We start from the raw sequence: 60,948 nt of genomic DNA on the forward strand, positions 1-60,948 counted from the left end.
TTTCAGACATCTACCAGAATGCGAAATGGAGGACTTTGTCACAGAAGGTTTCAGATATGCAGGCACACAAAATTATGAATATCCCTGGTCACAGAGGTCGCATATACATGTTCAGGAGCGCAAAATGGAGATCCTTTGTCACGGAGATTTCAGTCAGGAGCGTAGAATGGAGGTCCCATGCCAGAGAAGTTTCAGAGATGTACAGGACCGCAAAAATGGAGGTTCTGTGCCCTGTCGGGGGATAGACGAACTTGAGAATTAGTCTGCTGAACTCGTATATGTGTTATTGTAGTGCTTACCGAGGAAATGGTGGAGTTATGTTGTAATTTGTCACCTCCTTCCGGGACGAGGAATGTTGGAAATGTATGGGAGGCAAACCTTTGCATTCCAGTTTTTTTGTTAACTTTAATCAAAAAGGATACTAGGAAATATCTTATAAATTATCCATAAATTACATCCGCACAGGCTATACAGCGAATATAAAATGATATTCAAGAACTGGGGACATTTACAAATCTTATAAGAAAAAAATGATAAATTTATGAATTTACATGACAAAATGATTTTTTCCCAGAGTCACGATGAATTTGCTATAACACATTTCAGAATGCTGGGCGTAGGCCTCTGTCTGGATATCTTAAACACGTAGAATTCTACAATATATAAGTAATGTGAGTTTATGTTTGTAATATGTTAAGTAAATTATGGAAATATACTGGTTGCTGGTATCAAATAACACACCTGTTGTCCATCGGTATTAAAACTATCTATATTTGTGCGACATTCCTTCTAAGTTAAACTTGTCAGAGTAACTACCAGGTCTGTCTGTCTGTCTTCGTCACTAGCCCTCCGTCTCTGGGTCTTATCCTGAGACGAATTCTGGTCAAATTAAAATGACCTTCGTTTGTTTTCCAGACATATTCTGTGTGATAGGGGCGACACATAGAGTGCCTTGGTTGGTACGGTGAGTTTGACCGATGTGTTGAGTGGAGATGTATATCCCAGTTAACGAGGAGAGGACGAGGCGTCTACATACAAATTGACAACATATACACATAGCTTTCATGAAATAGCCAACAGGAAATGAACACATTGACCTACCGATAAACATGAAATTTATTTAAATCATCTGTGCCCTTTGTGACAGGAGGTTGTGTGTTCGAAACGCATTTTGAGGATGCAGGGAACACATCCTGTAAATTAATATGACATATGATATTTACACAAACTTTGTGTTATATCATATCCTGTCATTTAGAGGCGAGTTGTTAAATTTTAAGCACGTCTCGTCCATATATGATAAATAACGACTTTTCCGAAATGCATGCGGCTACAAAATTTGTTGAACGAAGCGCGTGCAGGATGCCATTTCATGGAAATTCATGTTGCTTTATGCTTGTTTTCGGTGTATTTGTGTTCCTCTCTTGGAGGAGGGTACTGAGTATTTTGTCATATTTGCAAATCAAAACAAATGTGCCTTTGCATTTCATACCGATTGACGCACTTTCATTGTAAGATGTTTAGTAGCTAGATATAAAATACGAAACCCATCAGATTACAAATGACACGGAACGCATTTTTATTGTTTGTGAAAATCGCCTTTTCATGACTTGATTGGTGTCGACGGTGACCTCAGAGTTCAGTTCCCATACCCTAGACGGGCATTAAAGATACGTTTTGTATGCAAAAACACAATATCACCAAATCGTTTGCAGACGACATCTTTGTTCTCGTAGAAACCCAATCGTGAAGTTATCCCCGGGCGGGAATCTGATATGCGTTCATTAAAACTAGAAAATTGTAAGTTTTTAGTGAATGTTACTGTCTATATAGCCAGGCGTCTGTGTATCTCACCACTACACGTCTAATGGGGAGGAGGGAGGGCCCACTTAATCCCTCCCAAAACACAGCGCCGTGATGGCCGCAAGCTGCTCGTTTTCTAAACGAGACACTTTCCATACAAAAGGTAGATTTTATAAAAGACAAAACCAGTTTGTGTGCTTAGAGCAATTTTAGAGGAGAGCATTGAAATTATGTCGTCCGCGAAATGTCGCGTGAAAAAGTGTCAATTATTGGCCATTAAATTGCAGTGAAATTCGAATTAATTCATTCGGTTGATAGAGTTCTGAGAAGAGAATAAATAGTGTACCAGTTGAAACCTAAAACCATATCATCAGATGGACAGAATTTACATTAATAAACAGATTGCTTGTTAAGATTCTGTCGAGATTGAAGACCACCACCGAAATATAATGTAGGGTTTGTACGATGGCGTATGGGCAAATCCATAATGCCTGGGGGCAAAATTGGGAAAACGTAGAAATTAATTTCAACATTATAAACATATACATTTTATATGATATATGAACAATTCCATTATTTTTAGCAGAAATGGTACTTTAACCTTTAAGTGAGCCATGTTTTGTCGGATTCCTACATCTTCATGTAAAGATAAATCATTATAATTAAAAACGCGAATAATTTTACTTTAAAAAGCCCCTTGATTTACCGAAGCGGTCAGTTATATCTCAAGCTGGTCTGCCTTTATATGACATTTGAAACATACATATTTATTAGGGTTGGGGTACATGCGTCCTAGCTTTGAATGACATACATATATATATGTAAGTGTATATAAATGTACGGCTGCATGAAGTCCCAGACTCCACGTGACTATTGTGTACGTATTTCGGAGGGGACGTTTCATGATTCAAAACAAAAAGTGCATTGTTATCAAAAAATGTCTGTTGTTGATATGTAGATATCATAGGCCTGTGCATGCTGTAATCTGTAGTATTCATTTAAGTACTTTAAAGCAATATTTATGTGATTTTTGTGGCAAGATGAATACATGTGTCAATATTTCAAATTTCCATTGTAATGTCCCCTCCGTTGAAAAAGCCCTTTCAGTTTTAAACCAATAATATTTCGACGCAAAATGCGCTCAAATGTTCATTTTTTATATTGCCAACGCTCCTAGATTGATAATATTATTAGGATTTAGATGTCCAGAGAAAATGAAATACATGTACATCGCATTCACTATTACAATCAACGCCAACTTCAAATTAATATTACATACAAACTTTTAACTTCTAAGCTCCTCCGTGCCTTTCACACAGATAATGTTGTTCAACGTCTCTGTTTTGAAATCTTCTTCGAAATTATAAGGGTTTGGAAACAGAATGTCGAAACTACCGTCGCACAGTGTGCTTCGTCGTGCCATTTTGAAATGTCCCCTCCGGACCACGACAATAGATTACGTACACAACGCTAGTTTTAACAGACTTTGTTTAAAAGACTTTACATACAATTCTATACCCATTATCACTGATTTCTTCGTGTACATGCCGGATATAGAAATTATGAGATGACACAGACGGACGTTCAGTCTTCCGTAACGCCTAATCTTATCATTATTGTACTTTTTCAGGTTCTCCATGTAAAACTCTTGTTTGTGTTTTGTCCAGAAGTGACCCCAGTAACACTAGACTTCCAGGTTTCTCTATAGTAACGAGGGCTCATCATCACGCTCCACTGTATCGTATTCTACAATTGTTTAGAAAGGTGCTGTTCACTTGTGTCTGATGTATAAGCTTACATGTACACAATTTCTTATATTCGTGATAATAAATGCAGTGACGGTGAGTTAATTTAAATGTAAATCTTCGTCTAAGTACCCTCTCAATGTGTAAATACCGGTATCAAATATTCCCCGGGAAACGCTCCACAGTTCAATTACCATGTAGATGTTGGGGGTACAGATCGCCTTGCTAGCCTAGGTTAACAGGAATTTCCCTTTAGTCGAGCAGTAGAGCGTCCGGCTAGTGACCGAAGGGTCGCTAGTTCGAACCCCAGCGATGGCAAGGTGTCTTTCATTACTCACTAATACACCTGTCTAAGCAGCGTATACCATGTGATTGGTATCTGAGTTGTAGAGCCACAGAAAAAAATACACGAAAACTGTTGATGAACCAATTTTGATAGAGGGTTGAAAATGTCGGTCGTATTTAGGAGTCGTCCACGTTGGATATGTTTCGGAAGTTGGATGACGTTTTTCGAGAGCGATATAGTTTCAACATGGCGTAGATGACCGGGGAGACTTGTCACAGACGACGCCTGTTGGGTGCCCGTCGTCGTTATCATCAGCGTGGTACAATAATCGACCTGTTTGACAGTCAGTTATCTCCTTAACAATAGACCCATATATCTGAAACGGTCATAAAATAAAAATACACTATTTATGTCGGGCTAATTTGAGGAGGAACATGATTCATTGTGTGTGGAATTCGCTATCTCGCTCCTAAACAAAGCTGGTGTTTGGGTTAAGATAGGGGAGTAAAATGCAATGGAGGGTAATTTTACGGTACATGAACAAAGAGCCCTTGTGACTCACGCCTACACCCTCCCGCTTGTCGACTGGGAACGCGTGTGATGTCGACCGGTGACTTTTACTTCAGCGTGATTTCCAGCAAAATTAGCGAAATTTGACATAAATAACGTCTTCATCTGTCACGTTATGTACAAATTGTGATAGCCATAGTAATGTGTTTGTCACAACTCCTGTATACAGTATTTCAATATAAAGCAATTACTACCGATAATATTACTAAAGTCTCATTTATCCGGCAACAGTGCCTTAATATTCAACCAGCAGTAACATTTACATACACGGCATGTTTCACCCAAGTAGATTTGTTAAATATAGAATCTTCCCCTAGAAATCCAGGAATGTGCCCTTAACCAAAACGTTTTTCTACCTTTAATAACATAAACGCATCAAACATACATGTCTCTCTGCCTTAGAATCACTGCTCTGTTGACAAATTTCTCCGGCTTGTGAAATCAGTGCCCCGTTTTCGTATTCTGGTAATTATTATTCGCGTGTATGAAACTTGGTCTCCCCCCCCCACCCCCTGCATCTGTTGCGAAGTTGTTTCATCATTTCAGTGAAGCAAAAGTTGGCAGATTACTTTGTATTTAACAATATATGTTGATATACGACACAAGGTATGAGTAATTTTATAAAAAAAAAATATATATATATATATTATCATTTACTCTGTCACTGGTTCTAACACCTGTCGTGTTGCATGTCGCCTGTTGCCCAAAGTCAGATCCCTGTGGTATTCATGTCGGACAGTGTGTAGATGTCCTATCTCTTCCCTTAAAAGCTTTGCGTTGTGTTGCTATATAACTATAAAATCTATTTAACAACAATCACGAAGCACAATATCTGCTTATGTCTATCACTTTAGTCGCTGGTTCGAAGCGTTCCTTTACGTTAACAGCAAGTCATTTAAAGAGGTGCACGATATAGTGGAAGAAAGCCAGAGTTCCAGGACAGTGAATGTTCCAAGATGGAGGGCTAGTGATGAAAACAGAAGCCTTAACCACTCGGCCACCGAGGCAGGGAACAAGGAAAGTTCCTCAAACCAAAATGGAGTGTTTTTTTCGGAAACTGGTTTTACTAGCTTACCTGTTCCGAGTGCTTTGACTTCTATAATCATAAACTCGGGTATATCCAACAAATTTCCTCAACCCGTTCAAATATTTTTAATTTCTCAAAAAAAAAAAAAAAAAAAATGAAAATTTAAAAGCTGCTTGTAACTACCCTTTTCAAAATTTGAATATTGTGTTATGGTTGAACGTTGAGGAAATTTGGTGTAGGACAGGAATGACAATTCAAACACGATTTTGTTATCGTTATGTTTTATAATTACAAACTTTTTGCATTGTTTGCATCATTTTCAAATAGAAAAATAATAAAGAATCAATAAATACGATAAAGAAATCACAGACATAGCATACATTATCATTCTTTGGAATCTCAAAGTCGAGACATTCTGGTCCCTTGGGTCAATATATTTATCTAAATCAAATCAGGAAAGTTATCCGAAACGATCGGAAGTCGATGAAAATCCGGCTGGATTTCAATAATTGTTAACGCACACTAAACACACAATATTGTAATCAAAACCAAAATATGAAAGCACCACACAAATCTCGTGTCCTTGTTAAAAGTCACAAATATTTCATCATTTCAACCTTAGTAGCATTATTAATATGGATCTATGTTAGAAAATTGAACTCCAGAAACATATATCAGTACATCATCCATGACACTTTTCTGTAAAATCTTGTCCTGGACCTCCAGCACGGCAACCGGAATCTGATACCATAGACCACTGAAACATCGAAAGGGAGACCAAAAATTAGTGTCATCTCAAGTTATTACGAGTTAACATTTTAAGTGGAAATTATCAATCGGGGCCGAGGCACGAAGAAATTTGAATAAAGTGAGTATGTGATACCTTAGATGCTTGAGGAATTATTTACATTTCAACCCAGACACATTACCATGTATAGTATCTAGTTATTCACTATCTATTTAAAATACGAAATAGCCAGAATACGCCCTCTGACAGCATGTCGGGACTTTTAACAGACCGTGAAACGATTTTATAGGAAAGAGTTGGAAATATAATACCATTTTCAATTTTATCTCCATTACGAAAGAGTGTTGTGTTATAAAACAAATTACCTTGCATATCAAAAGTACATCTCCTTCACGAATGACCGGGAATCGCTGAGCGTTCTTTCTCCGGGGTTTGTAGTGGGTGTTCATTGCTGGAAGAATTGCCCTTGGTCAGGTATCGAAGAACTGTGGTCATTTTGAAGAAGGCGTTCTTTCCTTTTACGAAGTGACCACAAGATGTCCGTAGCTGGCACACCCCCAGTCATTCATCTGATCATGGCAACATTTTCTGAACAAGCTTATTTCCATAGTAGCACCAAATAATTATACACTTCCATAAAATCGTCACATATCAAAAGTTTTTATATCAATTTGAGCTTTGCATACCGGTACAAGTTTGGATGGTCCTGTACGGAAGATTTTTTTCTCGAGTTAACAAATATTAACGTCAAATGAAGCAGTCTTAATTCCCCCACTACGACGAAGTTGGTGCCTTAAAATAGACGTAGTTTGTAGATCCGGATGATACAGTTTGTCCGCTGTTATCTGCGTCGTAGTCACAATCCTGGCTAGCAAACGGTATGTAGATGTTTGGTAACACAACCATACGACCGCCACTCGCACTGTCGTCGCTCTCCTCCACGTCGGCTGACGTCGCCTTCTTACTGCGTGGGGGATAATACGTCTGCATCGGGGACGGCGCCGGACTGCACATTTCTGAAAATAAATAAATGTAATAATTGTTGATCAAAGATTTTTGATTGAAATAGTCACACTTACAACAAATTTATATCAAGGGTTTTTCTCATTTCAAATGACACTATTTTAGGGGGGAAACTTCTATGACACCACGTTGACAGTAGTTATGTTTACGAGTTTTCACACGTGACCACATCACGTGTCATTAGCATTATGTCTATATATAGTAAGGCAACTTGTCAGTGGCCGTTTCAATAGCGACATTTGTGAGGAAATTTACATCTGTTGTAGCTGTGAAACTATGATGAATGTTCATGTCCTGTCTGGCGGTGACAGGGCTGTCGACTAAGGTCACAATGAAATCCGACATCAGACAATAGAAACGATGTTGATTACCGGAAGTTTTAATTGTCTTTTTTTTTATTACTACACGAACTATTATTAGATGTAAGAAACCATCGCAAGTTTTTTTTACTATTATTATTAAATCCATATATATAGTCACAACGGAGCTCCAATTGTAAATTTGTCATTTTAAATGCTGTTGTAATTCACGGCTGGGTTGATATACTGATCAAATTTAGCCATAAATCTAACATCTTCGCATCATTTATTTTAATGATGAGCCGCGTCATCAAATTTTATAAAAGGCGAATGAATTACGATTCTCGTTTTAAAATACGATTCCAATTTCAAAACTGCACATTACAATCTTACAGGATTTTTATCACCAATGCATGTTTCCTTTTGTAATAAAATCGCATTTCCTGTCCTTTTTAAAATACCTCCCTTTCATCCACCGAGCATCAGATATTTCTATTGTTAATCTTGCCTCCCCGAATTTTAGCCGGGGTTATAATGTTCTCTGTTCGGGAAGTGATCGAGAGTGAACCATGGCGGTGTTACTTTCTGGCAGTTCTGCTCGGCTGGCATTACAATAGGGGACGATCCCTAATTCTCATGGCAAGTTCACCTCGCAGTAAAATAAAAGGCCAAGGCAAGTCAAGTGTCTAGGAACTGCCTGGATTTCCGTGAAATAAATTGTATGAATAATCTGAATATTTCAAATTTGACACAAATGCAATCCATTTTCGATATCTCTTATTACAAATCTGACCCGTCTCGTACTTTTCATAAATCTATATAGAATTAATTTCATTTTATTCGTTTTAAGAAAATAATGTGTCCTTGTTGAACCAAGTCTGTGATCAGATTTGTGTGCAATTTAAACAGTTTTGATTCAATGTGAAATAATTCTGCCAGACGTCAAAAGTCACAAAGAACTCCGTCCAATACCATGAAATCAATTACAGCGGATGTAAAGAAGATTTTGCTTATAATCTGATTTCTCTTGCTGTTAAAAAAGGGGCCGACGTTTTCGGACAGCGAAACTATTCAACCGAATGACAATGAAATGAAAGACATGGATAAAATCCCGCGAATTCACTGAGCAAAGATAATGTGAACACGTTAGTCCAAATTTGTCGCCGATAGAATTTCAGGGTGTGTAATAACGGAGGGAGATTCGAAACATTCCAGAGGGTCACAGTTGACTGTGGTTTATGAAAATCTGCCCGCTACACCTACATGCTTACGACCAAATTACCAGAAGCACGTGGTCTTCAAAATACACCCACATACTTGATTAAAAATTGGTGTTGAAGTTTATCCATGTAGATGAAAAGCTTAAAAGATACTCGTACTTTATTAAAAGTAAAATTTTATTTGGATCATATTTCAATTTAAATATGCACGTTTTGATAAAAAAAATGTAACCGTGCACGTGTTCAAGATTAATACGTTAAATATTAATCCAGGACACTGAGAAAATTATTTCTAGAAATTAAGCAACATTATGGACTTACACGAAATAGCAGTGCAAGGTATTTACTAATTATGATACTGGATTACTTTTCAAAGAACTGCGTGAACCAATGCAGAATCCTGCGTAGACAGTCTCGAATGTATACTTATCGACAGCCCGAGACAGTGTGAGTGATTAAAAAAAAAATCTACGAGACTGGGGACAAAAACACCAAATTTACATTTAGACTTTCATTCTTTGGCTCTGTAGTTCCCAGTTAATGACTTTCTGTGAATGGGTAACATTTCCAAAAAACAGATGGAGGGATGATCGTAGGTTTTTAGTCATGGTACCATTTAGAAGACCAAGACAAGTTAAGCATGGGTATCTATTCACAACGTAGAGAGGTCATTTGAAACTTCTAATTGATAAAAAGTCACTGTAATGTGAAGTAATATTAATTTAGCCGGTTGTGTGCTTTGAATGAAAAGGTGTAGAATCTACATATGAACAATAAAAAAACTGATACACATGTAAATAATAGAGTTAGCAATACTTACCGGGATCATAAATGATTTCTTTTTCCTCTCGGCGTTTCTTGCAGACGAAACAGACGAGGATGATGTAGACGATGACGAAGAGGGAGACGAAGGACAGAACTCCGAGCAGTGCCATAGCCAATGTGTACCATTTACCATTCTTCATAGTAATCGGTGCCTGTCCTCGGACGTCTGACGGATCGTTATTCGGCGTGTTAACATCAATGTTTAATTCATTGGTCACAAACACTTCCTGGGAGATGTTGTTCTTGCTTGGAAGCAGGTTGATGAACGGCGCTTGATGGAACTCATCGAATTCGATGAAGGGTCCACACACTGTATCCCGAGTTTTGTCGCAAGGTCGACGGATCACTTCGTTAACTGGACATTGTGTGCAGGGTCTACACACATTCAAATTCTTTTCCAAGTACTGTGAAGATTTGCACGTGGGAATCTGCTGCTGTGTTCCCAGAACTAAGCTAAATAATCCACACATGATTAGCATCTCGACAGCCATGGTGAATCTGAAATAAACACAGGAATTAATTACAAACTCAATTTAATAATCAAACGCTGGAATTTCAATCTACGATAAAACTTTACAATACTGAAAATATGTTTCCGTCGAAGTTATCTTTTCGCACCTATAAAGCACGGCCTTATCTCGAACATTACAACAGGATACGCAGCTAGCAGTTTGATTTTATTTTTAATTACAAATTACTTCAGTAACGCTCAAAGGCAATGATTTTAAGTGTTTTCAAATATTTTCTCCAAAAATTTGCATATGAGCAGTTTCAGTACCTGTCACATTTTACCTGGGGACAGGAAATTCCTTTTAAAGGACTGGCAAGGTTTTTTTTATAGATGCGTTGCGTCACGGCAACTTTTAGACAAAGATCCAGGTCAATGGCTATCGTACTTGGTTTGATATAAACTATTGAAATAAATCACCAAAAAACAAGTTGAAACTATCAGATATAATTTCATGATTTCTGTTAAATGATAACAAACTAGATGAAATCGTTTCAACCGTCAGCAAAATGCTTAACTAGTGGCACACTGGCACGATGGGTATTTAAAAAAAAACACTTGAATAGTAAGTCAACAAGGATCCGGACTCATTGTTGAAAGTTGATATCGACACTTGGTCAGAACCGTGTACTTACCTTAAGAAACTGAAGTAAATATAAATCCGCTGGAAAGTGGAGGAAAATGTAACAGATTACACAAATGAACAGCAGAGTAAACTCTTAGCACATGTATTCCCACGCCAGGCGAATGAATGGTTTACACGCTGTCGCTGTGATCTGCGAACTTCAATGAACGAAACTGTCAGACAATTATTGACACGCCCATTGATAACAATCCAGCCAATCAAATCCCTACTTCGTGGCTCGACGAGTCCGCCCATAGATCGTGGTTGCGTTTTATGTTTTTGAATTACAACGTGTTTTGAACAAAATATCATACAATAATTGTTAAAAATATGATATCAGCGCAGAACTTATTATAAGCAAACGCTAAATACTTAGATATTTTGAGAAATTTTTCGTTGGTTTCAAAATCTGCTGATTGATATTTTCGGGGTCATGACCCTAGACTGTTCATTCATACCAGCTAGCTAAACAACCTGTTACACATGGGGCCAGTTTCGTTCACACGCTGATCGCTGTACCCACCTGAATAGGTAGAAATTCCTAGAGCCTTTGTAATATCTGACCTCGCCAACCAACCACAGGCCCCGACAACGAGAAATTTGAATATCCGTCACGTTTGTATGTCGAGAAGAATGTATTTGTTTATATTGTTAAAGCGGCATACATTTTCTGTAGAAATATGATAAACATTACTTGTTGGATGGTTAGAAAATACATAAGAATAGTGCATCATTCCCAATGTCAAGGTTAGTGAGTCTACAGGATTTGTTTTAATACCAATTTAAAAGATTGAAAGTAGTATAGATACATAACTAGGGGATTGTAATGTATTTGGTTAATGAAACATATTATCTGAGACGTATAATATGTGATATGTAAGTCTAAATGTTAACGAGACTGACCCTGTAAAGGCAAAGGAGAACTCTATATGTGAAACAGACCTACTTCTGTACCTCCATTGTTTTGTATTGAGTTTCAAAACAATACATTTCGTTGAGATACCGTGTGTTATCTCCGCCGCTGATTTCAGTAAATCTACACGAGTAAGCGTGGGGCTCTGCTTCTCTATTATTTCAGGTGTATTTATTCCATGTATTCTTAACAAGTTGTAATTATGTGCTCATGGCACTGATGTTAAATGTGATATATTTAGAGACATCTCTGAGAATACAGGACCTTTCTCCACTAGTTTCTACATAGTTATGTAATAAAATTTCCCTCGTAGTCTAACATGTTATCTTGTTTTTAAGAGGGTCGCATACCAACAGAGGTCACGAAGGATCAAATCTATTTAGTTACCACATGTATCATACCACTGAGGGTGCATTTTCTCTCTAAAACAAAACAGATGTGGACGAATAGTTGGGCCCTGACTCCCACCGTAGTTAACGGGTTCCACTTAATTCCGGACGTGATATTTCTCAGAGATATTTCTGATTGATACAAATCATTACTATTTAAAATCATATTTTAAAAAAAAGAATTCCAGTTAATTTTGATTGATGTACGTTTTAAAAGAGTTCTAACCATATCAAGAGCGACAACTGGGTAATGAAGATTTACATAAAACTGATCAATGAATTCCTGTAGATCAGAGAATGTATATATGTGCATAAGTCTATCCGGACACCTGTTTTCACAATCAGATTAAGAATAAATAAGTGTAGACGGTTGTGTATATAACACACGGAAACGGATAAAGCGATGGGACTCCAATGTCAACCTGTCTCCGACAAAGTTCAGGTCGATGTTAAGCTTATCGTTAACACAACACCATTAGACGGACTGGCTGCTTGAGAGATAGACTTCTAGACATTCTAATTACAATATGTTTCCTGTGTCAATCACGTGACTATCCTCGACACGATTACAATGAGGTTATATATCTATTACTCGTCCGTTTGTCTTCCGACACGGCGCCTACCTTAACGCTTATGTAGACACCCCGCCCCTTCTCAACATGCACACAAAACCGGAGAAGACAGATCAATCGAAAAATCCAGATAATCTCTTGTCGTAATAACGAAATGTGAGATATTGCATGATTTCTGTCACTACATCCGACCAGCGCATAGAATATGCACTGACAGGTTACATTACGTTTCTAATACATATTTCTGTTGTCTAATTTCATTATTTCATAATGTGATTTCATTCATAAATTTTTTGTCATCTTTCTGTCAATTATATGACCTTAACTGATTATTAAAGCAAAGGCTTGTTAATTATATCATATTTGCACAGTAATTATGAATGAATTATGATTTGTCTACCTGATTATACTGGTCACTATGTATTTAAATGAACTCATTCAATAATTTCCCTTATTACAGCCACGTCCGTTATCTTACCCTTTGTTGCGTCAACGATATAAAAAGAACAGGTTTTCCCCGAGAGATCTGCGGTGATTGATAAAATAAGGGAAGCAACTCCAGTTGCTCTTGCAACAAAATCTCTGAGACTGAATGAGTTATGTCCCATGCACTGACGTTTGTGGGTGGGTGAAGATCTAAACTTGTAACCAACCACCAAACCGACCAAACATCGCTGCCGTGAAGCTGTAGTTTCATTGCCACATTTTAACCATTTAGAGTATACAAACCATATTTCCTTTCGAGAAAATAGTTTAATTTGAAACCAGGAACAGTCAGTTTTCACATCAACAACTGGTAACCTGTTTATCAAATTGGCACCCTTGATGATCTACTACGGGAGTGGATGATACCTTTACAGTAATATTAGATTTACTTTTCATTAAAAGAAACTAGGCAGCAAACAGGACAGTGTATAAGTGTCTGGTGACAATAAACATGAGCCTATATATCCCCTCCCGCCACTCTCCAGTACTGGTCTTTCCTTAATTGTCACTTTTTGTGGTGAATTTCGGCTATCCTTCTCTGTATTACCTCCCTTTACATATAACTGCAACAAAAGTGACGATTGCTGTGTATCCTGTTTTCAAACAAAAGGAAATGATAACTCTACGTAAAACTTAAAATGGTCGTTAAAAAGCTTTGTTTCAGGACAGAGGAAGGTCCATTAATATAATAACATGGAGGAGTTTTAGAGAATTACACAAGAATTAAAACGATTATAATAAAAATACATAGAACACAACTGTCCTCAAATGTTAACATCTTACCTGGCCAAGATCGAACTGTAACGGTTTACTAATTATCTCTTGTAAATATCCATATCAAACAATAGTAAGACTGACAACACTACATCCCTGATCGCTAACTACAAGGTATTCTAGATCAATGATTGACAACACTGCATACCAGATCGCTAATTACAAGGTATTCTAGATCAATGATTGACAACACTACATCCCAGATCGCTAATTACAAGGTATTCTAGATATCAATGATTGACAACACTACATCCCAGATATGTAATTACAATGTATTCTAGATCAATGATTGACAACACTACATCCCAGATATGTAATTACAAGGTATTCTAGATCAATGATTGACAACACTACATCCCAGATCGCTAATTACAAGGTATTCTAGATATCAATGATTGACAACACTGCATCCCAGATCGGTAATTACAAGGTATTCTAGATCAATAGTTGACAACACTACATCCCAGACCGGTAATTACAGAGTTAACAGTGATATCAGACCCAAGATATCTAGTCAGACATACAACCATATCCCAAACATCGAGTTAACATTTGATATCAAACCCTAGATATCTAGACATACAACAATATCCCAAACAGCGAGTTAACAGTGATATCAAACCCTAGATATCTAGACATACAACCATATCCAGACATCGAGTTAACAGTGATATCAAACTCTAGATATCTAGTCAGACATACAACCATATCCAGACATCGAGTTAACAGTGATATCAAACCCTAGATATCTAGACATACAGCCATATCTAGACATCGAGTTAACAGTGATATCAAACCCTAGATATCTAGACATACAACCATATCCAGACATCGAGTTAACAGTGATATCAAACCCTAGATATCTAAACATACAACCATATCCAGACATCGAGTTAACAGTGATATCAAACCCTAGATATCTAGACAGAAAACCATGTCCAGACATCGAGTTAACAGTGATATCAAATCTTAGATATCTAGTCAGACATACAACAATACCCAGACATCGAGTTAACAGTGATATCAAACCCTAGATATCTAGTCAGACATACAACCATATCTATACATCGAGTTAACAGTGATATAAAACCCTAGATATCTAGACATACAACCATATCTAGACATCGAGTTAACAGTGATATCAAACCCTAGATATCTAGACATACAACCATATCCCAAACATCGAGTTAACAGTGATATCAAACCCTAGATATCTAGACATACACCCATATCTAGACATCGAGTTAACAGTGATATCAAACCCTAGATATCTAGACATACAACCATATCCAGACATCGAGTTAACAGTGATATCAAACCCTAGATATCTAGACATACAACCATATCCAGACATCGAGTTAACAGTGATATCAAACCTTAGATATCTAGACATACAACCATATCCAGACATCGAGTTAACAGTGATATCAAACACTAGATATCTAGACATACAACAATATCCAGGCATCGCGTCAACAGTGATATCAAACCCTAGATATCTAGTCAGACATACAACCATATCCAGACATCGCGTCAACAGTGATATCAAACCCTAGATATCTAGTCAGACATACAACCATATCCAGACATCGAGTTAACAGTGATATCAAACCCTAGATATCTAGTCAGACATACAACCATATCCAGACATCGAGTTAACAGTGATATCAAACCCTAGATATCTAGACATACAACCATATCCAGACATCGCGTCAACAGTGATATCAAACCCTAGATATCTAGTCAGACATACAACCATATCCAGACATCGAGTTAACAGTGATATCAAACCCTAGATATCTAGTCAGACATACAACCATATCCAGACATCGAGTTAACAGTGATATCAAACCCTAGATATCTAGACATACAACCATATCCAGACATCGAGTTAACAGTGATATCAAACCCTAAATATCTAGTCAGACATACAACCATATCCAGACATCGAGTTAACAGTGATATCAAACCCTAGATATCTAGACATACAACCATATCCAGACATCGAGTTAACAGTGATATCAAACCCTAGATATCTAGACATACAACCATATCCAGACATCGAGTTAACAGTGATATCAAACCCTAGATATCTAGTCAGACATACAACCATATCCAGACATCGAGTTAACAGTGATATCAAACCTTAGATATCTAGACATACAACCATATCCAGACATCGAGTTAACAGTGATATCAAACACTAGATATCTAGACATACAACAATATCCAGGCATCGCGTCAACAGTGATATCAAACCCTAGATATCTAGTCAGACATACAACCATATCCAGACATCGCGTCAACAGTGATATCAAACCCTAGATATCTAGTCAGACATACAACCATATCCAGACATCGAGTTAACAGTGATATCAAACCCTAGATATCTAGTCAGACATACAACCATATCCAGACATCGAGTTAACAGTGATATCAAACCCTAGATATCTAGACATACAACCATATCCAGACATCGCGTCAACAGTGATATCAAACCCTAGATATCTAGTCAGACATACAACCATATCCAGACATCGAGTTAACAGTGATATCAAACCCTAGATATCTAGACATACAACCATATCCAGACATCGCGTCAACAGTGATATCAAACCCTAGATATCTAGTCAGACATACAACCATATCCAGACATCGAGTTAACAGTGATATCAAACCCTAGATATCTAGTCAGACATACAACCATATCCAGACATCGAGTTAACAGTGATATCAAACCCTAGATATCTAGACATACAACCATATCCAGACATCGAGTTAACAGTGATATCAAACCCTAGATATCTAGACATACAACCATATACAGACATCGAGTTAACAGTGATATCAAACTCTAGATATCTAGACATACAACCATATCCTGACATCGAGTTAACAGTGATATCAAACCCTAGATATCTAGACATACAACCATATCCAGACATCGAGTTAACAGTGATATCAATCCCTAGATATCTAGACATACAACCATATCCAGACATCGAGTTAACAGTGATATCAAACCCTAGATATCTAGACATACAACCATATCCAGACATCGAGTTAACAGTGATATCAAACCTTAGATATCTAGACATACAACCATATCCAGACATCGAGTTAACAGTGATATCAAACCTTAGATATCTAGTCAGACATACAACAATACCCAGATATCGAGTTAACAGCGATATCAAACCCTAGATATCTAGTCAGACATACAACCATATCCATACATCGAGTTAACAGTGATATCAAACCCTAGATATCTAGACATACAACCATATCCAGACATCGAGTTAACAGTGATATCAAACTCTAGATATCTAGACATACACCCATATCTAGACATCGAGTTAACAGTGATATCAAACCCTAGATATCTAGACATACAACCATATCCCAAACATCGAGTTAACAGTGATATCAAACCCTAGATATCTAGTCAGACATACAACCATATCCCAAACATCGAGTTAACAGTGATATCAAACCCTAGATATCTAGACATACAACCATATCCAGACATCGAGTTAACAGTGATATCAAACCCTAGATATCTAGTCAGACATATAACCATATCCAGACATCGAGTTAATAGTGATATAAAACCCTAGATATCTAGACATACAACATGATCCAAACATCGAGTTAACCTAGATATCAAACCCTAGATATCTAGACATACAATCATATCCAGACATCGAGTTAACAGTGATATCAAACCCTAGATATCTAGTCAGACATACAACCATATCCAGACATCGAGTTAACAGTGATATCAAATCTTAGATATCTAGACATACAACCATATCCAGACATCGAGTTAACAGTGATATCAAATCCTAGATATCTAGACATACAGCCATATCCAGACGTCGAGTTAACAGTGATATCAAACCCTAGATATCTAGTCAGACATACAACCATATCCAGACGTCGAGTTAACAGTGATATCAAACCCTATATATCTAGACATACAACCATATCCAGACATCGAGTTAACAGTGATATCAAATCCTAGATATCTAGACATACAACCATATCCAGACATCGAGTTAACAGTGATATCAAACCCTAGATATCTAGTCAGACATACAACCATTTTCGAGACATCGAGTTAACAGTGATATCAAACACTAGATATCTAGACATACAGCCATATCCAGACGTCGAGTTAACAGTGATATCAAACCCTAGATATCTAGTCAGACATACAACCATGTCCAGACATCGAGTTAACAGTGATATAAAACCCTAGATATCTAGTCAGACATACAACCATATCCAGACATCGAGTTAACAGTGATATCAAACCCTAGATATCTAGACATACAACCATATCCAGACATCGAGTTAACAGTGATATCAAACACTAGATATCTAGACATACAACCATATCCCAGACATCGAGTTAACAGTGATATCAAACCCTAGATATCTAGACATACAACCATATCCAGACATCGAGTCAACAGTGATATAAAACCCTAGATATCTAGTCAGACATACACCCATATCCAGACATCGCGTCAACAGACACATAAAATTCTAGTCTAGATATGATATCTAGTCAGAGAAACAACAGTGATTTTAAATACTTGATGTCTAGAGAGTCATAACACATTATCTTAGACCTCGAGTCAACAGTTATGGTACTCTCTAGATATCTTGTCAATCATCACAGATATCGAGTCAACAATTACACATCCTAATATCTAGTCAGTCGTAATTAATTGCCAATGAATTAATACTAATAATTCTGGGGATAACGATTTTGTTATTGCTTAAAAGAATTATCGCTGTCAGTAGAAAAAAATTTCACTACATGGTTATACTATATTATTTATGATACTTTTTTATCACACAATGATCGATAATTAAGGCAAGGGTTGTAGGAAAGGGACATTTATTTTGGTTCTATGGATATTCACTAAATAAAAAGGCAACCATTTGGTAAATACGGGTTTATCGTGAATTTCATGTGACTTCGTATTCTTACTGGAGAAAGTTCGAAAAGATTTAACATACATCGAAAACATTTAAAACTGTATTAGTCATCATTCGCCCCAAGCTTCGCATTCCTATGAAACGCAAAGAAGACCAGGACACCTCCTTAATGGTAGGTTTCTTCTGAACATTTACATGTTCGGAGAGTTCTCGTATGTCAGGCAATATTGAACCAACCGCGGTTGTCTTCAAATGTCTACTTAACATCAGTGACTAACATTACACCTGTACAGGTCAAAGGTGATGGGAAAAGGCTGTCATTTGAGGATCTAATTTCTGTGAAGCAAGTGTCAGACACAGTACCACCTTGCCTGATGCCCTATGACCTTGGTGTATTATTGCGCACGGTCACGACAGGTTGAGGATTGCAATATTTTATGGAAGTCTATACAATGTCGACACGCTCTGTCGTGGATCGGGTGACCGATATAATTTGAATAAGAATCTCAAATGATATCAAGTATGTTGGGAATTTTTTGGTTTTCCTTTCATAAAGTCTGATGTAATTTACTTTCAGCTAAAACCTAGGTCTACGTGTACATTTTAAAATTAGATATCTCACGTCAATAGTGAAAAGGGATTCAGCGATTTCCGGTGAAAATTAAACGAAAAGAAGTATAGGAGAGAACAGAAAACACACATTAAAAGACTTAGCATCATTTTCAGAACCATAATTGACATTGTCATAGGAACCAAAATTGACACTGTTTACTCCATAAGCAAAACTTACAAAGTTACCGACGGTTTGTGGCATTCGCCGTCCGTAACTCACAGTCAGGACCGTGGGATACCGACGATTTTTGGCATTACGTAACTCACAGTCAGGACCGTGGGTTACCGACGATGTGTGGCATTCGCCGTCCGTAACTCACAATCAGGACCGTGGGTTACCGACGATGTGTGGCATTCGCCGTCCGTAAACCACAGTCAGGACCGTGGGTTACCGACGATGTGTGGCATTCGCATTCCGTAACCACAGTCAGGGTCGTTGGTTACCGACAATGTGTGTCATTCGCATTCCGTAACTCACAACCAGGACAGTGAGTTACCCACGATGTATGGCATTCGCCGTCCGTAAGTCACAATGAGGACCGTGGGTTACCGAAGATGTGTGGCATTCGCCGTCTGTAATCACAGTCAGGGCCGTTGGTTACCGAAGATGTGTGGCATTCGCCGTCCGTAACCAGTCAGGACCGTGGGTTAACGAAGATGTGTGCCATTTGCCGCCCGTAACCACAATCAGGACCGTGGGTAACCGAAGATGTGTGGCATTCGCCGTCCGTAAAGCACAGTCAGGACCGTCGGTTACCGAACATGTGTGTCATTCGTCGTCCGTAACCATAGTCAGGACCGTGGGTTACCGACGATGTGTGGCATTCGCCGTTCGTAACCACAGTCAGGACCCTGGGTTACCGACGATGTGTGGCATTCACCGTCCGTAAACCACAGTCAGGACCGTGGGTTACCGTAAAGAAGACCGTCGGTTACCGAACATGTGTGTCATTCGTCGTCAGGACCGTGGGTTACCGACGATGTGTGGCATTCGCCGTTCGTAACCACAGTCAGGACCGTGGGTTACCGACGATGTGTGGCATTCACCGTCCGTAAACCACAGTCAGGACCGTGGGTTACTGAAGATGTGTGTCATTCGTCGTCCGTAACCATAGTCAGGACCGTGGGTTACCGACGATGTGTGGCATTCGCATTCCGTAACCACAGTCAGGACCGTGGGTTACCGACGATGTGTGGCATTCGCCGTCCGTAACTCACAGTCAGGGTCGTTGGTTACCGACGATGTGTGGCATTCGCATTCCGTAACCACAGTCAGGGTCGTTGGTTACCGACAATGTGTGTCATTCGCATTCCGTAACTCACAACCAGGACAGTGAGTTACCCACGATGTATGGCATTCGCCGTCCGTAAGTCACAATGAGGACCGTGGGTTACCGAAGATGTGTGGCATTCGCCGTCTGTAATCACAGTCAGGACCGTTGGTTACCGAAGATGTGTGGCATTCGCCGTCTGTAATCACAGTCAGGGCCGTTGGTTACCGAAGATGTGTGGCATTCGCCGTCCGTAACCAGTCAGGACCGTGGGTTAACGAAGATGTGTGCCATTTGCCGCCCGTAACCACAATCAGGACCGTGGGTAACCGAAGATATGTGGCATTCGCCGTCCGTAAACCACAGTCAGGACCGTGGGTTACCGAAGATGTGTGGCATTCGCCGTCCGTAAAGCACAGTCAGGACCGTCGGTTACCGAACATGTGTGTCATTCGTCGTCCGTAACCATAGTCAGGACCGTGGGTTACTGACGATGTGTGGCATTCGCCGTCCGTAACCACAGTCAGGACCGTGGGTTACCGACGATGTGTGGCATTCGCATTCCGTAACCACAGTCAGGGCCGTTGGTTACCGACGATGTGTGGCATTCGCCGTCCGTAAACTACAGTCAGGACCGTGGTTTACCGAAGATGTGTGTCATTCGTCGTACGTAACCATAGTCAGGACCGTGGGTTACCGACGATATGTGGCATTCGCCGTCCGTAACCACAGTCAGGACCGTGGGTTACCGACGATGTGTGGCATTCGCATTCCGCTACCACAGTCAGGACCGTGGGTTACCGACGATGTGTGGCATTCGCCGTCCGTAACCACAGTCAGGGCCGTTGGTTACCGACGATGTGTGTGCATTCGCCGTAACCTGTAACACACGATGTGTACAGTCAGGACCGTGGTTTACCGAAGATGTGTGTCATTCGTCGTCCGTAACCATAGTCAGGACCCTGGGTTACCGACCATGTGTGGGATTCGCCGTTCGTAACCACAGTCAGGACCCTGGGTTACCGACGATGTGTGGCATTCACCGTCCGTAAACCACAGTCAGGACCGTGGGTTACTGAAGATGTGTGTCATTCGTCGTCCGTAACCATAGTCAGGACCGTGGGTTACCGACGATGTGTGGCATTCGCATTCCGTAACCACAGTCAGGACCGTGGGTTACCGACGATGTGTGGCATTCGCCGTCCGTAACCACAGTCAGGGCCGTTGGTTACCGACGATGTGTGGCATTCGCCGTCTGTAAACTACAGTCAGGACCGTGGTTTACCGAAGATGTGTGCCATTCGTCGTCCGTAACCATAGTCAGGACCATGGGTTACACACGATGTGTGGCATTCATCGTCCGTAACCACAGTCAGGACCGTGGGTTACCGACGATGTGTGTCATTCGTCGTCCGAAATCATAGTCAGGACCCTGGGTTACCGACGATGTGTGGCATTCGCCGTTCGTAACCACAGTCAGGACCCTGGGTTACCGATGATGTGTGGCATTCACCGTCCGTAAACCACAGTCAGGACCGTGGGTTACTGAAGATGTGTCATTCGTCGTCCGTAACCATAGTCAGGACCGTGGGTTACCGACGATGTGTGGCATTCACCGTCCGTAAACCACAGTCAGGACCGTGGGTTACCGAAGATGTGTGGCATTCACCGTAAACCCGTAACCATGTGTGTAGTAACCAGGACCGTGGGTTACCGACGATGTGTGGCATTCGCATTCCGTAACCACAGTCAGGACCGTGGGTTACCGACGATGTGTGGCATTCGCCGTCCGTAACCACAGTCAGGGCCGTTGGTTACCGACGATGTGTGGCATTCGCCGGCTGTAAACTACAGTCAGGACCGTGGTTTACCGAAGATGTGTGTCATTCGTCGTCCGTAACCATAGTCAGGACCATGGGTTACACACGATGTGTGGCATTCATCGTCCGTAACCACAGTCGGGACCGTGGGTTACCGACGATGTGTGTCATTCGTCGTCCGTAACCATAGTCAGGACCCTGGGTTACCGACCATGTGTGGGATTCGCCGTTCGTAACCACAGTCAGGACCCTGGGTTACCGACGATGTGTGGCATTCACCGTCCGTAAACCACAGTCAGGACCGTGGGTTACTGAAGATGTGTGTCATTCGTCGTCCGTAACCATAGTCAGGACCGTGGGTTACCGACGATGTGTGGCATTCGCATTCCGTAACCACAGTCAGGACCGTGGGTTACCGACGATGTGTGGCATTCGCCGTCCGTAACCACAGTCAGGGCCGTTGGTTACCGACGATGTGTGGCATTCGCCGTCTGTAAACTACAGTCAGGACCGTGGTTTACCGAAGACGTGTGCCATTCGTCGTCCGTAACCATAGTCAGGACCATGGGTTACACACGATGTGTGGCATTCATCGTCCGTAACCACAGTCAGGACCGTGGGTTACCGACGATGTGTGTCATTCGTCGTCCGTAACCATAGTCAGGACCCTGGGTTACCGACGATGTGTGGCATTCGCCGTTCGTAACCACAGTCAGGACCCTGGGTTACCGATGATGTGTGGCATTCACCGTCCGTAAACCACAGTCAGGACCGTGGGTTACTGAAGATGTGTCATTCGTCGTCCGTAACCATAGTCAGGACCGTGGGTTACCGACGATGTGTGGCATTCGCCGTTCGTAACCACAGTCAGGACCGTGGGTTACCGACGATTTGTGGCATTCACCGTCCGTAAACCACAGTCAGGACCGTGGGTTACTGAAGATGTGTGTCATTCGTCGTCCGTAACCATAGTCAGGACCGTGGGTTACCGACGATGTGTGGCATTCGCATTCCGTAACCACAGTCAGGACCGTGGGTTACCGACGATGTGTGGCATTCGCCGTCCGTAACCACAGTCAGGGTCGTTGGTTACCGCGGGAGGAAAAGACAAATGAATCTCTAGTTGAAATAATGCAAGAACATGTCCAATCATTTGTATTGGTATGATTTCACCACACTGCCTGTATAGCGAGGTGACATCCCAGTGTATATGTAAGAGGGCAATCCTTAATAAGGAGTGTTTTTCTTTTGTACATTTTTTATATAGTGAATCAGTATATCCGTGAGAGCTGTTCTGGTTTCACATGGTTGGTTCGTTTGTTCGTTAACGAGTCCGTAGTATTTCCAACTAATGATGGTTCCAGTTTGCCTTCCCACGTCGCGGCTGTTATATTGCAAGGTTCTCGCAGCAGTCGAACTTGAATCTAAGACTTCAAACGTGCAGTAAATAACGTTTTGATATCAGTCGAACATGTCAATGTTTATGACTGGTACAATAACCTGCGGTTTCTCCTAAAATATCAATAGTTCTTTTTATAGATACAAACCATACGCATGTACCTGCAATATGACAGCCACGATTTTGGATTTCAATACCCCTGCCCAACCCTCGCCTGTACCGCTATATGAACTATTTCATCATCTTTAAACCTGTTAAAGGAGTTGTATATCAAAGGTGTTGTTACATTCCAAGAAACATATCTTGCCAAGCCTATCCGGTCACGTGATATTATACAGACTCGGTATCATACTCCGTAATTCCCGACATTGGGGTTGTTGTTGTGTGCCTGTCAGCAACAGAAAGAGAAACCTGGTCAGTGATACTAGTACATCAATAATGCTACAATTTTGAAATCCTAAACGAGGAGTGTAAACAAGAAGTATGACTCTATATTATCAATCCACTGTAATGTATAAAGCACAAACTCAACGTAATGATATGACACTTCAATAATATGTAGGTAGTTTCTCTCTCCAGTCCCTGCCTTTTGTGCAGTATTTATATACAATAGCATATATAATTTTTCATGTATCAAATATCCACCACCACCCAGTATCATGTAGTTTCAGGAACATAAATATTACTTATTATTCTTTACCTCCATGTCTCTTCCTCTCTCTCTCTGTCTCTCTCTCTGTCTCTCTCTGTCTCTCTCTGTCTCTGTCTCTCTCTCTCTCTCTGTCTCTGTCTCTGTCTATCTCTCTCTCTCTCTCTCTCTCTCTCTCTCTCTCTCTCTCTCTCTCTCTCTCTCTCTCTCTCTCTCTGTGTGTGTGTGTCTCTCTCCCGCCCTCTCTTTCTCTCTCTCTGGCTGTGATTTTGTAGATGTGCATGTCTATATGTCTGTTATGGACGTAAATGTGTATGGATATGTGGATGGGCAGATATGTGCGGGGTTGCATGTACGTGTGATAATGACGAAATAGATGATGATCTAGATAATGATGGGAATGATGATGATGATGATGATGATGATGATGATGATGATGATGATGATGATGATGATGATGATGATGATGATGATGGTGATAACATGTATGTGTGCACGAATGTATAAAAATATTTGAATGGATGAGAGTGTGTTTTATGCTATTGTGTATCAGGTATTAAAATATCTTGTCGAAATAAGATAAATATAAAAAAAGATAATATGTAGGTAACTGGTCTCCATACCTACATATGATACATAATTAGTCTCCATATCTACATATGATACATAATTAGTCTCCATACCTACATATGATACATAATTAGTCTCCATACCTACATATGATACATAATTAGTCTCCATACCTACATATGATACATAATTAGTCTCCATACCTACATATGATACATAATTAGTCTCCATACCTACATGTTACATAATCAGTCTCCATACCTACATGACACATAATTAGTCTCCATACCTACATATGACACATAATTAGTCCCCATACCTACATATGATACATAATTAGTCTCCACACCTCCATATGATACATAATTAGTCTCCATATCTACATGACACATAATTAGTCCCCATACCTACATATGATACATAATTAGTCACCACACCTTCATATGATACATAATTTGTCACAATACCTACATATGATACATAATTTGTCACAATACCTACATATGACACATAATTAGTCTCCATACCTACATATGATACATAATTAGTCTCCATACCTACACATGATACATAATTTGTCTCCATACCTACATATGATACATAATTATGTGATCTCCATACCTACATATGATACATAATTAATCTCCATACCTACATATGATACATAATTAGTCCCCATACCTACATATGATACATAATTAGTCCCCATACGTACATATGATACATAATTAGTCCCCATACCTACATATGATACATAATTAGTCACCACACCTTCATATGATACATAATTTGTCACAATACCTACATATGATACATAATTTGTCACAATACCTACATATGACACATAATTAGTCTCCATACCTACATATGATACATAATTAGTCTCCATACCTACACATGATACATAATTTGTCTCCATACCTACATATGATACATAATTAGTCTCCATACCTACATGTGATACATAATTAGTCTCTATACCTACATGTGATACATAATCAGTCTCCATACCTACTTATGATATATAATTAGTCTCCATACTTACATATGACACATAATTAGTCCCCATACCTACATATGATACATAATTAGTCACCACACCTACATATGATACATAATTAGTCACCACACCTACATATGATACATAATTAGTCTCCATACCTACATATGATACATAATTAGTCTCCATACCTACATATGATACATAATTAATCTCCATACCTACATATGATACATAATTAGTCCCCATACCTACATATGATACATAATTAGTCCCCATACCTACATATGATACATAATTAGTCTCCATACCTACATATGATACATAATTAGTCACCATACCTACATATGACACATAATTAGTCTCCATACCTACTTATGATATATAATTAGTCTCCATACCTACACATGATACATAATTAGTCTCCATACCTACATATGATACATAATTATTCTCCATACCTACATGTGATACATAATTAGTCTCCATACCTACATATGACACGTAATTAGTCTCCATACCTACATATGATATATAATTAGTCTCCATACCTACATGTGATACATAATTAGTCTCCATACCTACATATCATACATAATTATTCTCCATACCTACATGTGATACATAATTAGTCTCCATACCTACATATGACACGTAATTAGTCTCCATACCTACATATGATATATAATTAGTCTCCATACCTACATATGATACATAATTAGTCTCCATACCTACATATGATACATAATTAGTCTCCATACCTAAATATGACACATAATTTGTCACCATACCTACATATGATACATAATTTGTCTCCATACCTACTTATGATACATAATTAGTCTCCATATCTACATGACACATAATTAGTCTCCATACCTACTTATGATATATAATTAGTCTCCATACCTACACATGATACATAATTAGTCTCCATACCTACATATGATACATAATTATTCTCCATACCTACATGTGTTACATAATTAGTCTCCATACCTACATATGACACGTAATTAGTCTCCATACCTACATATGATATATAATTAGTCTCCATACCTACATGTGATACATAATTAGTCTCCATACCTACATATCATACATAATTATTCTCCATACCTACATGTGATACATAATTAGTCTCCATACCTACATATGACACGTAATTAGTCTCCATACCTACATATGATATATAATTAGTCTCCATACCTACATATGACACATAATTTGTCTCCATACCTACATGTGATACATAATTAGTCTCCATACCTACATATGATACATAATTAGTCTCCATACCTACATATGACACGTAATTAGTCTCCATACCTACATATGATGAATAATTATTCTCCATACCTACATATGACACATAATTAGTCTCCATACCTACATATGACACATAATTAGTCTCCATACCTAAATATGACACATAATTAGTCTCCATACCTACATATGACACATAACTTGTCTCCATACCTACATATGACACATAATTAGTCTCCATACCTACATATAACACATAATTAGTCTCTATACCTATATATAACAGATAATCAGACTCCATAGATTAGAAAGCTATAATTCTATATTTTATTCTGCTTTCACTTTTCCTACATTATTGGTGATAGCGTAGTTTCAAACCTTGTAGTCATCTTGACATTACTGGATAAAATGCACATGAGGTTTTTCCTACTCAGAAATCAAGGACGTACATGTATTTTTATTAGACTTACAAATACATGACGAACGAATTATAGAAGCTTTAGTTTAATTTGCATTTCCTGGGATTCGTTGAAAAGGAGGTCAGATAAACGATGCTACTCACTTTAAAGATAAAATCTGATATTTCCGTCAGAAGCAGCTTCGATGAAATATATATCATTTCGAAAAGTGACAGATTTTTTTCTTTGTGTACTCAGAAACCTTCACATAAAATAATTTGGTATTTAAAGAAGGTACCATTGATAAATCCCTTGAAATAGACACGCGTCTGTCCTGGCAACACGTGTGCGACGACTGATCAGCCAATCGGGAACAAGAAATGAACACGACCGGGGTCGCGCGTATAGCATACGCCTGTCCGCGATGCATTCCGGAACAATAGGACAGGTGGTTTCCGAACATCTGCGTGTGCTTTTTCCCGCCGATATCGATTTTTTTTTTTCGGACGAGTGAAAATTGTAATACAATATTTTGTTTAGTCAATGTACCGTGTAGTCGGTGATGTGATTGCCGGAGAGATACCGGTTCATAGTAAACGTTTACCTGTTCTTAAGTACCATCGATGTACCATGATTCAAGAGAAAAAAAGTCTTCGATAGAGAACCAGTTTTAATATAACTTTTTTGACTTTTGAAATTTAAGGCAGGGCTATAAATGTTCAATGCTTGTTTGTCGCTTCATGTTTTCGCCGTTTGTATGATTTATCTTATTCTGGCTTTGCAAGAACTAAACTGATTAAATTAACTTTCACATTGCTTTTAAAGACAACTAAATGTAAATGTCAGTTAAGACGAAACGATATGAACACACGCTGTACGTGTTATAACAACAGTTTAATACCGAAATGATCTCTTATATTTCAAGATTAATAATAGCATTTCAGAATTTTGGGATGTCTTTTAAACGAGAAATTCTATTTTCTTAATTTCACACATAATAAGATTGTTTCAGGTGAAATACCAGAAACCTGGTTACAATGAAGTAGCCATATTTCTTTTTCTTTCTTTTTCACAGTAAACACGCTTTGTATATTAAGTCTTTTAGTTTAAGTTCGTACATGATAGAAGAGTAATTCAGTTCTAGCTTCTTCAATCCTCTTTTTAATATTTTGAATTTTTTTATGAAAGCCTGTGTAATGATGGATTTCACTGGATAATCGCTATGAAGGTGATATCTGGTGTTACTCAGGTGATGAAATTTACAAACCCCTCTATAAACCAATGAACAGAACGTTTTGTGTTTATTTTGACGGCGTAAAATGGCTGTACCATATAGATCCGAGACGCCGACCTCAGATACCTGGTTCAAGATCAATCGGATTTTAATGATAGAGAGTACTGATAACGGGACATTTTGGGGACTCACCTTGTCGTTGGCCCACGCGCAGCCGTGACCCTACATCAGCATTGTCTCTCACTGTTGACCCGTGACGCGGGCACGCGCCGCCTTAGCGACAGATGCCTGTTGCATTACGGTACATCTGTAGACGGGACAAAAGGACAGGTGGTGTCACAATGAAAGCTACTTCGGGTCACAGGTTGAATACCACCGCTGACTCCTAAAATAGACCCGATTTTATTCAATGCCCATATAATGCAGAGCTGTCATTTTTGTGATGTTTTTCATGGAAAATGTTTGCAGTATTTTCGTTTGAGAATATTTCCTTTGAAGGCACGCCGCGGCGTGTCCCTGTTGGGGTTCAGTGTACAGGTAACGGTACGGGAACATGTGCATCCGGCCATTTACGCGTGTATAAATGGTCCTAACGGCGCAGTGGTCGATAGTCATTATGAAAGTGCCCATTATCGTTAGGGATGAAAAGCCCCGGACACCTGTACCCCCTGAGGTACGCTATACAACCATTGAAAACTAAATTGATTCTGAAGAATTATGATAGAGTGATCGACTGTATATAATGTCATGGTTTGTCTACAACAAATGTGTCCATTTTCCACATCACCTTATAATCACCATCTCGCTACTATTCTCTCGAAGATATTTCACTGCCTCTCGAGCCAACGAGAGGAATTATTATAACATTACTACGTATATCATCAAATGACCATATTAACCACAGGGTTCTTCCATTTTTGAAATCTGAGGATTTCAGTATTCACATATTCACACTGAACTTAAGGATTCCGTTGATAGTTTTACAGATCGCTGAAAAATTCTCAAGCCATTTAATGAAGTTCGGTTTCAAATGTTGAATGTCTCGGCATGTATTTAGTGTAAAATCAAGACCGGCACATGTTTTTTTTTTGTCGTATGGTTCTCTAATTTAGTCGGAATGTGGTAATTTTCAGCATATATTACGCACGCGCATGTAATAGCCTATTCTGACGTCACTTGAGACGATGAAATGACGTCACTCATCCAGATAGGATTGTGATGTAACAATGAAAGACAGACAAAGATATGCCCATTTTATTCCACACTGTTTGAAAAATCATCATGTTATAAAAAAAGTGTCTTGAATTTATTTATTTCCGTCTGATAAGTGTTTTTTGAAACTCGACATGGATATTTCATTTCATCTAGATGTCTTAATTTTTTAAGACACAAATTTATGATTGAAATACATATCAGAAAGTGTATGAAACACTACAAAGACGTATACTCATTAGCATGCCTATAGTGCTAATGACTGATATTTAAACTTTCTGTAACTTTTCTGTTTTTATATTTATTCATTCAAGCATCGTTTTGGAGGAGAGAACAATATTAACAATGAGTACCCGGTCCTTAGTTTGCATTAAGATTAAGCTGATGTAGCAAGAAGCCTTAGTACTGGACATACTAATCAGTGATTCGTTATATCTGTGACCGATCCTTCTGACCAGGGTTGGTCAACACTCGTATTGACAATGGTCAGTTTGACCACAGACTTGCATCACCTCTATATCGATCTTGTATATCTACTGAGATATACTTAACAGAATAGATATAGTGAATTTATTTATAGAGCTGACGAAATATTCCTAAGCTATCAAAATGTTCCGGTCACAAGTTATGTATGATCATGGACACCAATTTCCGGAGCGGATCCTGTGACGCAAGACTTGCTAACCTGGAGGCTGTTCAGCTCATGTATATAAAACTTTGATATTTAATTTATGTTAGGATTATAAGCTATAATCTCTGATAACTAACAACGATATCACTGATTTCAATCAGTATCGTGACAAATAATTATTGAAATGAACACCGACTTCCTTGAAACTTACTCCCTTCGATACCATGTCGTCCACTAAAAACACAACGGAGTGTATTTTTTTACAGAATGGAATGCATCAAGGCTTATCATGTACTCAGTATTACAAGCAACAGCGCAAGATATTTCACAGTCCTTCCTAAATACATTACCTGTATCATTTGTTACAGCACCAACAGTAATGGGTCTTTACAAATGTATAACATTTATCATCCACACTCTGCAAATACTATATAAAGCCTATTCAGACTTACTTACCATCGCACACGTCTATTTTTAGTTCTGACGAAAGTTAGCAAATTCTCTGGGTAGATACCTGGAATGATACAGGTATTACACGGTAAAGTCACACACTGTGATTTAAACATCCGTGCCTCGTCAATGTAAAGACAAATTTTATTTTGTGGTCACCAAAATCGATGGGTGAGGTTTTGAACACTGGAGATTGTGTAAGCGGGAAAGCAATCACCGGGTATCAGATTTCTGGATCCAAAATTACCAGGTCGGGTAAAAACTTCTTTTTAAAACCAGATTGTCACTTTTCAGGTGGTCCAGTGTGATTATTGTGACGATAAACCTGGCACTTTTTAGCCTCTAATGAACATACCTGTTGGTTTCCCTCGGTGATTTCTAACAAACCTCTCCCACCCTTCCCCGAATAGTACCTTACCGTCACAGAGCTGGGAGGGGGGTCGCTCTTCCACCCGATTTGAAACGAGTTAAGACACACATAGGCATATTTGTTCGGGATGCTTAGATGAATGGTTGAAACGGTGTTAATTAAAGGGAACTAGGATTAAGAGACGAAGATAAATTTCAATTCGGGTCCACTTTAGAGGCGGGCCACAGTGGAGGGGAGGGAGTCCCTTTTGGGAGTTTTTCTGATTACATCTTCCCGCTATTTGAGTGACATGATTATTGAAGAAGATGAGAATAGATCTCTCGGTATGTACATAATCACCCGCAAGAATGTCCCTGATAGACTAGGGTTCGAGGGTCGCGACGGGGACACGCCTTCACCTCCTCTTCCTGTCGTGTAGTAGATATCCAAGTTAAGAAAAGTACAAAATTTAAAAGATTCTTAAAGTTTCTTACCCGTTTATCTGGATCAAAGAAATAGTTTGAACTTTCTGGAATATGTTACTTTATGTCGTATAACTGAGAGGTGAGGGAAGGTTAGGGGGACAGAAAAGCTATTATATAAAATAGATTTAAAACATTTCATGGGTTTTAACTTAAAATCATCACATATCAGCCATGCGTCACCAGAACCAAATAAAATTTTGCGTTAACATTAAAAAATCGAGGACGAAATAAGAGACATTACATGTACCATGTTCCTGATTAAAGTCTGCATGCTCTGACTTTCTGGGATATTAAACGTTAGTCATACTGGTGATATGTAAACTTAAGTCTGCATGTTCTGACTTTCTGGGATATTAAATGTTAGACGTGTAATGATGGTGATATGTAAACTTAAGTCTGCATGTTCTGACTTTCTGGGATATTAAACGTTAGTCATACTGGTGATATGTAAACTTAAGTCTGCATGTTCTGACTTTCTGGGATATTAAATGTTAGTCATACTGGTGATATGTAAACTTAAGTCTGCATGTTCTGACTTTCTGGGATATTAAATGTTAGTCATACTGGTGATATGTAAACTTAAGTCTGCATGTTCTGACTTTCTGGGATATTAAATGTTAGTCATACTGGTGATATGTAAACTTAAGTCTGCATGTTCTGACTTTCTGGGATATTAAATGTTAGACGTGTAATGATGGTGATATGTAAACTTAAGTCTGCATGTTCTGACTTTCTGGGATATTAAACGTTAGTCATACTGGTGATATGTAAACTTAAGTCTGACTGTTCTGACTTTCTGGGATATTAAATGTTAGTCATACTGGTGATATGTAAACTTAAGTCTGCATGTTCTGACTTTCTGGGATATTAAATACGAGATGTGTAAAACTTGTGATATGTAAACTTAAGTCTGACTGTTCTGACTTTCTGGGATATTAAATGTTAGTCATACTGGTGATATGTAAACTTAATTCTGCATGTTCTGACTTTCTGGGATATTAAATGTTAGTCATACTGGTGATATGTAAACTTAAGTCTGAATGTTCTGACTTTCTGGGATATTAAATGTTAGTCATACTGGTGATATGTAAACTTAAGTCTGACTGTTCTGACTTTCTGGGATATAAAATGTTAGTCATACTGGTGATATGTAAACTTAAGTCTGCATGTTCTGACTTTCTGGGATATTAAATACGAGATGTGTAAAACTTGTGATATGTAAACTTAAGTCTGACTGTTCTGACTTTCTGGGATATTAAATGTTAGTCATACTGGTGATATGTAAACTTAATTCTGCATGTTCTGACTTTCTGGGATATTAAATGTTAGTCATACTGGTGATATGTAAACTTAAGTCTGAATGTTCTGACTTTCTGGGATATTAAATGTTAGTCATACTGGTGATATGTAAACTTAAGTCTGCATGTTCTGACTTTCTGGGATATTAAATGTTAGTCATACTGGTGATATGTAAACTTAAGTCTGACTGTTCTGACTTTCTGGGATATTAAATGTTAGTCATACTGGTGATATGTAAACTTAAGTCTGCATGTTCTGACTTTCTGGGATATTAAATGTTAGTCATACTGGTGATATGTAAACTTAAGTCTGCATGTTCTGACTTTCTGGGATATTAAATGTTAGTCATACTGGTGATATGTAAACTTAAGTCTGCATGTTCTGACTTTCTGGGATATTAAACGTTAGTCATACTGGTGATATGTAAACTTAAGTCTGCATGTTCTGACTTTCTGGGATATTAAATGTTAGTCATACTGGTGATATGTAAACTTAAGTCTGAATGTTCTGACTTTCTGGGATATTAAATGTTAGTCATACTGGTGATATGTAAACTTAAGTCTGCATGTTCTGACTTTCTGGGATATTAAATACGAGATGTGTAAAACTTGTGATATGTAAACTTAAGTCTGACTGTTCTGACTTTCTGGGATATTAAATGTTAGTCATACTGGTGATATGTAAACTTAAGTCTGCATGTTCTGACTTTCTGGGATATTAAATGTTAGTCATACTGGTGATATGTAAACTTAAGTCTGCATGTTCTGACTTTCTGGGATATTAAATGTTAGACGTGTAATGATGGTGATATGTAAACTTAAGTCTGCATGTTCTGACTTTCTGGGATATTAAATGTTAGACGTGTAATGATGGTGATATGTAAACTTAAGTCTGCATGTTCTGACTTTCTGGGATATTAAATACGAGATGTGTAAAACTTGTGATATGTAAACTTAAGTCTGACTGTTCTGACTTTCTGGGATATTAAATGTTAGTCATACTGGTGATATGTAAACTTAAGTCTGCATGTTCTGACTTTCTGGGATATTAAATGTTAGTCATACTGGTGATATGTAAACTTAAGTCTGAATGTTCTGACTTTCTGGGATATTAAATGTTAGTCATACTGGTGATATGTAAACTTAAGTCTGCATGTTCTGACTTTCTGGGATATTAAATGTTAGTCATACTGGTGATATGTAAACTTAAGTCTGACTGTTCTGACTTTCTGGGATATTAAATGTTAGTCATACTGGTGATATGTAAACTTAAGTCTGCATGTTCTGACTTTCTGGGATATTAAATGTTAGTCATACTGGTGATATGTAAACTTAAGTCTGAATGTTCTGACTTTCTGGGATATTAAATGTTAGTCATACTGGTGATATGTAAACTTAAGTCTGCATGTTCTGACTTTCTGGGATATTAAATGTTGGTCATACTGGTGATATGTAAACTTAAGTCTGCATGTTCTGACTTTCTGGGATATTAAATGTTAGTCATACTGGTGATATGTAAACTTAAGTCTGCATGTTCTGACTTTCTGGGATATTAAATGTTAGACGTGTAATGATGGTGATATGTAAACTTAAGTCTGCATGTTCTGACTTTCTGGGATATTAAATGTTAGACGTGTAATGATGGTGATATGTAAACTTAAGTCTGCATGTTCTGACTTTCTGGGATATTAAATACGAGATGTGTAAAACTTGTGATATGTAAACTTAAGTCTGACTGTTCTGACTTTCTGGGATATTAAATGTTAGTCATACTGGTGATATGTAAACTTAAGTCTGAATGTTCTGACTTTCTGGGATATTAAATGTTAGTCATACTGGTGATATGTAAACTTAAGTCTGCATGTTCTGACTTTCTGGGATATTAAATATTAGTCATACTGGTGATATGTAAACTTAAGTCTGAATGTTCTGACTTTCTGGGATATTAAATGTTAGTCATACTGGTGATATGTAAACTTAAGTCTGAATGTTCTGACTTTCTGGGATATTAAATACGAGATGTGTAAAACTTGTGATATGTAAACTTAAGTCTGACTGTTCTGACTTTCTGGGATATTAAATGTTAGTAATGCTGGTGATCGTATGGTTATATGGTAATCGTCTGGTTATATGGTGATCGTCTGGTTATATGGTGATTGTATGGTTATATGGTGATCGTCTGGTTAATGGTGATCGTCTGGTTATATGGTGATCGTATGGTTAATGGTGATCGTCTGGTTATATGGTGATCGTATGGTTAATGGTGATCGTCTGGTTAATGGTGATCGTCTAGTTATATGGTGATCGTATGGTTATGTGGTGATCGTCTGGTTATATGGTGATTGTATGGTTAATGGTGATCGTATGGTTAATGGTGATCGTCTGGTTAATGGTGATCGTCTAGTTATATGGTGATCGTATGGTTATGTGGTGATCGTCTGGTTATATGGTGATTGTATGGTTAATGGTGATCGTATGGTTAATGGTGATCGTCTGGTTATATGGTGATCGTCTGGTTATATGGTGATCGTATGGTTATATGGTGATCGTCTGGTTATATGGTGATCGTATGGTTATGTGGTGATCGTCTGGTTATATGGTGATTGTATGGTTAATGGTGATCGTATGGTTAATGGTGATCGTCTGGTTATATGGTGATCGTCTGGTTATATGGTGATCGTATGGTTACATGGTGATCGTCTGGTTATATGGTGATCGTATGGTTATGTGGTGATCGTCTGGTTATATGGTGATTGTATGGTTAATGGTGATCGTATGGTTAATGGTGATCGTATGGTTATATGGTGATCGTATGGTTATATGGTGATCGTATGGTTATATGGTGATCGTATGGTTAATGGTGATCGTATGGTTAATGGTGATCGTATGGTTATATGGTGATCGTCTGGTTATATGGTGATCGTCTGGTTATATGGTGATCGTCTGGTTAATGGTGATCGTATGGTTATATGGTGATCGTATGGTTAATGGTGATCGTCTGGTTATATGGTGATCGTCTGGTTATATGGTGATCGTCTGGTTATATGGTGATCGTATGGTTATATGGTGATCGTCTGGTTATATGGTGATCGTATGGTTAATGGTGATCGTCTGGTTATATGGTGATCGTATGGTTATATGGTGATCGTCTGGTTATATGGTGATCGTCTGGTTATATGGAGATCGTCTGGTTATATGGTGATAGTATGGTTATATGGTGATCGTATGGTTATATGGTAATCGTATGGTTAATGGTGATCGTATGGTTAATGGTGATCGTCTGGTTACATGGTGATCGTCTGGTTATATGGTGATCGTATGGTTATATGGTAATCGTATGGTTAATGGTGATCGTATGGTTATATGGTAATCGTATGGTTAATGGTGATCGTATGGTTAATGGTGATCGTATGGCTATATGTTAAACGAAAGGAAAATCAACATACTGAACTTTCGTATGGTTAATGGTGATCGTATGGTTAATGGTGATCGTATGGTTAATGGTGATCGTCTGGTTATATGGTGATCGTCTGGTTACATGGTGATCATCTGGTTATATGGTGATCGTATGGTTAATGGTGATCGTCTGGTTATATGGTGATCGTCTGGTTATATGGTGATCGTCTGGTTATATGGTGATCGTATGGTTATATGGTGATCGTATGGTTAATGGTGATCGTCTGGTTATATGGTGATCGTCTGGTTATATGGTGATCGTCTGGTTACATGGTGATCATCTGGTTATATGGTGATCGTATGGTTATATGGTGATCGTATGGTTAATGGTGATCGTCTGGTTATATGGTGATCGTCTGGTTATATGGTGATCGTCTGGTTACATGGTGATCGTCTGGTTATATGGTGATCGTATGGTTATATGGTAATCGTATGGTTAATGGTGATCGTATGGTTATATGGTAATCGTATGGTTAATGGTGATCGTATGGTTAATGGTGATCGTATGGCTATATGGTGATCGTATGGTTAATGGTGATCGTATGGTTTCGTATGGTTAATGGTGATCGTATGGTTAATGGTGATCGTATGGTTAATGGTGATCGTCTGGTTATATGGTGATCGTCTGGTTACATGGTGATCATCTGGTTATCTGGGTTATATGGTGATCGTCTGGTTATATGGTGTTCGTCTGGTTATATGGTGATCGTATGGTTAATGGTGATCGTCTGGTTATATGGTGATCGTCTGGTTACATGGTGATCGTATGGTTAATGGTGATCGTATGGTTATATGGTGATCGTATGGTTATATGGTGATCGTATGGTTAATGGTGATCGTATGGTTATATGGTGATCGTCTGGTTATATGGTGATCGTATGGTTATATGGTGATCGTATGGTTATATGGTGATCGTCTGGTTATATGGTGATCGTATGGTTAATGGTGATCGTATGGTTCATGGTGATCGTATGGTTATATGGTGATCGTATGGTTATAGGGTGATCGTATGGTTATATGGTGTTTACGTATTTACTTGCCCAGATCTATCGTTCTCCTAGCGACGTGTGATTGAATACACAGAATTGAACAACAGTTTGGTGTAAAGTACACTGATGCATTTTGTACTTTTATCTCCCGTTAAGTTTAATTACAATGATGTATTTTGTTATACAATGTAATACAGTGATGCAGTGATGATCGGTAATACAATGTATTACAGTGATTCAGTGATGTTCAGTAATACAATGTACCATGGTGTTTTGTTGATAAAAGTGCATGTGTACTTTACATAAAGGTTTTCTGTCTTATATTAGACAATTTAGCAAAGGACCAGATATAGAAAATTGCTCCTCCGGAAGAAAATCAAATATTCATGTGGCCGAGCAAGGCAGTTAATGAATTATAAATTGAGATTAACTCATAACAATTAAATGATTAACAAAATATGAAATAGACAGAGCTTGAACTCGCTGCTATTATCTCCGTGTGATTTGGATTTGTGCAAGACAAAACCGGAAATGATATATTATGTCAATTCAAGTCTGATACAGAAATGATCGAATTAAATCTATATCTAGATTTAAGATTTAAATACAATTAGGCGTGCACGAGTCTTAAATCTGCGTATCCTAGAAAAATACGTGGTTCGTGTCTTCTGTACTAAATATTTCATTCACCAAGGCGACCAATAAGCACCTCCTTGGAGCTGCCAGATTTGTAATTTGAACAACAAATAAATAGCCAAAATTTAACAAAGAAGAAGCAACTCTGATAAAAGTTTCATTTTCCAATATTTTGTTCCAAAAATTAGAAGATACAAAGTTTGGTTATGGAGTCAACTTCGATGGGAACAATGTAGTTTTCCCGTCTCACATTAATTAAGCAATATTTCTGTCTGATCTGGGACACAGATAAACACCATTATGAAACATTTTCCATTTTTTATTTACCCATTTTATGATAACATAGATCAAGTAAGTAAACTTTCTTATCAAATTCGGTGTTGCTCTTATCGCCGCCATCTTTGTCTCCGCTCGGAGACGACGCCAAGATCTGTAATCCACAATTAGTGGGACCCTTGTATCTAAGACAGCTGGGCTTGTCAATTTCATGGCCGCTTTATTTTTCAATAAAAACAGATTATGTCTGAGATTTTAACTCTCACGTGCACCGGAGTGTTATCTCCACACATATAAAACTATTTAGATAATTTTTTTGAAGTTTGGGAACACATTCCCGCCGAGTCCTATAGCGATGTATTGATAAGGCCACAGATAGTGTTGTCGACAGATGGTTAATACAGATAAACATGGTGGAGAAACATACTGTACAGTTTTATATGCGTTTCAACTTTTTAAAATACTAAACTTTACGATATATGTAAATAATGTTCGTGTTTTCTTTGGCTACGGTAAGCAATTGTACATGTTCATTAGCTTTTTTAGTGTTTTATTTGCGGTGTATTTTTCTCTCGCCTCTCTCTCTCGATGGTGCGTGTTCGGTGCTATATTTCAAGGAAGAAAAAGTGACTCCCGGGATATAGCTCATTCATCCAAGTCTATTTATATCTAGTTAGTTTATCGTTATCCAGGAATATTTTTATTCTAGTTGATAAACTGTCGTTCGTGTATCTGTCAATGATTTCCAATACAGTGTATGATGATATATCTTACTTAGCACTTTAATCAACGGGAATAATACACTGAAGGTTAAACATAACATTTAACGTCACAAAGTAAGTGAAAGAAAACGGGTCATATAACTGTATTTGCAAAACGTAAAAACCATGTTAATGATTTCACAAAATGAAATAAATTCAACAACGGAGGGAAAGTAAAACCAGAAAAAAAATAAACAAATGAAATATAATCCTCGAGGTTCCTGGAAATTATTACTTCTGGTTTTTTTTGTCTCATATGTGATATTCAAACTATATATAGAATCAGAGAAGTAATAACCACAACCAGGCTAATGATTTTTGTCATTTTTATTTCCGAGTCAATCTGATAGTTTATTAAGAAAATATAAAAACTGACAAAAAATTACGAAAGCACTAGTTACATGACAAAATACGTAATTATGTTCACTGTGAGTCTGCAAAACATGATCCTTTCAGCAGATTGCAGCCGAAGGTTATTAAAATCATTATTAGATGGTAAAATCAGATCTTAGAATAGAATTTTCTAAGTCCATGATGTAATTAAATCCGTGATTTTTGTATATTGTTTCACTCGAGGATTTTACCTTTTCTTCTTGATGTACCAAATATATACTGACACGCTTAAATACGGTATAAATTATGCGATATGAAAATATTGTGAATACATTGTCGATCCGACACATCAATGTAACCTTTCTTTTTGTTAAAGATACCAGTTGCTGATTTAGATTCACCAGGGAAGTATAATACAGATTTATACGTCCCCGTTTTCATGTAATCTGAATTCCATATTATAAAACCCTAAATGGTATTGTAATGCGCATGCTCGACGCACGCCATCTGGTGTTTGGTTTAGATAAGATGTTGAGTGCCCCGTTAGATAAATAGACACGTGGTCGACTCCACATCCAAGTACTTGTGCCAACTGATGAGTCTCAAGAGCTGTGATCAAAACAGACAAATCTCTCGAGAGTTTTCATTACAAGCGAGACGCTTTGAAGCCTATTTGTATTTGGTCAGAGTGACCATTAGCTATCACCGCCACTAGAACACTAAGCATACATTTTGACATCTTTTATTACAATGCTACAATAAGATTTATTTCGGAAGGGTTGTTTTTACACGTGTGCTTCGTCTCTTTAATTCTTTACAAATTATTTTATATCAAGTTTCAAATGCTGTATAATCTGACACTGTCGCCATCTTCATTACATACATTGTATCATAATGTCAACCTTATATGGTCCAATACAGATTTCAGGTGTGTTGAAAGTACGCCACTGCCAAATGTAAGCTAAAGTTTGGATGACTTCAAATCAGTTTTAAAAAATACGAAATTTATGAAGAGTGTTCCATACGCCAGCAAGACCTTTATCTCAGAACGCGTAAAAGCTATTTTAGTTAGGTCTTGTGACCGAATCTGGGTAAAAGGCGTTCAGATGGAGAATTTTCATTTCTTTTTATCGAACTCAATCTACATGATCCACGGCCCTGAATGTTTTACATGGCAAAGTATCTTGATCGGTTCATCAGTGTTTATGAGCCGTTGAATAACTTTTCTACAGACACTAGCTTTTTGAGGAATTTGAAACTGCCGACGATGATTTGATAGCCTACATTAAACTATTTGAAACGAATTCAGCGTAATATCACCACGTTTGAAATGTTATATCCCCTTTCAAGTGCACGAGAAAAGGGACATATTCACATGCATATGATATTTAACAGCTGGTAAAAAGTTATTATTTCTTGATACCGACATCATCAGCTGCCAGATTTTTCATCTGTGATATCTTTAGATAAAACCCCCACGACACGGACTGTAAAAAGCACTTGTTTTCTTACCCGAGGGGGTACCAGGTTTATCATAGCAATGATGTTAACCCACCAATATAAAAAGTGAAATAGATAACGAATATGGCGGAATGTCGAGTTTTCTTACCTCCGCGATAAGAAGAGCGCGTAATGCAAGAATGCTTATCGTAACATCAGAAGAGACTGCGCGGGATCTCGTCCAACACGTGCGCTTGTTGGGTCTAGAATGACTTGAGTCAAAGCAGGCCCGATGGGACGATAGATAGTAAAGATAGGAACGAAACTGCCTGATAAAACAATTAAAGCAAAAACCAAGTACTTAGAGTCAGAAAATTAGCACGCGGACCTCGGTTTGTTGAATGTTTTTGAATTTTTCGCCTGACTGCAAGTGTCAGAGCACATGTTTTTCGTGTTTCCCTGGATGTTGTATACACGATTCGGTGTGTACGTTTCGTACACCCTGTGTAAGGATGCCAAAACGGTAATGTCCTATATCTGTTGAAGTATGTACTATGACGTCATGCGTGACGTTTTTCTAAATGGCGCGAAACAAAACATGGGCATTTTCATCAACAGAATCGTCTTGGATTGTATTTCATAGCAGTGAGTTACAGCTTTCACACCCCCTGGTATACATTCACATCTATTCTTGTTTTAGTTCCTATGATAAACAAACGGGAGCTAGATAAGAAGCACACACAGATATAGTCGATCAACAATTGATGTATGTTTTATTGCCATATTAAATGTAATACTTGGTGATAAATTCGCCTGCTCTGATACTTCAAAGTTCTACATCAAGATATGAAGAGCACTTGTTTTTACTTCTGATCCAATGTTCAACCTTGTTTTCAGCCGACCCAGGTGGTTATCAAATCAACGTTCTGACAATAAGGAGGAATTGCCCGGCATTAAATAACACTAAACCGCATCGTTAAATTCCCATCCAATTTTTTCCTTAATCAGAAACACTGAAAGGTGTCAGAAAAGGGCCGTGAAAACTAATCAAAAGTGTCCGTGCGCATGATGATGACCGAAAGACTGACCAATTTGATGGAATGACAGCCGTATATACTGCGTATTGACAGTTCAAATTTACATTAAATGCTTTGATGTGTAGAGAAAGAAGCACCTCACCTGTCGGACTGTTAAAACTGTAGACTTTCATTGTCACCTTCACGACTTTGTCGAATCTACGTGTTATAGCACAGTGTGCCTTTAATGTTTGACCGTGTCACGCACAGGTCAAAGGGACGAACTTGACCACAAACAAGCAGAGACGTGAGAACGTTCACAGTTTTCCTGGGAATGTCAACACCTCTGGAGAATCATTTCCGGGAGTCGTTGTTCGTCTGTAAATACTGTCCTTTTTACATCGTCGGTCTGGAGCTTTATACAGTCTGAAAATATGTTGATAAATAAACAAATTGTTTGAAAATTTACGGCTTAAAATGTATTGGTCATAACTGATAAACAGATTTATGAATAATGATTTTAAATATCTAAAGACCACACGGATGCCGACAATTACGATGACAATGGATAACAGTTCCGCAAATATTTCTTTCGTGGAAATCCATTAAACATTTTTTTTTCTTCAGATCTATGCTTTTCATTTCTTGGAGGGGATATCGTAATAAGGTAGGAATGAATCATACTATGCTATAAATATGGTTGGTAACACCCATTATATTTAGATCCGTGGCTGTACTTATCGTAAATGTATGTTGTGAAATTCAGCTAGAACCATTGCGTTAAAAAATACTTGTAATTAAAAGCATTGCGCCGATAACTCTCTTCAAAAAAAAAATAAATAAATAAACAAAAATAAAAAAGAAAATGACAAGACATGAAAATTTAAGCAGCAGCGTTTATACTTTACATCTAAAATTATAAACAGTCCGAAACATCTCTATAATCATTAGTATTCAATGTACACAATATTATGTAAACAAGTCATAAAACCCGGACATCAAATACTTATACCTGTACTTAATTTGATACATGTATTTACACCTGTCTACAAGTTAGCAGGTAAACTGATGCTACCTACCTGGAAAGCGCCCTACTTTTTAAAGTTCTCACCGTGGGAACAATATCTAATGCCCTACTTTTGACAAATTAAAACCCTGTCATATACTTTGTCCTAGGGAGTCGCATCCTTCAGAGAACACGAAATCTGAGATAGGTCTTCTTAATTGTCTCCCTTGGGAATCGTCTTGATAAAAAAGACCAGTCCGTCAACTAGATTTCTCACTTGAGCAAACACCAACAGGTAAATTGTGCAAATTATTTAAGTGTGACGCTCTGCCTTTCACGATAATCAAAAACCGATATCTGATAAGTTTGTAAGAAAACGTTACATGGTTAACAAGATCTTTTCAATTCTTTCATTGAAGTTGATACATGTTGCGACGATAGTGTTGCAAAGGTGACTTACCGATAAATAGAAACGTAATAGAAAAATATGTTATGTTCGCTTGAGGAAGTTACCTGAGTCAGTTATAGCATTGTGGTGTAACTTTGATTTATGTTCTGGTTTGTTATAAGTATCTCGACCTTTCTGCTCCATGAAGAATCTTCGTTTTGTGTGTGTGTGTGTAAGGGGGGTGTCTATTTAGGGGGACTGTCATTCTAACCCCGAGGGAAATGATTGTACCACGAAATAGGCGTTCGCTCCACTTGTTAATTTAAAGTGTTAGCCAAAGATAGAGTTACCCAGTGTTAAAGACATTATCTCCCAGGAATAACAAGGAACAGGAATTTTTACAGCACGAGAAACAATTACAAAACGGGTCGAGGAATTTACAGAAACATTCCAGCTGTGTCAGCGTAACAAACGATAACTGTTGCCAAAGAATGACTAATTTCTGTAGTTTTAATGAAATCCCTTGGACGCCCGAAGCAAGTGGAATAAAAGGTCTGAAAGTGACGTCAACTGAACCGAAACAATTTGATTACTTTTCCCTTTATCGTTTGTGATCAATTTAATTTACACTTTCAAAACTTTGAAAATACTTTTTGAACTATATCGAAGTCATGAAAAAGTGCTACAAAATTCATTAAAAACTTCGTATTTAGTAATCCAAGCATCCTCTCACGTTGTTATTTTTAGATCATCAGTATATCAAGGACATGCTAATGAATTTGCCGGAGAGTATGACAACAGGTTTTATAAGTTTAGATCCTTATACTGGTGTATTGAGACCTCCAAAGTAACAGAAGCTCTAGCATGTGATATTTCCACCAAAATGTCACGGTTTGTGTAAATCGTTACTTCAGACATACCAAATCGATAGCCGGAAGGTAGAGCTTTTGTCACCTGGAGTTTTTTTATGATATAAGCGTCTGAAAGGGATTTTAGGTACGATGTAAGCGGCTTTCGAATGCAGATTACTCTCTGATAATAGGATGGAAATTGCCTTGCGCCATTAACGGGGACCTCGTATCTAAGATGCTCATTTCAAAAGTTCATTTTATGTCATACCATGTCCGGAAGGGTAAATACCTCTGATTTGAGCGGACTCAATGACCTTCAATTATGCTGTGAAATTCGTGACACGGAAGAACGGCACTGCGCCGATGCGGAAACTAATTTTACGTATGGTGCTTCTCGTTGCATCAATAGAAGGCGTCTGAGGCGTCTATCCAGCAACATATGGCCAGACTTGGATACAATTTTACGTTTAACAATTAAATGTTTCATTGTTTTAGTTACGCAGACTTTGTAACAGCTAGACTGGCAGCCACAAAAGGGTCACTATGGTCCGTGAGAGCAGACCTCGCACGCGTTTCTATGAGGCTGTAAGGCCTAAAAGAAGCATTGCATTGACTCTTGGCACATATGTAAATAATTTTATGCATCAAAGATGATATAACCGCCTCCCACCAAAGTTGTTTCTTTTGTTAATTTTGTATTTTCTATAGTATGATATCGCGACTAGCAAAGACGTATATATACGTCTCTGGCGACAAGTGATGTCCGATCTTTCGAATGAATGTTGAGCGAAATTCCAAATTTTAAGTTATATGTGGTTTAGCGTTTTTGGTATTCATCGTATAAAACACTGTGCATGTGTGAGCGCTCAAGAGTAAAGGGTATGTCGATTTATAATACTCCTCAGATTATATGGTAAAAAAATGTCCCATTTTGAATCTCAAATGCATGTTCCTATTCTTCAAAATCATATGTACGTAACAAAATTGATCATAATCCTATCTCTTGAGCGAAACATATGCATGTCGAGATGGAATACTGCGTTTTCGGTGATCTTTCATAAATAAATGCTATAATATTCAGTACAACAAAGAAAAACCTTACACACAAACACAAAATACACTTGTTTTATGTTTGTAAACGACAGATTGGTATGGAAAACCCAAGTTTGAGACAAGACATGTTATGAATACGTTGGGCTCGCTGTTTTATGATACGAATTATATATACGTGAAAAACGTTGAAGCGAAATCGCCGTAAGACTGTGTAGTTTGACTACATACATATCTAAAAGAAAATAAGAAAAATTCTTAATATGTAACTGACGAAACTAAGAGAAGCTTGATTCTTGTAATGTGTATATACAATCCTTCATAAACAATGTTACAGATTAGTAACATAGGACCGGCCACGTCACATTAATCTTTTCCCAATTTTAAACAGACTTAGTCTGGCTACTGTCTCTATACTGATGGATGGAGCATACCTCGCCCTGTATAGCTGCCAAATTACAGACTTCGAGTCACGTATTGTATCGGCCCCTCCCATCCGTCCCTCCACCCCAACAGTCCGCGGCCTGGCGTTTGACAAAGTGTGTAAAATGTAATGTATCGCATCTACCGTAAGGCGAGGGGGAGGCTTGAGAACCGAACTCCACCTCCTGTCCAGTGGAAATATATCGCCCATTATTATCAAACACAATGTTATAAATCAACTTCTCGAGATTTATCGTTGACTTTCGAACACCATAACTCATACCATACTGTCTGTCTGTATTTCAGTAAGGGGAGGTAATCACTGCCCCGCCCCCGGGTCCCGTTAACACTTACCGTGTGAGCAATGACCCCGAGTTACTATCGAAGCAACAATAGATAGGTTCTTTGTCTCGTGGTAACGATAGGGAACTGACGTTATTATATATTGAATCCAGACAATTTCGCCGTGTGAGCATTTTCAAGATCAAATTGACCATGAAGATTTAGTTTTGTTCGGAACACCTTTGAGCAAACCGCCATAATAGGTGAAAATTAGCCAAAGGCTCAGTGTGGTTATTGTCAAATAGTCTATTCTTATTTGACGCGTCCTTTAGAAAAGCGCCATCTATCTATAAAATATTGGGGACGGAAGATAACTCATTGGACATCCCCGAAGGTAATAAAACGCGCGATCACGCCCCCTGGTGTCCTGAAAAGAACGCCTTGAACATATAGAAAGATATGGCAGACAAACTACAGGCATTAGCGACCCAAACACCCCAGGTACAAAACCAGCTCTGTCAAGACGCTGTCCGTGAAAGAAACCAGAAAAAGGCGAAACGGTGGATTAATCTAACATGATCTAAACACGAATTTGATGAAAGATATCTCAATTCTATTTTCATGTCCTTTTCTGTCCCTGCCTACTTCTACGATGCTTACCTTTAATCTCAAATTTACCATGACATTTTAATCTGTTGAACAAAACCAATTCTATTTATTGGAAGAGAATAGTAGGTTCAGCTAATATCTTCGTGTATTCACTTTACAAGACTTACACAGGCGTATGTACAGGTGATTTTTACAAGCGTCTTTCGGAATTTTGACTCCAAAAACCGTTTGATGTTTACACCGCTATATCAAATATTCTATGTTGACAGCGGTGACGCTACCTTCAAAGGCAACAAATATAATACAATATTCACGGTTTATGCGATTTATGTGTGGTTCATACCATACGCTAGCCGTTGGACAATAAATTGATATCTGCTTTGTTCGGTCTTGTGGGTTAACCTTGACATGAATAGAAAATATTTGGTTATAAAAACGAATTAAGATTATGCTTGAATTCCTAGCGAGGTTAATTAGCTTTAATGTTTCCGTATAACATCAACATTTTATAAAAATTAGTTTGAAATATAATTTTCCATAGTTAGTTGCTATGGGTTTGATCTCCCTGCTTTCTACTGCCAAGTTTAGTTTATAATCTCGTCAGACAAGATACCTTGGTTTGTCCCTGATTTTGCTGAAGCATAAGGTTCCATAACCCCGTTAGTCAAATTACTTTGACCAGCAAATTTTTTATTCTTTTCTCATAACCACATATGCCTAATTACATTGATCATAACTTTGCAATTCTTATCTCATAACCCCGTTAGTCTAATCACTTTGACCAGCAATTTTTTTTATTTTTTTCTCATAACCACATATGCCTAATTACATTGATCATAACTTTGCAATTCTTATCTCATAACCCCGTTAGTCTAATCACTTTAATCAGTAACTTTGTAATTCTTATCTCCTAACCTCGTTAGTCTAATCACATTGATCATAACTTTGTAATTCTTATCTCCTAACCTCGTTAGTCTAATCACATTGATCATAACTTTGTAATTCTTATCTCCTAACCTCGTTAGTCTAATCACTTTAATCATCCTAACCTCGTTAGTCTAATCACATTGATCATAACTTTGTTAATTCTTACTTTGTAATTCTTATCTCCTAACCTCGTTAGTCTAATCACTTTGATCATAACTTTGTAATTCTTTGTAATTCTTAACTTTGTAATTCTTATCTCCTAACCTCGTTAGTCTAATCACTTTGATCAGTAACTTTGTAATTCTTATCTCCTAACCTCGTTAGTCTAATCACTATGATCAGTAACTTTGTAATTCTTATCTCCTAACCTCGTTAGTCTAATCACATTGATCATTACTTTGTAATTCTTATCTCCTAACCTCGCTAGTCTAATCACTATGATCCTAACTTTGTAATTCTTATCTCCTAACCTCGTTAGTCTAATCACATTGATCATAACTTTGTAATACTTATCTCCTAACCTCGTTAGTCTAATCACTTTAATCAGTAACTTTGCAATTCTTATCTCCTAACCTCGTTAGTCTAATCACATTGATCCTAACTTTGTAATACTTATCTCCTAACCTCGTTAGTCTAATCACTTTGATCATAACTTTGTAATACTTATCTCCTAACCTCGTTAGTCTAATCACTTTGATCATAACTTTGTAATACTTATCTCCTAACCTCGTTAGTCTAATCACATTGATCAGTAACTTTGTAATTCTTATCTCCTAACCTCGTTAGTCTAATCACTTTAATCAGTAACTTTTCTCATAACCACAGTAGTTCGACACTTTGCTTTAAAATCTCGATTGTCAAGAGAAGCGTGTATTAATTAATCTATTATAAACATACAAACTGTTTTTTTCTTTTTTCCAAGCATCAATTTTTTGATAATTGGTCGAATGTTTTCTTTCTTACTCTTAGGTTTTACTCCGCGAACAGCCAAGGTAATTTTGATGCGGGTCTACTAGCTGGTGGTTATTTCACTGAACAACATACGGAAGGAATAAGCAATATGCGTAAAGTTTCTTGCTCAAGGTCACGACAACATCAGCACAGACTGGTCCTTCTCTCAGCCTCCTGAGAAACACAAACCGCAACAGATAGGGATCGTTGAACTACGCACCTAGGATCTGTACCAGTGGTTATAGGAAAATAGCCTTGACATCTACATCTGTGTTATGCTAGATGTCTAAGTTATTTATGAACTGGATTTATAACAGTTATCAAAATATTGTTAACGTTATGTGTGTGTTTTACGTGAAACAACGAAAATTATGTCAAACGATTGAAAATCGACATTGTGAAAATCGATATCTTCATTAGACCTCGACAATTTAAGATATCTAAAGTCTAGGCTGATCAGGGACACGATATTATCAAAATGGCCTTATGATGACCTCTCAGTGAAATAAATGTTTATACCGTGTGTATAACTCCCACATTAACGGAGGTCACAGGTCATTGAACTGTTTACGTATTTATGAGTCCTTACGTGAAGCTCCATTGATCTGTAAAAGTTTGAATATTTTAACTCGTGAAGCTTCAATGAATATATGTTTGCACGCATTATTAGATACCGGATGACTCAAGTCTCCGTGGTTTGTTGTGACTGAGAAACAGAGTTTTTCGTCTGTGATAGTGTAGGTACAGGTGTACAATGTACGTAGTCAGATATATGAATAGTAGGTCATTCCAGGATGGTGCAACGTATTATCCAATATAAGGTCTTATGGTAGCTGGGTGTCGATATCTAGGACGCAAGAGGTTACTTCATAATCATCATTATTTTTTTCATTACTTTACCTTATTTATAATGATTTATTTGTTTCTAAATTTTCGTGAGAAATTACATCCTTTTTGTGATTTTACCTGTGATTTCATCATCTGAATGAAAAATTATTTCCTGGTCACGCATGATGTTATAAGACCGTACCGACAAAATTTTCAATCCGAAACTAGAAGCTTACATAAGATATGCGTAAATCGATAATTTGAGCGTTTTGTATAATACTAAACAATCTTGTCAACTCCGCCGTTCATGTCGCTCCGGTGGCACAATCGGTTAGCGCGCCGTACTTATAGACAGTACCTTCCCTGTGCTGGACACAGGACGAGGAATGCGGAGGTTGTGAGTTCGATCCTCACCCGGAGCAGACATTATTTTTAATAAAATGTGGTAATATTCTGTGTTCAATGAATACACGTTAACGTCATCTCACTTCTGAGACAGCAATATTTAGACTAACAGTATTTTTTCCAAACATAGGCAAGACAGTAAAGATTACATCAGGTAGACCAGAGTTCAAGTTCATTCGAGATAGTGGAGTGCGGAATTTTAATCCATTTTGAATGAACTCGTACTGCTCAATCTCTAAGAAAAATTCGTTTGTTTTCTACTTTAAAGAGAGTCACAGTCTAGGACGCATGTAGTTCTGAACATCGTATTTATCTATTTATATATCCACGTGGTATTTCAAAGAAATTGGTCTTTTTAATGCATATATATTTCTGACGAAATTTCAAGGGGAAAAAATAGCACAGATGTATAACAAATATTGATACTGTGAACGAATTTGTCTTCACACATATAGGATAAATATAATATCTAAGTTTGTTTTCTCATCCCATATGTATTATATGTTTGTGTTACATTATTGATTATTGAATAAAATTTTGTTAAAACTAAAGACAAGTTATAATCTCGTCAACTTCGCTGAGCATGTCGCTCCGGTGGCACAATCGGTTAGCGCGCCGTACTTATAGACAGTACCTTCCCTGTGCTTGACACAGGACGAGGAATGCGGAGGTTGTGAGTTCGATCCTCACCCGGAGCAGACAATATTTTTTATCATAAAAATGAATAAGAATTATTTTGAATGTAGTCAATGGCAAGTAAGTGAAGATCATATTACTATAAAAAAATGTACCAATATCACGCCCTATTTTCTATAAATAGCAAAATAGATTTGTATTTCAACATTAGACGTGTGGTATAGTTGGAAAGACGTGTTTTTCCTTGTTTTGAATATGAAGATTTTACATGGGGTTAACCCGGATTTCCCCGCAGGTATTTCAGTACTGACATTTTTATCCGCATTTATTTCATTTGTCATATCTGTATCAACGTATTTTCGCATGTGATTTGACACGTCATATAGAAATCATACACATATAAGGTAATATATATCATCGCCTTATAGCTGTTTGTGTGATATATCTGCTCCGGTGGCACAATCGGTTAGCGCGCCGTACTTATAGACAGTACCTTCCCTGTGCTTGACACAGGACGAGGAATGCGGAGGTTGTGAGTTCGATCCTCACCCGGAGCAGACATAGTTTTTTATCATGAGAATTATTGTGATTGAATTGTCAATGTGAACCTATACTGAGAGGAAAAGCAAACGCAATTAGCAGAAAGTTAATATTGTAAATTAAATCCTTGACGTACATCCTTGAAACAAAAGCAGATATCTCGGACCCAGTATAAAGGATTGGTCCAAAATCTGTGTGTGCGAATCTTCCGACATATCCGTTTTGATTTCCTACATTTTAAGCATAAACAATTCACCGTAAAAAAAGCCACGACTGTCCGAAGTTGACAGGGATCGTGCCATTGCACTTCTTATGCAAGGTACCCCGCAAAATCAGGTCGCTAATCAATTTGGGGTCCATCCATCGAACATATGCCGTGTCATCCAAAGACTACATGCCACCGGAAGGGTTGCAGACCGTCCCCGAAGCAGTCGCCCTCGCGTGACGACGCGTCGGCAGGATAGGGCAATGCGACTTTCGCACCTTCGCAATCGCTTTCTGACTGCCACGGAAACAGCAAAGAACAAAATTGGGCGTCATCATGTTCCAATTGATCCAAAGACAGTGCTTACTCGACTGCGTGCCTTCGGTCTAAGACTGCGGCAGCCATATGTTGGACTACAGCTTAATGCGCGACGACGTGCCAGACGAATGCAATGGCTGAACGCACATTCCGTAAGACGTTTCCCAATGAAACGTTGGAGAAGGGACCTGTTCTCAGATGAGTCCAGGTTTTCGCTTTACCGGGCAGACGGCCGACGTCGTGTCTACAGATGTACCCACGAGCGCTATGCTTGCGTGATAGAGAATGACCGCTTTGGAGGAGGATCGGTCATGGTATGGGGAGGGATTGCGAATGGTATCAAGACTCCTCTAGTCGTTATTCAGGGAAATCTCACGGCCGTCCGCTATAGAGATCAAGTCCTAGCGCCGCATGTTGTTCCTCTAGTACAGCAGCGTCAACTGACGTTTCAGCAGGACAACGCCCGGACGCATGTAGCGAGGTTTTGCCGTGGTTATCTCGCAGCAAACAATGTCCCCATCTTAGACTTGCCCCCTTACAGCCCTGACCTCTCCCCAATAGAGCATTTATGGGACGAGTTGGACAGAAGGATAAGACGTAACTCGAATCCTCCAATCAACGTCGCTCAGTTGGCGATGGCGCTGGATGAGGAATGGAATCGTATACCAATGAAGAGGGTTAATACCCCGATCAATTAAATGCACAAAAGAGTTCGTGCATTTACTGCAGTTCGTGGAAGGCACACACGATATTCTATTTCCCGTAGTTGACCTGGAAATTCCTAATTGCGTTTCCTTTTCCTCTCAGTATATTAAGAGACTTTTAGCATTGGCATGTGGATCATATAACAATAAAAAGTATAAATATCACGCCCTATTTTCTATAAATAGCAAAATAGATTTGTATTTCAACATTAGACGTGTGGTATAGTTGGAAAGACGTGTTTTTCCTTGTTTTGAATATGAAGATTTTAGATGGGTTTAACCAGGATTTCCCCACAGGTTTTTCACTACTGACATTTTTATCCGCATTTTATCTCATTTGTCTACTGAATACAATCTGTAACTATTACTACGTTAATCTGTATATAGCTGTATCATTGACATGTTCAATTATGATTTGACACGTCATATAGAAATCATACACATATAAGGTAATATATATCATCGCCTTATAGCTGTCTGCTCCGGTGGCACAATCGGTTAGCGCGCCGTACTTATAGACAGTACCTTCCCTGTGCTGGACACAGGACGAGGAATGCGGAGGTTGTGAGTTCGATCCTCACCCGGAGCAGTGGTCATTTTTATTGAAAATATAGTTTCACTATAATAGATTGAATTTCACTGGAAGCATTAGAGCTAGATTATTTTTATAACATAAACGAATAAATAATATTATAAAATATGCGTGTATATATAACGTCTCGTCACAAGGAACAATTTAATATTAATGTAAAATATATGATTTAATGAAATTTTGACAAGTTGACAATATTAGATCAAGGAAATGTAAAACTTAATCATTTTTTGTTTAAATTATGATTTTTTTGTATAAATACTGCATGATAATGATAAGATATTAGTATTTGGGCACTTAAGCACCGCCTCCCACCCCCAATCCCAACACATCTCCACCAACAAACCTCCTATTGTACTCGATATCCGAACTATACTTTTTTCTTTGTAGTAAAAGACTTCAAAGTTAGATTACTGTTCCTGGTGCGTGTCATTGCGTCTGTGAGTTTTTATGTGTGAGAATGTTTTAACCTTTCAGCGGAAGTAAGTACACGTAGAGGTGTGATAAAAACACAGATTCACACGTTAAAGCTGTATCCGGATAAAAGGTCCTGTTTGAACTGAGTCATTTTATCGTTTAATCCAAATTTTAGATTTCTTTAAAGCTGTTTTTTTTTTTTCATTTGATGTTAGCAAAACACTTTTTTTGCCAATGTACAAAAAATTATATTGATAAATATACAGTTTTTAGAATCACAAAAATAAATATTACTTATTAGTTACAAGTTATTGATAATATGATACCTATATTACAACTTACATCTCTTCTATCTAAGTTGTTGAATTTCACATGAATATAATTCATGAGTATGAAAATCTGTTTGAATCTTATGTACTCAGTCAACCATCGACCAGAAGCACCAGATACATAACGTCGTGACAGAATGAAAGTTTGAGGCGGAAGTTGGTATAGATAATAGGCAGGAATTGATCACGTGCGGGAAGAAAGAGATTATATATCCTATATATACAGTGACTTAACTGAAGATGATATTATAGTTATAATTAATTTTACACCTGTTTACAATAATCCTAAAGTTTCGGATACAAATATTTCAATAAAGTCAGTTGAACTAATAAGTCCCTATCAAGTCTATACGAGTCTAAATATAGATATTTTTGTTGACTAAACTCGCTATAGGCTGCATGACTTAGTCATAAGACTTTTTTCATTATAATTTTATCTATTTTTTTTAATTATTATTTTCTTTTTTTTTTTTTTTTAATTTTTTTTTTAAGTTGAATGTTACCTTGAAACCTAGGACGATGGATACGGGCGGGACATTAACTTAACAAAAACTACACAATTGTCTTCTGATGTATATTCATTTCATGACCATTATGTGCGCAACTTCCTCTCGCAATCGAATCGCATTTTGTTGCATTTTAAGCGCTTTGAACTCGATAAAGATTTTCTATAACTTTTCTTGATTTTGAATTCAAATTATCACAAAACAGTATCATTCATCATCTTTGACGGATAAATTTATATTCTTCAAAGATACCAATTTAAATTGAGAATTACATTTTGCCTGATGGCCCCCATTAACTCAGTGCTAAACTGGATCGTATTCACAGGAGTATAGATGCAGTCTGGACCACTAGACAATAACATGACGTCATTTTGACGCCAGCTGATCGACGTTACGTCAACGCTTTGCACTTCGTCTCAGATAATACGCGTTATATATAGCTTTACGTTAATCATTTAGCTGATTACGATTTTCAAAAAGACTTCATATTCCCATAGAGCAAAATAAACAATTCTAAAAAACACACACACAAAATGTTTTTTTTTAACTACGGGGTATGATATCCAATATGTAAATATATTGAATAACCCTTGAACGTATGTCAGATTGTATTTAATATCACTATGAATGTAATCTGGGTGCCAGATAAAAAAAAAAAAAAACCCAGCGGACGTCATTCTATATTTCTGTCACTAATATTGCATTCATATTGACAATAAATACGATCTGAACGACGCACAGTGGTTAATTAAGAGAGATATGATTTTGACTCTGAAGATGTTTTGAAATACACCACATCGAAAGAAGAAACTCCACAATACAAGCTGTTATGAGGGGTTAAACAGGTACACGAGAAAACACAAGTCTCCATTGTCGGCTTATACATTTTAAAACATTCCTGCTCGACTTTTAAGACCCATATTAGAGCTTAAAGCCCCCTTGCAGCGAGCGATAAAGGACTGGATACAATTCACTATACAGTGATAATGGAACAGACCTGAGGGAAGGGTCATCCCAATCGCCATACTAACATTTGAGGTAAATGGGAGAGGTGGTAGTTTTATGTAAATACAATGTTTCGCCTCGTGAGCACGTCGCGACAAAGCTGAATACTCAACAGGTGGTAAACGGAATCTTACGGGTAATCACAGGTAAAAAAAAGCATTAAGATAAAATTTAATTCGAAAAGGTTCCATCTGGTTACCGGGTAGTATTCACTTATCACGATAGTCGATTTAAAACAACAAAAGCCTTAAAGTCGAAAACATTTTCAATCTAAAGATGTCGCGTACGTTTTTTTGTAACAGTACCCGATCTCCGACTCAACAGGTCGTGTAATTTGGTTAGAAGTGCTATCGCACAATGAGGAAGGTATTTAATTTCTCGTATTGTACTACTACTGAACAGTAAAGAAAATATGTTATTAAGATTTTCTCAACAACAGTATACATAGAGACCCGTCTCTTATTTCGTCCAATATATTCTATTTCTTCTTGTAATTATTGAAAATATCATAATTGAAGTCATGATTAATTCCAAAGTCAGATTTCCCTAGGGAGATATTGATGTTTTAGAAATCTCCTATTTCACGGTATTTTCATGTGAATATTTCACGCACTGGAGTTACCCCCATATGGTCTTTGGGGTAAAGGTAGTACCATTCTCGTGAGCTGCGTTGTCTTCCTCATTGCCGTGTCCGTGGCCGAGAAGGACATTGCTGATGAGTGGCGTCTCGGTTTTTTCCCCAATGTGGTTTCCCTAACCTGATTTTATGGTTAACATCAAACGTGTTCTGTAGGTACAGTCAATTCATTAGGAAATTCTACTTCCCAAAAGCATGCAAAAAATAGCAACTATACCAGTATTTGTGTTTTAGAGGATTCAGCATTGTCTTACTCCCCCTGCATTGAAACCGTTTTCAAGTTATACACATACAATTTTCGTTATGTTTAAAGTCCGACAATGTGTAAATAATAAAACAACAAGAAATCATTTCATTGATTTGTTTTTAATTATACGATAATCATTTTATCACAGAAATTTTAAATTAAAATAAATAGTACGAGTAGCTGAAAATGTAATGTCCTATCTCGGAGTATGTACTTTAAACAGAATTAAATTAAAATTAGATAATTTACATATTGACAAAGACTTTTATAACTTCTAAAACTAGGTGGAAACATATCTAACTTCAAAGAAAACACTTAAAACTACAAGTATCAAAATAAATTATATACATATATAATCGCTTGAAATACACTCAGAACTACATATCAAAATAAATTAATTTTCAACCAAACGTTTATACATTAAAAATGAAATCATGAAGGCTTTCTCGCCGCATGATATTGAAATATCAAAAACTGAAATATCAAAATAAATATAACCGTGAATTATTGAGCATTAGAATAGAAACATAAAATCATGAATGCCGTCACGAGGAAGCATTTAGAAATCAACACAAGGATTGTCCATTTTTTCCGACAGAGTTCATTGTTAATCACGACACTGAAGGAACGATGCATCAATCACGTATAACACTGGACTACCACATGGACAGTTTTCATGCAAAACCTTCATGCAACTTTGATGAACCTTCCAAAATGGGTTGGGAATTGACTCAATCTGCAAAGACAAAAAAAGAAGACCTTTTACTTCCAGTTAATGTCACCTCATTTTGACAGTGTACACACTTTAATTTAAAAAGTTTATCTGAACAGTGGACGTTTCAATTGAAATATAAACTCGATGACTTGATCAGTTCTGTATCAATATACAATACGAACAGAAATTATTGATTTTCCATTTTTTTTTTTTTTTTTACAATTCAATTGTAATAATCTTACCTCTTTCTTTGTCATAATCTGCAAATATGACGTCACTAACGTCTCGGGCGCCTGCGCCTCATCTCTTCAGTCTCGTGTTTGGTCCATGTATGTGGTTGAGAGACAGTTTTTTTTTTTAATATCACAGAATGCTTCAGCACTATTTTGTTGTAGAAAGTCAATAGTTTATTTCTTCTGACCAAGGAGAGCATCCTTTGGTTCGATGTACTGATTGTTGATATAAATGTTTGGACTTCCCATCACAATCGGTCCATCGTCCTCGTACACAGGCGTCAGGGATGTCTGGCAACCCATCAGCACATCAGGAGACGCCGTTACCAAGGTATTACGGTACTTGTTGCTTCCGTGACAGGCTTGCTGAGATATTGTGATGTATTCTGTAAAACATAAAAATTTGATTCGTTTTACATTTAAGAATGACTCACTACCTACTTATATTTTATTTAACAGATAGGTCTTTCTGCCCGAAGGACCTAACATATAATGGATTTAACTGTAAATACAAATAGAAAATTGATTTTATCACGAGTCGCTAAAATGTAAACTTCACTGAAACGTACTCGTCTACATTAGCGAGCACTCGAGGAATTTTAAACACCAAATTGGTTGATGAAACGATATCTCCTCTTTATTTTACGTTTAGGAATGCGGTCTTCACAGAAATGTATGTTTCTGAATATTCTGTTTGTAATATATATAGAATTTCAGGAATTTGAACAGGTACTCGTCTCCTTTCTAATGATATAATTACCCAATGACAATGTTTACCATGGTTAGATTGTAAACCATACTCGGTCACTTCTTTAAACAAAGCGATTTGTCAAACTTTTGTATTGCCGTTAGGTAGTAATCCCTAAAAATATGTAAAATGTTCCGTCAAAACCGCACTCTTTCATTTAAACCCCAAAAGAATGTTGCTGGTGTTCACAAACGGGGAGACCAATTAGTTTCACAGAGGGGAACAATGCCCTTTATATTCGTTTACCTTGTGGACAAAACAGGTGAAAAACTCCAGTAAAGCGATTCTGTGAGGTAATCATTATGGCTAAAGTTGATTGTCACATTACAAAGACGACTGATAACAATAAGCACGATATATTACAACGATTGATTGCAATTCTAGGTGATCTATCGGTATGTGAATTCATAAATCTAATTTCGGATATAAAATCCTGTTAGGGTATTTTTCTGCTTACAGGAAGGCTCCGCTCCCCAAACCGGCTATACGAGACTCGTGCACGTTTCCTTGATTTCAAAATATAAGCTTTATAAATTGTATAGATTTATTTTCTCTCTTTATGTCGCTACAAATGGTTGAAATTTACCCCCTCCCCCGATCCATAACAACACATCGGTGTAAATATTTCTACATCATAAATCTTTCCTAACTTCTAGCTTGGTTTTACGGCATTGTATTCCATTTTAAAAGCACATTATTTAAACAACACAATATTATCTTTGACAGTGATCTTTCAAGTTCGACCGTTAGTCACTTGAATGTTGAAAAATTCAAATATCAAGTTTAAAATCATGATAACGAAGTTTTATCTCTAAACAAAAGCTGCAGGTGTCGACTTTGGGGTAAAAAGAAATTGTGTATTATATACCTCTGGGAGTTAATTATGAACTGTTGTTGATTTTTGACGTGAAAATTTACGGTCTTAGAAACCGAAAGTTGAGATAAGATCGAGTGAAGTATTAAATGTCGCGACCCTGACAATATTACTACACACTGGTAGAATCGCTGTAAAATTTACCTAAGTGACGTCATTTACAGGTGTGTCGGCTTTATATCGAGTCTATAACTGTCAAATTTCTGCTGATACGGCTAACTTTCTGTGGTTGAAATGATACACTTATCTGTCTACGACAATTCTATCTAAAATCACGACCGAATTGAAGAATTAAGGATCGGCTAACAGATTTTCTTCAATTAACACCAACAATAGTCTTCAAAAAATAGAAATATTTTTACTTTTATTAATTTTTGAAAATGTCTTTAAGTTAGATTAGAATGCTCTTGTGAAAAAATATAATTACCTGGTTCACGAATGATCTCCTTGTCAGAGGCCTTCTTGCAGATGAAACAGGCAAAGATGATGTAGAGAGCGATGGCCAGAGAGACGAAACAGAGAATTCCCAATAAAACCATGGAAATCAGGTACCACTCGTCACTGATCTCGAAAAAAGTGCCGCTGTCACTGGCACGTGGGGAGATTGTAACATCTGCGCTAGCAGACGACAGGCTACTGTCTCTCGTAATCTGTACAAAGGCCCTATTGATGGAAGATTTGCCGGATTTCTCTTGAAACTGGAAAAATTCAGTAAATTTACCACACTTGGTGTTTTCGAAATAGCCACACGGGGTAAGAATGATGGTGTTGATAGGACACACGGCGCACGTGCGGCAATCTTCAGATTTCTTTTCGTAGTACATTCCATCTTCACACGGTTGAACATTTTTACCATACACATACTCCAAGGCACAAATGAAAATAGCACTTAGGGTGTAAACCTCCAACTTCATCTTGTAAAAATAGCGTAAAATCCTAGACTATCGGTTATAAATCAACCAGATGTAAAAGCTTATCTGAAAAGAAAGAAAAAGAGATAATTTAGCTATTTTTTCTCAATACGAACAAATCAAGTTTAGCATACAATAGGTACAAGCACTGCCAACTTCAATTTAAGTGAAAAATTGGTAGCGATTAAAAACAATAATGAAGATTGAACAATTGAAATTATATCACTTACCACTGTCAGTCAATCGGCAGACGATTTAGCACTGGACAGCTCGTGGATTGTAGTCAGCTTTATAGGCTATATGTGAGCGTGTTCAGTCGAGAAGTGCTACCCGAGTGACAAGTCTACACACGAATCGACGCTTATATCTACCTGGATCTAGGCCGGCAGCGAAGACACGCCCACAGATACTGATCGACCAATCAGAGAGCGGCATTTCTCACTTAGGCAAATTATTCATGCGGTAAGGTCAACACACGTTTCAGCACATTGTAAACAGACGATTCTTTCATTGATAAAATAATAAAGCCATTGCTTTGCCGAGTAAAGGTTATAAATTGATGAAATGAGTAAAGCAAAATTAAATAGCAAAGTGTCAAACTAAATTCTTTCGACTAAATGTTTTGAAGCTTCATCTAAAATCTACTGACTGAATTAAAATGTGCGGAAAGTTAGTCAGACAAGTACATAACAGGTGTTCAGCGACGAGCTGGAACAGGTAGCTCAGTGCTTTGTTTGAGGCAGAAAGTTATCCCTCTTAACACTCGAAAACAAGGAAACCATAAGAAACATGTCTGGAGCTGTCGTCTTTACAGACCTTAACGAAAGATGTACTATAAGAAATTATCAGACTGTTTCAACGTAGCTAATGATTAATAAATGACCTCATATAATGATGATAATTGATCTCGCTAAAACCTGACATTTATATTACCATATCGTAGTGTCCAAAGTAAGGACGTGGTTAAGATATGATCATGTCAGATCATCATTATCGTCTCCATTTCTCACAACGAAATGTAATTTATTAAGCTGGAGTTTTTACGTATGTTTCGTTAGATATCTATAACATCCACATATTTCCTCAGATTAGATAAATCTGTGTGTAGAGAATTATTCATTTAATGTAATGTCTAAATAGTTCAATTGACCTGTCCATATAAGGAAGACAAATTAAACTGTACACTAACCATATTTTATTTTACGTTTTCGTATGATTAAGTCAATGAAGATTGGACCTATATAATATATACCATCAGTAATATCAGTGTGAAGCTGGTGTAAGATCAGTCCAGGAA

At 37.7% G+C, this 60,948-nt stretch overlaps 2 protein-coding genes and 4 non-coding genes across 6 annotated transcripts; 4 read left to right on the forward strand and 2 right to left on the reverse strand.

The window, feature by feature from the left end:
- Nucleotides 1-5,705: 5,705 nt before the first annotated feature.
- Nucleotides 5,706-10,777, reverse strand: LOC132545391 (uncharacterized). The gene is made up of 4 exons (XM_060209077.1): nucleotides 10,690-10,777; nucleotides 9,542-10,044; nucleotides 6,545-7,195; nucleotides 5,706-6,188 (listed from the first exon to the last, which is right to left on the reverse strand). Exons 2-3 carry the CDS (start codon nucleotides 10,035-10,037, stop codon nucleotides 6,954-6,956), a joined length of 738 nt encoding a protein of 245 aa, XP_060065060.1. The 5' UTR covers nucleotides 10,038-10,044; nucleotides 10,690-10,777; the 3' UTR covers nucleotides 5,706-6,188; nucleotides 6,545-6,953.
- Nucleotides 10,778-49,941: 39,164 nt separating this feature from the next.
- Nucleotides 49,942-50,051, forward strand: Trnai-uau (transfer RNA isoleucine (anticodon UAU)). Its single transcript has 2 exons — nucleotides 49,942-49,979; nucleotides 50,016-50,051. It is a non-coding gene; the product is annotated as a tRNA-Ile (tRNA).
- Nucleotides 50,052-50,622: 571 nt separating this feature from the next.
- Nucleotides 50,623-50,732, forward strand: Trnai-uau (transfer RNA isoleucine (anticodon UAU)). The gene is made up of 2 exons: nucleotides 50,623-50,660; nucleotides 50,697-50,732. It is a non-coding gene; the product is annotated as a tRNA-Ile (tRNA).
- A 385-nt stretch (nucleotides 50,733-51,117) lies between these two features.
- Nucleotides 51,118-51,227, forward strand: Trnai-uau (transfer RNA isoleucine (anticodon UAU)). The gene is made up of 2 exons: nucleotides 51,118-51,155; nucleotides 51,192-51,227. It is a non-coding gene; the product is annotated as a tRNA-Ile (tRNA).
- A 1,689-nt stretch (nucleotides 51,228-52,916) lies between these two features.
- Nucleotides 52,917-53,026, forward strand: Trnai-uau (transfer RNA isoleucine (anticodon UAU)). Its single transcript has 2 exons — nucleotides 52,917-52,954; nucleotides 52,991-53,026. It is a non-coding gene; the product is annotated as a tRNA-Ile (tRNA).
- A 3,849-nt stretch (nucleotides 53,027-56,875) lies between these two features.
- LOC132545380 (uncharacterized) lies at nucleotides 56,876-59,920 on the reverse strand. Its single transcript, XM_060209061.1, has 4 exons — nucleotides 59,882-59,920; nucleotides 59,168-59,717; nucleotides 57,128-57,504; nucleotides 56,876-56,906 (listed from the first exon to the last, which is right to left on the reverse strand). The coding sequence occupies exons 2-3, from the start codon at nucleotides 59,652-59,654 to the stop codon at nucleotides 57,293-57,295; spliced, it is 699 nt and encodes a 232-aa protein (XP_060065044.1). The 5' UTR covers nucleotides 59,655-59,717; nucleotides 59,882-59,920; the 3' UTR covers nucleotides 56,876-56,906; nucleotides 57,128-57,292.
- Nucleotides 59,921-60,948: the final 1,028 nt, after the last annotated feature.

This window comes from Ylistrum balloti, unplaced genomic scaffold (assembly GCF_031769215.1).
Source record: "Ylistrum balloti isolate Yb309-2 unplaced genomic scaffold, AGI_CSIRO_Ybal_v1 Utg369846, whole genome shotgun sequence".
In the NCBI taxonomy this organism is placed as follows: domain Eukaryota; kingdom Metazoa; phylum Mollusca; class Bivalvia; order Pectinida; family Pectinidae; genus Ylistrum; species Ylistrum balloti.

Bases quoted from the DNA above. Each gene is read 5' to 3' on its own strand.
- LOC132545380 (XM_060209061.1), bottom strand. From the start codon at position 59,654: ATGAAGTTGGAGGTTTACACCCTAAGTGCTATTTTCATTTGTGCCTTG. The intron at 57,505-59,167 runs GTAATTATATTT...TATGTTTTACAG, and splicing joins GGAGATCATTCGTGAACCAG to AATACATCACAATATCTCAG.
- LOC132545391 (XM_060209077.1), bottom strand. From the start codon at position 10,037: ATGGCTGTCGAGATGCTAATCATGTGTGGATTATTTAGCTTAGTTCTG. The intron at 7,196-9,541 runs GTAAGTATTGCT...ATTTATTTTCAG, and splicing joins AGAAATCATTTATGATCCCG to AAATGTGCAGTCCGGCGCCG.